This window comes from Nicotiana tabacum, chromosome 7, assembly GCF_000715075.1.
Source record: "Nicotiana tabacum cultivar K326 chromosome 7, ASM71507v2, whole genome shotgun sequence".
Taxonomy (NCBI): domain Eukaryota; kingdom Viridiplantae; phylum Streptophyta; class Magnoliopsida; order Solanales; family Solanaceae; genus Nicotiana; species Nicotiana tabacum.
Window position 1 is genome coordinate 135,995,971 of NC_134086.1, and position 72,089 is coordinate 136,068,059.

A 72,089-nucleotide genomic window follows, 5' to 3' on the forward strand; every position below is an offset into this window, starting at 1 on the left:
TTGGAGCTCTAATGCTGGCTAAAAGAAAATTGCTCAACTCAGGGATTGGAGCCCTAATGCTGGCTAAAGGTAAATCGCTCAACTCAGGGATTGGAGCCCTAATGCTGGCTAAAGAAAACTGCTCAACTCAGGGATTGGAGCCCTAATGCTGGCTAAAAGAAAATTGCTCAACTCAGGGATTGGAGCCCTAATGCTGGCTAAAAGAAAATCGCTCAACTCAGGGATTGGAGCCCTAATGTTGGCTAAAGAAAAATCGCTCAACTCAGGGATTGGAGCCCTAATGTCGGCTAAAAGAAAAACGCTCAACTCAGGGATTGGAGCCCTAAGGTCGGCTAAAGGGAAAAACGCTCAACTCAGGGATTGGAGCCCTAATGCTGGCTAAAGGAAAATTGCTCAACTCAGGGATTGGAGCCCTAATACTGGCTAAAGAAAACTGCTCAACTCAGGAATTTGAGCCCTAATGCTAGCTAAAAGAAAATTGCTCAACTCAGGGATTGGAGCCCTAATGTCGGCTAAAGGGAAATTCGCTCAACTCAGGGATTGGAGCCCTAATGTTGGCTAAAGAAAAAACGCTCAATTCAGGGATTGGAGCCCTAATGTCGACTAAAGGGAAATTCGCTCAACTCAGGGATTGGAGCCCTAATGTTGGCTAAAGGAAAAACGCTCAACTCAGGGATTGGAGCCCTAATGTCGGCTAAAAGAAAATCGCTCAACTCAGGGATTGAAGCCCTAATGTCGTCTAAAAGAAAATCACTCAACTCAAGGAAGGATTGGAGCCCTAATGTCGGCTAAAGGAAAATCGCTCAACTCAGGGATTGGAGCCCCAATGCTGGCTAAAAGAAAATTGCTCAACTTAGGGATTGGAGTCCTAATGTCGGCTAAAGGAAACTCGCTCAACTTAGGGATTGGAGCCCTAAATTGGGAGGATTGCCAGGTTATGCCGGAAAACTGACCGGGTTATGCCGGGAGAAAAGGAAAAAGGGCTCCTGGGTTATGCCAGGGAGGTTCACGGGTTATGCCGTGAAGAAAAGAGGTCCTCGGGTTATGCCGGGGAGGAAAGAAAAAGGGGCCCTGGGTTATGCCAGGGAGGTCCACGGGTTATGCCGAAAAAAGGGAAAGAGTCCTCGGGTTATGCCGGGAAAGTCATCGGGTTATGCCGGAAAAGGGCAAGAGTCCTCGAGTTATACCGGGGAAGTCATCGAGTTATGCCGGAAAAGGGAAAGAGTCCTCGGGTTATGCCGGGGAAGTCATCGGGTTATGCTGAAAAAGAGTCCTCGGGTTATGCCGGGATTTGGATAGAAAAAGCTCCTTGGGTTATGCCAGGTAGATCCGCGATTTTTAGCCGGGATTTGGATAGAAAAATCTCCTTGGGTTATGCCAGGGAGATCCGTGGTTTATACCGGGATAGTTGAGGAATGAGGTCCTATGCTACCATGATTTGTTTTTCTTTTGGGATTTTCATTTTTATTTCTTGTCTTCTTTCTTTTCTTTGGTTTTCCTTTTATATTTCCTTTTATTTATCAAAATGCATGAAAGAATTCTGGGGAAACTTCCTTTTTGGTCGTTTTCCTGCTGCAAAGCTGTTTCAACGCTCGCGCATTTCATTTCTTTTTGGGCTACACCTGCTTCTTGCACGGTTGCTTTGAGTAAGACCTATTTTCAACAAAGAACAATTTATTAGTTGAAACGGTGGTTGGTTTTGTGGCCTTGATCATCTCCATCGCTTGATCCCGTCCCCATTTCCATTGAGAACTGTGCTGCTTGTTGGCCTTGAGGGTGAATCTCTTTCACACTGACCGGGTTCAGCCTTAGGATTACATGATGACTCGCCCGTGTGGGCTCTGTCCTTTTGCTTTATTATGCCTTAGGAACTTTGCCTTTGACTTTCTTTCCTTTCAAACGTCTTTACTTTGGGAGCAATCAACCACCATGGTCAGTCGGGATTGGACTGACGCACCACTGAGGCTGGGTATTTTCTTTGACTCTTGCCAAGCGGGGCCCTGTGAAACCGGTCCCGCCACCTTTTCTTTGTAATTGTTACGGAATCAGAGTTAAACCGAAAGGGATTCAAAGAAAACTATGCAAAAGGCAAGCATATGAGTTTAAAGAGAAGCGTCCCTTTCGGGGGAAAAGAAGGACTTATCTGGGGTGCATGCTGGCTTCAAACTAACATGACATACTTCTTGGACTAGATGTCAGACCCGCACCAAACTCCAGCTTCTCATGAACCTATTGATCCGTGTTTCCAAACCAGAGAACCTTGCCAGGACTTTTAGTGATGAAGTATCCTCTTTTCGGCCGACAACGCCCTTTGCGGATTTTCGCTAATCGACCTCTCTCATTTCTCTTCTTATCGTAGCCCGATAGTGATTTTTACGAGTTTTCATCAAGCGGACTCTCTCATTTTTTATTTCTCTACTCTCGTCGCCTTATGTGCCCGAAGGTTTTCACCAATAAGACTCTCTCATTTTATTTCTCTCAATTTGACTTCTATCAGATTCCAACAATGATGTTTTCCACTTTCCTGTTTTTGCCAATTGATCAGAAGGACTTGGACAAGGTCTTTGGTTAAAATGATTTTGGGCGGAACTACAACTTTGGAACCTTTTCGGCGGTCTCATGGCCGAACCATTATATCATCTGCTCTAGTTTCAAATCATTGGGATTTTTTCTTTTGGTGTGACTGAACCTCAGAGAGAGGCTGCCTACGTATCCTTTCGGAATCGTAGTTCAGGCAATAATTTTTGTTTTGTTTTTGTTTCCGTTTTGTTTTTCTTTTCTTTTCTTTTCTTCTCCTTTTCTTTTTATTTTCTTTTTTCTTTTTCTTTTCTTTCTTTTGTTTTTCTTTTTGTACTTCCAAGTTCCAAAGAGGGTAATCAAAGAAAGGTAATCGGCTCAAAGGGTTTGCGAAGGATTGATGGTGTTTGGATAGCGGGAATGAAAGCCTTCGTCATCTCAACTGTGCAAAGACATCGCCGGAGCGATTTAGACATAGTACTGCATCTGCATTCATAGCTATGTCGGGGTCATTTCTTTCGATGTCACCCAGATACAATGCTCCTCTTGGCAATATTTTCCAATGATGTATGGACCCTTCCGATTAGGAGCAAACTTTCCTTTTGCTTCCCGGTGATGAGGAAGAATACGCCTTAACACCAGTTGCCCTACTTCAAAATTTATAGGCGCGGGCCATTCTTTGTTGGTACAATTTCCCGTGACAAACTGCAGTCATCCATTTCAATTAAGGTCAACGTTCCATACGAGTATAGACCCACTCACTGTCCTCAAACTCTGCTTCAGTGACGGACATTTCCCAAACCATGAACCAATTTTCTTCAGTTGTTCCTATTCTTTTCTTTTAATTTTCTTAACTTCTCTATATTTCAAATTTGATTCATTATGTCGATGTCTGACATAGTTCTTGGGATCTGTGCATGAAGTCCGCAAGCATGTCATGTTATTTAAAGTTGCATTATTAGAATTGAAGAGAACTAAAAAGAAAACATAGCAAAACTCTGAAAAATAAAGAAAGTGAACGATGAAATATGATTTCATTTCTTGGAATTAGGAAGATAACAGGGTTGACATTCAGGAGATTAAAAAACAGGAAACTAAAGAAAACATCTGAGTTACACCCTGGGATAGCTCGCGATGCAGAAAAAATGGCAGGACAGGTCTACTAGGACTCCCGCCCGATCAAGAATGGCGTAGCCTTCCAGTTTTGAAGCTTGGCGCTTGGTCCCATGTATGATACCTCAGCGGTGCTAGTGCCCTCTCCTGGCTGGACCATGTGTGTTTCGCATAGCATTTTCCTCATTGCCTCACGTGTTTCCTCACTCTCTTCAGCCATGAACACCTCATCATCTTCCTCCTTACTGTACTTTGGCTTCTGTGGTATGCGTCCAATAACCACTGGCTCATTCAACCGAGGTGGTTTGATCATCCCCCATACCACATAGGCCTGCTTGGATACATCAATTTTCTTTTCCGATTCAGTCTCGGTGATTTTACTCTTCTTTTCCCCTTTCTCTTACTTCGGGGTTGCCTTGGGCTTCCTTTCTGCATTAGCAATAGCAATTATGGCCTTAAGCGCCAGATCAAATTCTTTGTCTTCACAAATCATCCCGATTATCGGCCCGTTGTTGTGAGCGGGCAGCGGATTATTGGTCACATTTGGGACATCCTCATCTTTCAACACAATTTTCCCTTGCTCTAACAAATTCTCTACCACTTGTTTCAATGTCCAACAGTTGTTTGTATCGTGCCCTTCTACCCCTGAATGGTATGCACACCTGGCACCCCGCTGATATGATGGTGATTCCGGGTTTTGCCCGTTTGGGGGTATGGGCTGCAGCAAATTCATCTGGATAAGCTTAGGGAACAGGGTGGAGTAGGGTTCACCGATTGGTGTATAGTTGGGTCTCCTGGGTGGTTCCCGGGGACGGAAGTTATTCTGGGAAGGTCGAGGATTATAGTGGTTTTGGTGAGGAGGCTGGTTTCTTTGGAATAGAGGTTGATTTCTGTTAGCTAGTGGTTGCGGTTGGCTGAAAGGTTGAGCATTCATAACCGCATAAAGTGGTGGAGCATAGACCATATCAGAGTGAGGATAGTAGTGTTGAGGGGTTATTTCAGAGAACACAGGTCTAGGGGCCCGATATCTTATTCCCCATGATGCTGCCATGGTTGTTTCTTCTCTTGTCCTATTCTTTGCCATTCCTCCAGACCCGCCTTGGATGGCTTGGGAGGTTGCTCTAATGGCTGCCTAACTCAAAATCCTACCCGTTTTCAAACCGTGTTCTACCATGTCACCAATTTTGATGGCCTCTGCAAAAGGTTTTCCCATGGCCGACATCATGTTCTGAAAGTAATCGGGCTCTTGGGCTTGCAGGAAGACAGTGACCATTTCTATCTCGTCCATTGGAGGTTTCACTCTTGAAGCTTGTTCGTGCCACTTAATTGCATACTCTCTGAAATTTTCTGAGGGTTTCTTCTTTAGATTTGTCAGAGAGTTCCTATCTGGAGCAATATCAACGTTGTACTGGAAATGCCTGACGAAATCTCTAGCAAGATCATCCCAAATGTACCAGCAAGACATATCCTGGTCCATGTACCACTCAGTTGCGATGCCAACCAAACTTTCTCCGAAATAGGCCATGAGTAGTTCTTCCTTTCCACCGCCTCCGCGCAGCTGATTGCAATATCTTTTGAGATGAGCAATGGGATCACCATGCCCATCGTACTTCTCGAATTTTGGGGTTTTGAATCCCAATGGTAGGTGCACATGAGGGAACATGCATAAATCGACATAGGATACACTTTTCTGTCCGCTCAAGCCTTGTATGCTTTTGAGACTCTGTTTCATACTCCTCATCTTCCTCACAATCTCTTCACGCTCGTGAGTTTTGGTGGTCTTTTCTTGTTCCGCAGCGAACTCAAATTGGGGTGGTTGAGGGTAAGTGCTGGTGGTAAACCGAGTTGGTTCCAGTGAGAAGGATGGTGCTTGAAATGTGAATGAGGACGAGTCAGAATTAGGCCTGTGTGTAGCGGGTTATGACATGATTGGACAGGGCGGTACGGTGAATGTGTTTGTAGCTACATCTGTCGTTGACATCCGGGGATAAGAATCAGAGGGTGATCCAGCGGAGTGGGTTGAAATGGCCGGGTACCCGAACGGGGTAGTTAGATAACTTATGGGGACATTGGAAGTCCCACTTGTCCTGGAGAACAACTCGGGGAATCCAGGGATTACACTTGGCGGCTCTTTTCCGTAGTTCCAGTCGTCCAACATTTCCAACATGCGAAGCCGCAAGATTCTGTTTTCTTCAGCAGTTGCTGACTCGGAAGTTGGGATGGCCGAGATTGAACTCTCCTCGGAGACAGGAATTGTCGGCAAAGGAATTTCTGAAGACATCTCTACACTTCCCTTTGATCTCGTGAAGTAAGTGTGAACACTTCCTCTTGACTTAGTGACGGGCAACTGAACACTTCCTTTGGACCTCGTAAAGTATGAATGTGAGGCCAGACCTCCACCAAACCAAACCACCTTTCTAAAAACCTGGACTTAGCAGCAAGCAAACGGTTAGTTTGAAACAAATAACAGACAGGTAATCTCACGTTGGGGTGTGATGAATTTCTACATGTTTGCATCGATGACATGCGTCATTCCGACTTCTCTTTAGGCTCCCTTTATTTATTATATTTTTATTATTATTTTCATTATTTGCAGTTAAAATGTGACCGGATCCGATGAGGATTGCCTACGTATCATGATACCGCGTGAATCAGATCATTACGTAGTTCAAAAATCGAAAATGGAGTAAATAAACTAACCTTTTTTTTTGGAATTTTTGAAAGAAATGCTTTAAAAGAAGAATGAAAATATTATTTTTTTTTATTTTGATTTTTTTTAAAGAAAGACTTCTAAAAATTTATTTGCTTTTGACTTGAACTTTGGGAATTTTAAAAAAAAAGAAAAGAAAATGTGTTTGATTGATTTTTCATTTGTTTCACCTTTTTCTAAGGAAGAAAGAATATATTTTATTTTCTGATTTGGGATGTTGCCTCTTAAATTTTTGAAAGAGGGACTTTTAAGAAAATGATTTGGAATTTCTGAGTTTTTATTTATTTACAAAAACACTTCTAAAGAAAAGTGAAAGTATTTTTGGAATTCAATTTTTCAATTTTTTTTATGGACATTTACAAAAGAAAGACTTCTAAAAAACGAAAAGAGTATTTTTGGATTTTTGTTGCTGATTTTTATTTCTTATTTCATTTTTTCATATGAAAGACTTCAGAAAGGAGGAAACTATTTTTTTTAAGTTTAAAGAAAACTTCTATATTTTTTTTTTTGCATTTTCTAAGGAAAGATTTATAAAGAAGGAACTAAAGGAAAATATTTTTGGATTTCTTTGAAAATTGGGGTCGGAACCGATGAGGTTTGCCTACGTATCTCACATCCGGTGAGAATCAGACCCGCGTAGTTCAGTCCGATAAAACAAACTTCTTTTGAAAACAAGACTCTTTTTCATTGGCAAATAAGACTAACTAAAACCCCCACTTTTTTTTTTCTTTTCCTTTTTTTTCTTTTTCTCAAAAATTCGGCAGAGTTTCGACACTACTAGTTTTTCAAAGCAGGTGATTTAACTCTTTTTAACCCTCGTACTTCTATCTCTCTTTCTTCAAAATATACAAAATCCGGTCAGCATGCAAGTCCGTAGCAAATAAATGCCCAAGTAGAAGCAAGTACGATGCATCAGGATGGTCTTCTGTCATTTTGGTACACCTGTCCTAGACAGACTCAACCCCTGTGTTGAGCCTCAAAAGTCAAATGCACATGATGCAAACAAACGTTCCTACTAGGGAATCGGCATGAAGCTGAGTTATTCTAGGTTCATAACTTGGGTATTTGTTCTAGATTGTGTACCCGAGTGGACAACTCGAGTCGAGGAGGGGGCTACATACCGGGGACCCGCGAGATCGTCCGGCTTTGTAACTTGTTCGACCTCTTTCTTATTTCAGGGTATGACACTAACAGAATAGGGAGTCTCGACCAGCAAGCTCCTCCCCGGAGGTAAGAAGAGAAGGGTTTTGACACAGTTTATATACAGTTCAGATAATATCAAAACGGTAAAAGACAAAATTTAGCACGTTATGCCCAAACATGTAACAAAAATCAGATAATAAAGCCAAATATAACAATTATTCTAAGCTCAAATTCTTGAACCCTGAACCAGTGATTCTGGGTTCAATCCCCAGCAGAGTCGCTAGAGCTGTCACACCTACTTTTTGCGCGCCTACCCCGAAGGATAAATGCGTGAGGGAGTTTTTTCAATTTAAGTGACAATATTCGAAATGAGATTATTTATTTAATTCAGAGTCGCCACTTGGGAATGTTTGGCTTTTGGTGTCCCAAGTCACCGGTTTATCTTGAATCCCAATTCGAGGAAAATATTCGACTTTCCAAATGAAGTTTGCGAACTAGAAATTCTAAGTAAGGAATTTTGTTGACTCGAGGGAAGGTGTTAGGCACCCCCGAATCCCGTGGTTCTAGCACGGTCGCTTAAATTGTTATAATGGCTAAATATCTGATTTAATACATGTTATAACTTATGTGCTTTTATTAAGTTTAAACCGATTTTATTTTTATTATTTTTATAGAATTGCAACGTCGTAAAAATGCATCTCGAACCACGTCATAATCAATGCACCCGTGGTTGTTAATACATTCCGACTCTGTTGAGATTTGAATTTGGGTCATATAATTGCGCACCCGAATTTAAGAATGTAATTTAATTAAGTCGCGCCTAAAGAGTCTAACGCGTTATTATCCTTGGGGAAGGCAGTGAAATTTACTAAACAGTCCATCCCGAATTCTAAGTATTTTATTACGACCAATTATTGAGGGCCCCGCAATTTGCATTTTTTTATTTGGCGAGGCTCGTCTCATTTTTTGAAAGGATAAACCTACAGCAACTACATTTTTCTATTATTTTTGTCTCTAAAAATGAAGGAAAATACACGCTAATTAAATTAACATGCTTGACCAGCCCCGACCTCTTATTAATGATCAGACTAATTATTTATGAGGCGGGGAGTTGTTTCATGCCTTATTCCATGAGCGAACATGCTTTTAATTTAATAATGAAAATTGCATACAAGATTAATAAAATGCTAAACTCACGTTAAACATTCTTCAAGTTGAATTTAAACTAACTTATTTAAACTAGATTAATGGAATTAACTACTAGAGGATACTACGAATGGGATTCGAACACTGCCTAATGGAATCCGATTTTGGCAGAGTTAGCTCAAATGACTTAAAAACTATATTGCTTTTTTGCCAAATTAGAAACAACCTGCCTTACGTATTTAAAATAGGAATATAGATGAGATTTAGCTATCGATATACTAAACACCTGTGCATTCCATGTCATACAAACAACTAAATAACTAAGATCACAGTATTAAACAAACTAAGTTTCAATTAAGTGCAAGCTACCCAATGTATTTTCTATTGAGCTACAAACTAAAGAATTACACAAATCTAACAACATTTATAAAGTTGTAAGTACAGCAACAAATGATTAAATTCCTTCGCATCTTTCATTTCATGCTTTTACTGTTACATCAGTGTGAGATTCAAATGTGTACCTGGAAAGTGCTTACAATTGAAGAAGAAGAAGGGTCAGTAGAGCAGTAGTGGCATACACACAGCAACAGTATGTTTGACAACAACAGAACCAACAAAACCAGCAGTGGCAGCAGCAGCAATCTCAAAGACAGATTAAACCAAAGAAAAGGGGCAGTAGCTTGAAGAACAATGCCCGAAAAACCAACAGTCAAGACAAGCTGCTAAATGAAAGCCCAGCAGTACCAAAAGATCACAGGCAAAGGCAATAAAATAGTGATTTCTAATTTTTGGATGTTTGAGCAGAAAAAAAAAAAACTCAAGCTCTTTGATGTGGAACCTAGCTTTAAGACCCTAAAGTCCTCGAAAATTCTCTCTTTTATGATTTTTGACTCTTGGTTATCTGAATGTTATCAAAACTCTCTGCCCCTCACTCCCTCTATTTTCTGATCTCTTTTTTACTCTTTAAACTTTTGATGTCTGACCCCTTTTATTCTGAAAAACCCTTCGTTTTATATCCCAAAAACTGACTTCATTCCCCCCATGTGACCCTTCTGTTTTTCCACTCAAAACTTAAAAGAAAAGCCCTCCCCATGAGATTCCCCTGACAGCCTCCTTTTTTATTGTTAAAGTAGCATGTCCTTTATTAAATTAGCAAGTATGGGCAGCATGAATATGCCCTGACAGCACATGCTGTCCATTCTACTTTAATTCATTAACAACTAACAATGCACATGCTGCCCAATGTCCAAAATGAGTAAACAATGCCATCAATTCAAACTAAATTCTGAAATCTATACTAAACTGCAGCCATAAACCAATACTTAAATGATTTCTGGTTTAACTAAAGGACTAACACACAGTGTAATCAAGTCTCAACTGATTCAAGTAAGAATTAAACTAACATGAGTAAGATTACTACCATTCCAAACTGAAACTAATTGATGACATGTATCAAATCGACTATGTGAATTACAACGCGCACAAATCAATAGCAGATAACCAAATTTGAACAAGCACAGAATATGATTTTATGTTGACAGGCACGGGGATTTGTGGAAAACTTAACTGATCGACGAGACTTATTCGACTCGATTACACAAATTGTTATTATACGCAAATAAACACACAGAAACAAATTTGACCAAATAAAGATCTGAGTGAGATGGACAGAATAGTCGACACAATTGAAAAACAGATCAAACTGACATTTAAACATATGAACGAACAATAACAAAACAAACAAAATGGAACTGACAAAGAAAAGAAAAAGAAAATAACTTAAATAATTGAAAATCAGACGACCATGTCTCAGATTTTGAATCGAACCTCTTTTGGGGTTGAACGGACTTTAATCGAAGTGTTCTCAACTGAGAACACTTCGATTAAGGTCTATTAGACCCCAACCTTCTCGTTTAATTGGACAAAAACTTCAGATTCCGGATTTCTAGGGTTCTTGGGCCTGATTTGGGACTTGGGGTTTTCTGGTTAGATTCGGACCAAACCAAGCTTGGTTTGGTCACGAGGGAGGTCAGGGGGGTAACTGGTATGGATTTGGGGTGGTTTGGCATAGGCTGAGGTCCGGCTCGAATCTTCAAACGAAGATTCGAGATGGTGAGGGAAGATTCGAGACCTATGGTTTGTAGATCCGTGTTCAGGGGGTCGAGGTGTACTAGGGGTGTTAGTCTGGTGGTCACCGGCATCGTTGCCGCCGGGTTTACGGTGAGGGAAAGGGGGGGCGCTAGGGTTCTAAGGGGTTTGGGTTCAGTGAGAGAGACGAAGAGAGAGAGGGGGGGTCTGGATTAGGGCACGGGGGTGAGAGGGGAAAGCTTATATACGGGACGGGGGGTTGAATCGTGGCCGTTGGATCATCGATGATCAACGACCTTGATCTTTCCACTTAAGGGGACGGCGTCGTTTGGTCTCAGAGGTGACTGGGTCGATTTTTTACGGAAATGGGTCGGGCTAATGAGGCGTGTTGGAGACCATAGGATTGAACAAGATGGACGACTTCGATTGAACATCCTTATACGGCGTCGTTTGGTTTAAAATGGGAGTTGAATTGGACCGTTAGATATGTTTGATCAACGGTCCATATCTGATAGGCCTTAAACGACGTCGTTTGGTGAGGCCATAGAGATCAGGGAACCGGACTAGGTCATGAAATGAATTGGGCATGGTCCTTGGTCTCAAATTTGAGCCCAAATCCGGGTTTCTTCAATTTAAACTCCTTTCTTTTCCTTCTTTTAATTTCTAATTTAAACAAAATTCCTAACTAATTTGTAAAATCAAAATAAAACTATACAAATATTAATTAATACTTAAACAATAATTATCATACACATTAAACATTTAATTAAAATAAAATCACTCAATGACAACAAATAGAATAAAAGATGCATATTTTTTGTGATTTTTCCTTTTAAAACCAAATTATGGTTTGATTAATTCCTAATAGTAGAACGATATCCTAAACTTACACGCGACATATATTTTTTTGTATTTTTATTTGACAAAACTAAACAATCACAGACAAAACTACAAATAACTACCAAAAATGCCACGTAAATTCCAAAAAATTGTACAACAAAACCATTTGTTTTATTTTTCGATTTCTTTTGGAGTAATTGTCACGTAAACAAAAATCACGTGCTCACATCCACAACTGGGACCTGATCTGGCACTGGGGCAGCTGGTGGATCTGTCGGTGCTGCTCTGCCCCTGTCACGGCCTCGACCGCAACCTCGGCCTCTGGTGGCTCCAGCTGGTGGAACTGGTGGTCGTCCACCTCATCCGGTAGCTCGCGTCCACACCATCTGTGAGAGAATTGAACAATAGCAGTTTAGTTCTCGGATCAACAAGGTCGGATGACAAGAATTTCAAGAATATGAAGTTTTTCCTAAAAAGGTTCTGCAGCCTCTCGAGGATAAATACAAACGTTTGCGTACCGATCCGCGAGACTCTACTAAACTCGCTCATGACTCGTGAGACCTATGTAACCTAGGCTCTGATACCAACTTGTCATGACCCAATTCTCGAACTCGGTCGTGATAGCGCCTCTCGTGAAGACAAGGCCAGCCAGATCAAAACAGAACACCTCTTTTAAATAGTTAAATATCATAAATAGTTCTAAAATATGATATAATATCCATAATTTGTGGAATTAACGATAACAACAGTAAAAGCCATTCCGATATAGACCAAACCGGGGTGTCACAAGTCATGAGCAACTAAGAGAAATCCTGATACAGTCTACTAAATCACTAAACCCGATACAATAGTTCTAAGAACATGAAAATGATAAGATAAGGGAGGCACGGGGGCTGCGGCCGCCAACAGTTACCTCGTGATCTCTGAAACACTACTTGGACGGGAAGATCAACACTCAGGAGCGGACTCTGTGATGCCTGAATCTGCACACACGGTGCAGGGAGTAATGTGAGTACTCCGACCCAGTGAGTAATAATTATAAATAATGGCTGAAAGCATGAAAAAATGTAAAAGCACAAAGCAATTTTATATCCAAGCAGTAAAAATCACGTAAAGCAATAAATCAGTGAAGAAGTCAAGTGAAATCTCTTTAAATCAGGTAAAATAGGAAATTTAGCAAGTAAATAACAAGTAGAAATTTGCCCCTAGGGAACAATATCAATCACTCAAAATAGTATCAGCTCCTCGGCTCACTCTCATCACTTAGTGCTCATTCTCAGCTCTCGACCCATATATCTCTCATAATAATAGAAATCAGAATAACCGCTGTGGCGTGCAGCCCAATCCGTAAATCACTGCAGCGTGCAGCCCGATCCATACATCGCTGCGGCGTGCAGCCCGATCCATATAGATAGTCGACTGCGCTCACTATGGGTGTGCAGACTCTGGAGGGGCTCCCACAGCCCAATCGCTATATTGTTGCGGCGTGCAACCCGATCCATATAAGTATTGCTGTGGCGTGCAGCCCGATCCAGAACATATATAATATCCTCACCATTGGGTTCTCAACCCCTCTCAGTCATTAACCTCACAGCCTCTCGGGCACAATAATAGAAGATAAGGATATCAGCCCACAAATTCCTCTCATTTAGGAATAGTATGATAAAACCGGCTCGAATCGTTTAAAACAGATAGAAACATGACCGAGGATATGATTTTTAACAAGTATAGTGAGGAAAATCAGTCAAAATCCCTGAAGAGTTCAAATAGTTGGCACGAAGGCCGAATATGGTAATTAGCCCAAATCATGATGATCACAAATAAGTTTCAGTCAAATACGCAATAAAATCATCAGTCAGGACGGACAAAGTCTCAATCCCCAGTAGTAAAAGACCCCATGCTCATCATCCAGCCCGTGTGTCACCTCAATATAGCACTACGATGTGCAACCCAGGGTTTCAAACCCTCAGGACATCATTTACAATCATTACTCACCTCGAACCTGCTACAACTCTAGCTCGCGATGTCGTTACCCCTCAAATCGGCCTCCACGTGCGTCGAATCTATCCAAAATTAGAACGAATACGTCACAATATGCTAAGGAAACAAAGCCCAAGCGAAAACAATCGAAAACATCAAAAATCCCGAAATTAGCAAAACTCGAGCCCTGGGCCCACTCTCGAAACTTAGAAATTTTCACATCATTAGATTCCTTATCTCTCCACGAGCTCATACATATCAAAAACACCAGAATCGGAGTTCAATTGACCCCTCAAATCCTTAATTTAAGCCCTCTTAAACTCAAGCCCTAAACCTCCATTTTTAGTCCATTAATTCCTTAAATTTCAATCCTAATTCATGAAATACCACCATAGAAGTGTGTTTTAAGTCCAAAATCTTTACCTTATTGAAGTTCTCTTGAAATCTCTTTTCAAAATCGCCCAAAAACTCTAAGTCCGAAGTTAAAAATGGTTAAACCCTTCAAAAATCGCGAAGAAGAAACATATATACCTTCTGCCCAGATATAACCGCATCTATAGTCAAATAGCCGCTTCTGCAGTCATATCTCTGCATCTGCAGAATTTCACTTAATGGACCAACACCGCATCTGCGGTCCACTCGCCGCTTCTGTGGCTTCGCAGGTGCAGTCCCCCTTCCGCATCTGCAGTTCTAGGCCTTCCTCAGCCTTTCCACTTCTGCGATCCAATCAATGCATTTGCTATACCGCACCTGCGGTCCCCAAACCGCAGGTGCGAAAACACCAAAAACAGCAGAAAAATCTGCAATCCCTCAAGTTCCAAACTTCCCTTTAGCCATCCAAAATCACCCCGAGGCCCCCGGGACCTCAACCAAAAGGACCAACACAACCCAATACCGCATTCAAACTTGTTCCAATCATCAAAACACCTCAAACAATGCCAAATCCATCAATTCACATCGAATTCAAGCCTAAGTTTTCTAAAAACTTCCGAAATACGTTTTCGATCAAAAACCCAACTAAACCACGTCCGAATGACTTGGAATTTTGCAAACACATCCCAATTGACATAGAGAAGCTATAGTAACTCTCAGAATTCCATTCCGACCCTCGTATCAAAATCTCGCCAACCAACTAGAAATCGCCAAAATACTAACTTCGCCAATTCAAGCCTAATTCTACTCCGGACCTCCAAAAATAATTCCGATCACACTCTTAAGTCATAAATCACCTCCCCAAGCTAACCGAACCATCAGAACTCACATCCGATCCCTGTAACACATAAGTCAATATCCGGTTGACTTTTCCAACTTAAACCTTCTTAAAAGAGACTAAGTGTCTCATTTCTTACCAAATCCACTCCGAACGCAAACTACTCAATTTGATCACATAAAACATGAATAACAAAGAATAATGAAGAAGAAATGGGGAAAATGGAGCGGTAACTCATGAGACGACTGGCCAGGTCATCACATTGACCTAGAAGGGTGCCCAGTTCAGACGGTTAGACGAGTGTGAGGCTAGCTTTCAGAAGCTCAAGACAGCTCTGACTACGATACCGGTGTTGCTTTTGCCCACAGGTTCAGGGCCTTATATAGTTTATTGTGATGCTTATCGTATTAGGCTTGGTGCAGTGTTGATGCAGGATGGCAAGGTCATTGCCTATGCTTCGCGACAGTTGAAGATTCATGAGAAGAACTATTTGGTTCATGATTTGGAGTTGGCAGCCATTGTTTACGCATTGAATATTTAGAGGCATTATCTGTATGGCATGGCATGTGTGGTGTTCACGGATTACAAGAGTCTGCAATATTTGTTCAAGCAGAAGGAGCAAAATTTGAGGCAGAGAAAGTTGTTAGAGCTATTAATGAACTATGATATCACCATCTTATATCATCCGGGAAAGGCCAATGTGATAGACGATGCTTTGAGTAGGAAGTCAGCCAGTATGGGCAGTCTTACTTATATTCTGGTCGGTGAGAGACCGCTTGCTTTGGATGTTCAGGCTTTGGCCAATCAGTTCGTGAGGTTGGATGTTTCTGAGCCCAATCGTGTGTTGGCTTGCACAGTCGCTCGTTCTTATTTATTAGAGCGTATTCGAGAATGGCAGTATGATGATCCTCATTTGTGTGTCCTCCGAGACACGGTGCAACATGGATGTGCCAAGCAAGTTACCTTAGGAGATGATAGAGTTTTGAGATTGCATGGTCGAGTTTGTGTGTCTAATATGGATGGGCTTCGAGAGTTGATTTTAGAGGAGGACTATAGCTCCCGGTACTCTATTCATCCGGGCACCATTAAGATGTATCAGGATTTGGGGCAGCATTATTGGTGGAAAAGAATGAAGAAGGATATCATTGCGTATGTGGCTCAGTGTTTGAATTATTAGCATATTAAGTACGAGCATCAGAGACCTGGTGGTTTGTTTCAGAGGATTTAGCTTCCCGAGTGGAAGTGGGAGAGGATTACTATGGATTTTGTTGTTGGACTCCCACGAACTCGGAGGAAGTTTGACGCAGTGTGGGTTATTGTTGATAGGCTGACCAAGTCAGCACATTTCATTCCTGTGGCAGTCTCTTATTCATCCGAGAGGTTAGCTGAGATCTATATCTGGGAGATTTTTCGTCTTCATGGTGCTCCAGTGTCTATCATTTCGGACTGAGGTACGTAGTTTACCTCACGTTTCTGGCGGGCAGTTCAGCCAGAGTTGGGCACACAGGTTGAGTTGAGCACATCGTTTCATCCTCAGATAAACGGGCAGTCCGAGCGGACTATTCAGATTTTGGAGGATATGCTCCGAGCTTGTGTCATTGATTTTGGAGGCTCGTGGGATCCATTTTTGCCTTTAGTCGAGTTTGCGTATAACAACAGCTACTAGTTGAGTATCCAGATGGCTCCTTATAAGGCTTCGTATGGTAGGCGGTGTCAGTCACTGGTTTTATGGTTTGAGCCGGGGGAGGATCGATTGTTGGGTACGGATTTGATTCAAGATGCCTTGAACAAGGTCAGGATCATTCAGGATAGGCTTCGTACAGCTCAATCCAGGCAAAAGAGTTATGCCGACAACAAGGTTCGTGATTTGGCTTTCATGGTCAATGAGTGGGTATTGCTTCGAGTGTCGCCTATGAAGGGCGTGATGAGATTTGGGAAGAAGGACAAGCTTAGTCCTAGGTTCATTGGCCCGTTTGAGATTCTTGATCGAGTGGGAGAGGTGGCGTATAGACTTGCATTGCAGAAGAGCTTATCAGTCGTGCATCCAGTATTTCATGTATCCATGCTTTGGAAGTATCACATCGATCCATCCCACGTGTTAGCTTTAAGCACTGTCCAGTTGTACAAGGACTTGTCCTATGAGGAGGAGTCGGTAGCTATTCTAGACCGGCAGGTTCGTCAGTTTAGATCGAAGAGTTTCCCTTCTGTTCGTGTTTAGTGGAGAGGTCAGCCTGCTGAGGCATCGACCTAGGAGTCCGAGTCCGATATGCGGAGCCATTATCCCCATCTTTTCCCTGACTCAAGTACTTCCTTCTTATGTCCGTTCGAGGACGAAGGGTTGTTTTTAGAAATGAATTTTGCATTCCAAGGTCTTAAAAACCTCTTTCTATCTCACCTCGATTTGTGTGCATAGTTCGGGAGCGTAGCCGAAAAGCCAATATGTGAAAATCTGTGAAAAATAATGAATTTTGACTTTAAAATGAATTTAAGTTGACTTCGGTCAACTTTTTGGGTAAACGGACCCGAAACCATGATTTAACGATCCTGGAGGGTCCGTAGGAAAATATAGGACTTGGGCATATGCTCGGAATCGAATTCCGAGGTCCCAATCCCAAGAAATAATTTTTTGAAAGAAATTATTTTGCTAAATTAATTATGAAGTAAAGAAGAGAATTTATGTTTGAAACCATTGGTATCGGGCCCGTATTTTGGTTCCGGAGCCCGATACAGGTCTTATATGTGATTTAAGATGAGTCTGTGAAATTTGGTAAGAAACGGACTTGAAATGATATGAATCGGACCTTATTTGAGGAAATTGGGAAATTTGATGTTCTTAAGAAATTTCATGATTTTGAAACTAAATTCATAGTTGTTGATGTTATTTGAGTGATTTGAATGCACGAGCAAGTCCGTATGATGTTTTTAGGTTGGTGGGCATGTTTGGTTTGGAGCCCCAAGGGCTCGGGTGAGTTTTGGATAGGCCACGGAGTAGAATTGGACTTGGAAAAATTGCAGGTTTCGACTGTTCTATTGCAGGCCTGCAGGCTTCGCATTTGCGAAGCCTGGCTCGCAAATGCGAGGGCTGGGTCGCAAATGCGAACTAGCCCAGGCCAGCATTCCCTTGCAAATGCGAGTTTTCCATCGCAAATCTGATACCCCTCCCCCAGTTACTGCCTTAGTCGCAAATGTGACTCCTGTATCGCAAATGCGACTTCGCATTTGCGAGAGGTCTATCGCAAATGTGAAGAGACCGGAAAACAGATTGGATAAAAAATGCGACATTTTGTTCGCAAATGCGAAGGTCTCAGAATGCTGAAGGGTTCGTAGTTGCAAACCCTGGTCGCAATTGCGACATCAGAGACCTGTAAATTCATAACTTAGACGCATTTCAACCATTTGTCACACTCTTTCAAAACCAAAACACCCTAGGGCGATTTTTCAAAGGCAACTTCTTCTTCAAATCGGTTGTAAGTGATTTCTAACTAGTTTTTTTCAATCTTTAACATCTTCACATGATTTCAACTCAAAACCAATGATTTTCATGGGGAAAATTGGGTGTTTTGGGTAGAACCTAGGTTTTTCAAAAATTAGGGATTTGGACTAGGGGTGGGCATAAAATCTGAAAAATCGAATTTCGAACCGAACCGAATTAATTTGGTATTTCGGTTTCGGTTTATTTGGTATTTCGGTTTATTTCGGTACAAACATTTCGGTATTTCGGTATTTTGGTTCGGTATACGGTATTGAATTTTTGATATTTTGGTATACCGAAATACCGAAATAGTTTAGTGTAATGGAGAAAGGTTGTATTCATCTTACTGTTGTGCTTTTGCGAAACAAATACACATTGAGGCAATAATGTCCTCTTAGTTGTATCCTCATCATCGACAAAAATATTTTCATTTCAACTTCTCTTCAGAATTTGTACCCCTATCTTCTCTGTTGTGCCATGCAGAATAGTAAATTGCTCTCTTTGCAGCTACTGATGCTTTGCAAGAAGCATGTGCAGCTGAGAGGTTGCTCATTTTATTAAGGTAATTACTTTTTGTATTCAATCCTCCTTTCCGCAAAGTGAGTCTCACAATTATAGATAGCTTTCATCTTTAAAATAATACATTACATGTAACTCAGAACGTGCCAATATGAAATGAACTCAAATTAAGTTAGATAACTTTCATAGTATATATTCATTGCTAAATTTTTGGAAGCAATTAAGGGTCCTTGAATTCGAAGTGCCTTATTGCCTTATCTAAATTAGTTTACCAGTGATATAAGAACTATCTTGGTGGCTGTCCTCTGACTGTGAAAAGTTATAAAGCATATGATAGAGATCATGGAAAGACTCTCAGCATAAAGCACCTACATATCAATCAACTAGGGGAAAAATGAGTCACTGCCTTAAATATTTCTAACATGGATTACATTAGTTGATGGAGTGGGGAAGATAGTGAAGATTTGGTTTAAACCTAAACCGTACCGAACCAAAATAAGAAATACCAAACCATACCGAAATATTTTAGTACGGTATTTAGTATATACAATTGATAAACCAAATACCGAACCAAAATTCTTAAATATCGAACCGAAATACCGAATGCCCACCCCTAATTTGGACCTCGATTTGAGGTCCAATTTCAAAACAAATAATATATTTGGGTTCGTAGGGAAATGGGTAATCGGGTTTTGGTTCGAACCTCGGGTTTTGACCATGTGGTCCCGGGGGCGATTTTTGACCTTTTAGGTAAAACTTTGGAAAACTTATTTTCATGCATTAGAATTGATTCATTTAGTGTTTATTGATGTAATTAAGTAACTTGTGGCTAGATACAAGCGAATTGGTGGTAGAATCAAGAGGTAAAGCGATAGTAGAGACTCGAATTGTGTTCGTGGCATCGAGGTAAGTGTTTGGTCTAACCTTAGCTTGAGGGATTAGGAGTCGTGTCTTATTTACTATGTGTTAACTGTGGAGTATGATGTATAGGCATGGTGACGAGTATCTACACGTCGGTGTCAAACATGCCCGTGAGTCTTGTATTGTAATTTTTATGACTCCGTTGTGGTTTATTATGCTTCACATGTTATTATATTATTATCATTATTGTTCCCTTGCCGGGATGTTATTGTCATATTATCGTTCCCTTGCCGGGATGTTTGTTTTGATATACTGTTCCTTTGTCGGGATGTTGTTGAAATATTATTGTTCCCTTGCCAGGATTCTTTTGTGATTGTTGTTGATTTGTAAATGGGATCGGGTGGCACGCCGCCACAGAAATATATGAAATGGGAGCAGGTTGCACGCCTGCAACAAGATGTGAAATGAAAGTAAATTCTACATTTGTTTTCCTTATCCTTGTTAGTAATTGGATTTTGGTTTATTTGTATTCCTTTTGATATTCCGTTATTATGTTTTATTCTCGGAAACATGTTTTCCCCCTCCCATCTTTAACTGTAATTATCTGCTTTTATTTTTCCGCCGTATATGATTTAACTGCACTGGTTTATTTGGTAGTCTGGTCCTAGCCTCGTCACTACTTCGCCGGGGTTAAGCTAGGCACTTACCAGAACATGGGGTCGGTTGTGCTGATACTACACTCTGCACTATGTGCAGATACTGATATCGGAGTGCTTGGACCGCAGTGAGGGTGCTGTCTTCAGTCCACACAAGCGACCCGAGGTAGTCCTGCAGATGTTCGCGGGCCTTGGCGTCACCTCCTATCTTTCCTTTATCCTGGTTCCTTTACTTATTTCAGAAACAATGTATTTTTTATCTTTTAGACCTTGTATATAGTATTCTCAGACCGTCTGTGAAACTGTGACACCAGTTCTGGGTAGCCGATGCTCAAGCAGTTGTATTGGATACATATTCAGATAGTTTATTGCATTTCTTCCGCTTATTGTAAATTCTGATGTCTACACGTTATTGCTTCATAATTGTTAAAGAATATAAAAAGATAATTTGCTCAAACAGTTGGCTTGCCTAGCTCACATTAGTAGGTGCCATCATGACTCCCGAGGACAAAAATCCAGGTCGTGACAAAACCTGTGCAGTTAAATCATATATGAGAAAATAATAAAAATAGAAATTTAACAATTAATGGAGGGAAAGGGGAACATGCTGAAAAGGGATATCAAGTTCTAGAAATAATACAGTAAAGAAACAAGTAATTATCATGCTTTGAACAAAACACGACATCACCCTTCGTACTTTTACTCTCGTCCTCACCATAAGAAATAACAGAAACGGTATGGCATCACCCTTCGTGCATTAACTCTCTCATAATCATGTCACGACATCACCCTTCGTGCATTAACACTCATCGACATCACCCTTCGTACTTTTACTCTCGTCCTCACCATAAGAAATAACAGAAATAGTATGGCATCACCCTTCGTGCATTAACTCTCTCATAATCATGTCACGACATCACCCTTCGTGCATTAACACTCACTCACAATATCGTGCACGACATCACCCTTCGTGCTTTACACTCTTCCTCACTCAAACAATAGAAACAATAACATCCCGGTAAGGGATCAACTATAACCAATCTCGTTTCAACATCTAACTTCACAATATAAATCTCAACTTGAGTCAATACTCAACCAATATCCAAAACAGGGAAAATCATAATAAAACTTATTTAACATGAAGGATTAACCAGTTAAAGCATGAATAGTACGTATAAAGAAAAACAACAATCACAAGTATAAAGCTCACTCGCATGCTATGACTCAACAACGACATATAGATACTCGTCACCTCACCTATATGTCATACTTAATAGCTAAACACGTAGTAAGTAAGGAAACAACACCTAATCTCTCAAGCTAAGGTTAGCCACAACACTTACCTCGATTCCACGGCCAAACTCAAGCCTTAAATACCACTTTTCCTTTAGATTCCACTTCTAATCCACTCGTATCTAGCCACAATTAACTCAATATCATCAATTACTGCTAAAGGAATCAACTACAATGCATAAATTTAGTTTTCCCAAACTTTTCCCCAAAAAGTCAAAAACTGGCCCCGGGCCCGCTTGGTCAAAACTCGAGGTGCGAACCAAAACTCGTTCACCCATTCACCTACGAGCCCATATATGCAATTAGTTTTGGAATCCGACCCCAAATTGAGGTCTAAATCCCCAAAATTGTAAAATCTTCAATTCTCCTAAAATTCCTAATTTCTACCCTTAAAGAACAAGATTTAGGCCTAGAAATCTAATGGGTGTTGATGGAAAATGAAAGAAATGAGTTTAAGAACACAAACCTATGATTTGGTGTTGAAATTTCTCTTCAAAAATTGCCATATGAAATTTTGAGCAAATCCCGACTTAGGTTCTGTTTTAAAATCGTTGGACAGGTCTTCTTCACATTCGCGAAGTATTGGCCAGAAGAGCCTTCGCGTTCGCGAGATATTGTACGCGTTAGCGAAGGTACACCCCCGACCTTCACGTTCGCGAGCCGTTTGTAGCGTTCGCGTAGAGTATTTCACCCCTCCCCCAGGTCCCTGCCAAAATGGCCTTCGTGTTTGCGATAGCCAGGTCGCGTTCGCGAAGGGTAATGCCCCCAACGCTTTGCATTCGCGACCTGTGCTTTGCGTTCACGTAGAAGAAATTTTCCCTCCGCCTGATTTACACTTTGCGATCGCGAAGTACAAAACACCTGTGCATCTGCAAAAGCAAAAACAACAGAATTCTCTATGTCCAAAACATCCCGAAACCTATCCGAAGCTTACCCGAACCATCGGGGCTCCAAACCGAACATGCACACAAGTCTTAAAATATCATACGGACTTACTAGTGCGATCAAATCGCCAAAATAATAGCTTAAACAACGAATTTAACCCCAAAACTCATGAAATTTTCAAGATAGTTTCAAACTTCCTATTTTCTCAACCAACGGTTCGAATCACATCAAATTACTTCCGTTTTTCACTAAATTTCACAGATAAAGTTAAAATATTATAATGGACTTGTACTGGGCTCCGAAACCAAAATATGGGCCCGATACCAACAAGTTCAAGCATTATTCAATTTCTAAAAACCATTATATTTTTCAGTTAACAATTTTCTTCAAAAATTCATTCCTCGGGCTAGGGACTTTGGAATTCGATTTCGGGCATACGACCAAGTCCCATATTTTTCTACGGACCCTCCGGGACCGTCGGATCACGGGTCCGGGTCCATTTACTCAAAATATTGACCGAAGTCAACTTAATTCAATTTTAAAGGCAAAATTTAGCATTTTCTCACATTTTCACATAAAGGCTTTTCGGAAGTGTGCCCGGACTGTGCACCCAAATCAAGGAGAAAGAAAATGAGGTCATGAAGGCTTCAGAATCCTGAATTGGGTCCTAAAATATGAGTTGACCTTTTGGGTCATCACAAATTGCAGGAGGAAAACTATGACTATCTTATTCTTTCTTATTGTAGAAATATAAATATATACAAATCAGCAGAATAACATCAAACTTTAAGTATCCAATATCATATATCCTCAAGTGTGGAGCTACTCTTTTATCAAGAAGGGTATTCTACAGCTTACTAATTTTTACTACTGGTGTAGTACAGTGGAGATAAAAGTGCCTAAAAGGGGAAATATTGTAGCTCCCACATAACTTAGTATGTAGCCTGAAATGAAAACAAAATCAAACCAAATGATAGAAGTATTGGAGATAGGGAACCAATGACTTGAAAAACAAAAAAAAATTAGCCTTTTATAATCATAGAATTGTGACAAAAGGCCTCAATTACCATTTCTTTATCCTTCATAATAGTAGTATATGACAAAAATAATTATTGACAAAATAAAAATATTTACATATATTTCATATTTACTGAATCTTTCTGCATTAGAAATGCGCCTAACAGATTTTTGCCAACTGCATATTCAATAACAATGGCAAGATAAGTGAGAGTTAATACCACCTGTATTACACAAAGCAAAAGAAAAATAGATAGGGCAACAAATCGTTAGCTTTTTCTTGCCATTATCAAAACAAACCAACTTAAATACATCACCGCCGTTAAAATGAACAATATATAAGCTCACAAAATAGCTTCATTGAAGCGAAAAGAGATTCCCTTGCTACATTCTCATCAGTCTACAACAAATGGTGACATATAACTTTTTCAAAGACCCAATGACGCGAAGTGTACAATATTCATCTAATGTAACAAAACCAAGGTAATTATATGAATCTAAGTTTAGGCATCTTGATACTTTAGTAGTCCGCTTGTACATTATGCAAGTCCATGGAATGTCAGAGTATATAAACAAATATCAATTGTTCCTAAACTGTTGAATATAATATGGATATAATATATAAGCAAAATTCTAGTAGCTCATGAAGAACCAATCACCAGAGAAGCCAACAGTATTATCAAAGCCGAAAAGCACAAAAAAGCTCTAAGGTCTGTTGGGGGTTTAAGCGCAAAGTGCAAATGGAGAAAAACGACAAATATGTATGTGTAGTCCAAGACTAATATCTATAAGAATAAATACCAAATGTATGGACAAAGAAATTGAATTTTTTTAAGCAAATAACTATTCCCAAAGGTAAGTTTAAAAGAATGAAAGGGCTTATTTAAATTGTGATTTGTTTGTACTTCCAAGAACAAATTGTTTTATACACTTATTTTACTATGAATAACACGTGCCTTTGATTAGTTAGACTCTTTATAATATATTAATGAATATAAACATATAACTAAGAGCTTACAATACTATCACTTAACTAATAGAAAGATATGACATGGAAAATTGTCTTCTTTCAGCCTTCTGCTTAAGTTTCAGCAGTTAAAAGACCATGACTATAGATACATGAGTATCACTATAATTTTTAATAGTACTATAATAGTGTAACTATTAGTTTTGAATAGTACTATTTAACATAAGTAATTTTCAGATGCAGTACCACAAAAATAAAAATCACGCATAACCATAGTTTTTCATTTTTAACAAACATCTACTACTTAAAAAATTAAACAAAATAAAAAATAGCGCAACAAATAATAGTTTTAATTCAATAATTTTATAAATTATTTTCTAGCTAGTCTTTTAGGCATAGGAAGTATGAGTAGTTAACTTTACAACCCCAATATGAGTATTTAACTTTATAACCTCAATATTTTTGTGGAGCGCCAGTATAATGACGCACAAGTTTGACAACTTTAAATTGTAACAATAAGTTATACTAATATGCATTAGGTATTTATCAACGACTCATGTTGTATAAATAAAGTTAACTAAAATAATAATCTTGCAATAATGGTAGTTCATTCAAATCTAGTAGATGATGATCTGAAGCCGAGAAACCATATTGCAAATTTTGTTCTTGTTGTGAATTTGAATTGTGGCTCAGAATGAGATGATGAAATGTGCCACAACTCTTTATGGGTATACTATGTAATCGAGTTAAATTTTTACTATTTTTTATGTATGTTAATGGTTGATGTGTTTTTCCTTTTCCAAAAACATTCGATCTGATAGAAGTAGGATCAACAAAGTCTGTAAACATAAAACAAAAAAAATCAGCTAAATGTTAGAAATAGAAAAACTTAGGGAAACTATCAAACCAATAAGGAATGTCATGATAACACATGTATTTTATAAATATAGTCATATGTTCGCAAAACAAATTGCGTTTAAAGTAAAAGATGCTACATTTAACTCATTTCGGGTGGGACTATATAATTTTAGAATTTGATAGAAGGCATTAACAGAAAAGAATATCAGCTATTGAGCGTGAAAATAATTATCTATGCATTTGATAGATTGTTCTAACAATCGACGGCTAATAGCAATTCCTTCTTAGGATATGATCAGAGAAGAAATAAAATATTTCTTAACAATGCCACTTGAAAAATATTTTTTCTTAAAAATGCCACTTGACCTTTTGTATTTTTCATTTGAATTGAAAGTTTTTTTATTTCTTTACTTTCTTTTAAAATAATTTTAAAACTCGAACTTAAAATTATTCCCCAATTTGAATGGGTATTCTTTTATTTATATATTTTCGTTTTTTTATTATAGATAATTTTATTTTTTTTCATTTGTTTTTTATTTTAAAATATTTTTAAAACTCCAACTTGAAACTACTCCCAAATTTGAATGGTTAGTTTTTTTTTATTTTTTATTATAACTACTTATAAGATATCAATATTTATTAATTCAAATATAGTAACCAATTAATTCAAAATTTAAAATTTAAAATATATTTTAGTTAGAAAGGTAGTTTATTTTGTCTTAAAACTCCAACTTGAAACTACTCTCAAAATTTGAATTGGCAATTTTTTACTTTTTTAAATTTTGTTTTTTATTTAAAATAATTTTAAAACACCAATTGTGTTGGAGCTTTGTCCTAAAAATTTATACTCAACGTCTAATGATAATACCACTTAACATCATATAATTATTTACTTCTCTTTGTATATATATAAAAGACTACTATATTAGAAAGAAACTACTCCTCAATTTAAATTGGTAATTTTTTATTTCTATTTTTTAATTTAAAATAATTTTAAAACTCCAAATTAAAACTATTCCCCAACTTTAATAGGTATTTTTTAATTAATATTTTCGTTTTTTATTGCAGGTAATTTAATTTTTTCTTTTTTCTTTTTTTTTTATTTTAAAATAACTTTAAAACTCCAACTTTAATATTTTCGTTTTTTATTGCAGGTATTTTTTTAATATTTTCGTTTTTTTTAATATAACTAATTATAAGATATATATATTTATTAATTCAAATAGAGCAACCAATTTATTTAAAAAGAAATTTTATTTTATTTTAACAATGCCACTTGTCTTAATAATGTGCTTCTGCCTCTCATTTAATTATATATAGATAGATAGATAGGTAGATATTATATATAGATATTTGGAAGATACTCAAATTGCGGTTAAGGAATTGAAGAATGGAAAATTGTTTTGAATTGCATAATAACAAATTAAATGTGGTAGAATGTTGAGGTTGTAGTTAGGTAACATAGTTAGTGAAATTGATAATACTTGTGACTCTCATTATGCTACTTTTTGGATATTTATTGGTTTATATTTTGTTTGCTGGAGAAACCAAAGCATCAATACATTAGTCATTACTATGATTATGCATTAGAAAGACGATCCAATTCCTGTAACTGTTCCGATGGACCTAAAATTTCATAATCACAAATTGCCAAGAATTGTTTGTAAACAAGAGAGAGTTATGTTCCTTTCATATACATTTAATCATTTATTAATATAGTAAAAATGGAGCAGCTAGATACTTTTAACTTCTTGTTTCAATGGATATCAGAAGGTAGTTGATTTTTATTTTTTCCATTACTTTGTTTTTTTTTTTTTGGTTGGAAAGAGAAATTCTAAGTATTTCTTTCTTGTCTTTATAGACTTTTTTCTCACGTCACGTAAATATTTATTCTTTTGCTTGTTCTTTTATTTCTTTTTTCCGGTTACTTTCTTTGTAATTTTCTTTTGTTGGACTCTATATGTCAAAAGTTGAATTGTTCACCTGAATCAAGCGTTCATTGCGAAGAAATTCAAGTATTTGTCTTGTCTTTATAGACATTTCCCTTGCGTTACAAACATATATTTTATTTTACTTATTTTTTCGTTACTTTTTTTTGTAATTTTTTTTTTATTGGGACTCAACATGACAAAAATTGAAATGCTCGGCTATATCAGGCGTTCGAAAAAATCGAAGTATTTTTTCTTTCGTTTAAAATTCTATTTTACATTACATAAAACCTTTTTATTACTTATTATTTTAGTTACTAGTGGAATCTCTACTATAAAAGTATGTTTTTTAAAAAAGAAAATATGATTTTGAAACACGTGTTTTGCACGTCATAAATGATGTATATCACATGAATTTGTGCAACATCTATCTTTTAACTTTTGTTGTCTTTATTTTTCTCAATTTTTCTTTTTCCATTGATACACTACATCTTTATTATATATTTGTTCTTTTTTTTCCGGTTACTTTTTTAATATTTTTTTTCCGTTACTAAAAAATTCAAGTATTTGTCTTGTCTTTATATACATTTTCCTTACGTTACAAACATATATATTTTCTTTTGCTTATTTTTTCCGTTATTTTTTCTTGTAGTCTTTCTTTTTGTTGGATTCTGTTACTTTTTTGGTAGTTTTCTTTATTGGACTCGACATGACAAAAACTGAACTGTTTGACTGTATCAGGCGTTCATTACGAAGAAATCTAAGTATTTTTTTTTGTCTTTAAAATTTTATTCTACATTACATAAAGCCTTTTTATTATTATTTTAGTTACTAGTGAAATCTCTACTATAAAAGTATTTTTATAAAAAGGATAGAATTTTGAAACACGTGTTTGGCACGTCATAAATAATGTATTATCATATGAATTTGTGCAACATTTATCTTTTAACTTTTGTTATCTTTATTTTTCTCAATTTTTCTTTTCCCATTGATACACTACCTCTTTAATAAATATTTATTCTTTTACTTGTTCTTTTTTTCGGTTACCAATAAATTCAAGTATTCGTCTTGTCTTTATAGACATTTTCCTTACGTTACAAACATATATTTTTTTTTGTTACTTTCTTTGTAGTTTTCTTTTGTTAGATTCTGTTGCTTTTTAAAAAAAAAAAAATTCTTTTGTTGGACTCAACATGATAAAAACCGAACCGCTTGACTGTATCAGCGTTCACTACGAAGAAATTTAAGTATTTTTTTTGTCTTTAAAATTTTATTCTACATTACATAAAACCTTTTTATTTTTATTTTAGTTACTAGTGGAATCTCTACAATAAAAGTATATTTTCTTCAAAGAAAATATATTTTGAAACACGTGTTTTGCACGTCATAAATGATATATATCACATGATTTGTATAATATCTATCTTTTAACTTTTGTTGTCTTTATTTTTCTCAATTTTTCTTCTCATTGATACACTACCTCTCTTAATCACCTATTCTAGTAGTTTTCATTAAACAAAGTTTCTCGTCTTTAATCCAAAAGGAAACTTTTGAAACACGTATTTGCATGTTTTACATGATGCATCTCACGTGAATTTGTATCCATCCATTTTTTAACTCTTGTGATCTTTGTGCCTTTTGTATTTCCCTTTTCCATTATTATACTATCTTTTTTAGTTACCTCTCTTGTATTATGGGATCTCTTTTATTAAATATTATTTATTATTATAAAAAAATCTTTCGAAACACATTTTTTGTACATCATATACGATATATCTCATATAAATTTGCACGTATCCGTTGTTTAATATTATTGCTTTATTCTATTTAAAATTATGTTCTAAAACCTTGTTATATTGGTCATCTACTTTAAACTTTAATTACTAAATGAATCTTTTTGTGGAAACTTTTTTTCTTAAAAGGACACTTTTGAAATACATGCTTTGAACATCAAATATGATGCGTACTCCTTTATTTTTATCTCTTGCTGAATATCATATTTCACGCAGTACATAGGATATCACATACATAAATATGTACTTACCTATTTTTCGAGAATATGTTTCGCGCAATACATAGGATGTATCGCACATAAAATGTGTTCATTCATTTCTGAAACACATGTTTCGCACAGTATATAGGATGTATCGTACATAAATATGTACTCATCTATTTTCGAAACATATTTTCTGCACTATATAGGAAGCACTCCATATAAATATGTACTCATCCATTTTCGAAACACATGTTTTTCATAGTTCATAGGATGTATCGCACATAAATAGATACTCATCTATTTTCTGTAACACATGTTTTGCACAGTACATAGGATGTATCACATAAATATGTACTCATCTATTTCCAAAACACATGTTTCGTGCAGTATATAGGTTGTATTACACATAAATATGTATTCATCTTTTTCTGAAACACATATTTTGCGCAATACATAAGATGTATCACATAAATATGTACTCATCTATTTTCGAAACACATGTTTCGTGCAGTATATAGGATGTGTCACATAAACATGTACTCATCTATTTTCGAAAACATATGTTTCTTGTAATACATAGGGTGTATCGCACTTAAATATATACTCATCTATACATGTTCTGCAGTAAGTACATAGGATGCATCGCACATAAAATGTACTTATCCATTTTCGAAACACATATTTTGTACAGTACATAAGATGTATCGCACATAAATATGTACTCTTCCATTTTCGAAACACATGTTTTGCACAGCACATAGGATGTATCACACATGTTTTGCACATCACATAGGGTGTATCACACATATATAAATATGCCATGATACCATTTCCACCTCAAGCTATCTTTGCTCTTCTTTAGATCCCCTTCTTCACTACTACACCACTTATCGCGACTATAAACAAGCTTCGTAAATATATTCAACTTCTTGTTTTCTTTGCACCCTCTTTATCCCTTTTTCCACCTTGATACTAGCTTTCTCAGTTTCCTTTTCTGCTAGTCACCGTCGAACCTCACCACCAATAATTATCAACAAAATCCACTAGTAAACCACCAACCACATTCAATCCTTTCTGAGCCAAGTTCTCTAAGCAACAAAGTTAAGAAAGTTTCTGTGCAGAACTTAATTGTCAATCTTAAATGCATATGCTTTTGACCAGAGTTATTGAAACATGCATAACAAGTGGGAACAATGACTGTCTTAATTCTCCTAAACCTAAACCCTCAGAATGCTATCCTCTCTATCAACTGGCCTGAATGGAAAGCTCGAAAACTAAGAGGGGCTCCTCTTTCATCTTTATCTGCTTATTCAGCGGAGGCTAAGCCAGGAAATGATGGGCAAATACAGCAAAAGCTCATAAATGTGGACCAGTAATTAGCAGAAGCTGAGGTTAACAGAGAAGTAGAGAGCTTCTTCTGTCCAAGCCACCACAACTTTGCTTGCTCACATGTGTACTGGATCTATACTGATTCTCTAAGCAGTTTTGCTTTAAAAAAAAATATCATCCAATAGTTTCAGATTATTCACATCAAGAAGACACTTCTAAAAAGAAGTTGCATGAGTTAAACTTGAAAGCAGGGAATGATTCTACCATTCTAGTGCATAGAAATATATGTTAAAAAGCATACACGAGAGATACAGGAAGGAAACAATTAAACTGTTAAGAGCTACTGGTTATTGATAAAAACAGAAGTTCCCATTTTAAGTAGGTGTATTATTTTGAGATATCTAACAGAGTAAGTAGGTTTCTTTAATTTTTCATTTTATTGGTAAAGGTATTAATGCGTAGCAAGGGACTGCAGAATATTACAGAGAAAAGCCACATTACAAATTATGCAATGAGCTAAAACATTTGATCATGGCATCTATGTCATTTGCAGTTGCCATGTTACACCAAAAAAAGAGAGTAAAGAAATGCATATGTATTTAATGCTAATTACAGAATCAGTTTTGCTCTAAAAAATTCTTATGTTCCTTTCTTTCCGTATGATCCACCAGATTTTAGGATGGAGTGAATTCAATGAAACCACCTTGTGCTTCCCCAGCCCTTTCAAAATACCAGCGTTGCATTAATATTGTAGTTGTCTTAGGCATTGCCCAGCTACCCCTACAACATTAACAATGAAATGCTAAATCTTCGTGGTGTAAGCCCAATGAATGAAGATGTGATTAACAACCTTGCTTTGCCTTTCAAACAAACGGCACCTGCTGCAAAAATTGATCCTCGTTTCTGAAGTTCTCTTGGGTTAGGCATGCTTTCTGCGCCACCAGCCACGTAAAGCAGTCCACCTTTAAAGGTGCCTTGTTTCTCCAAATGCTGCTCCAAGGCCAGTTTGGGATGCTGCCAGATTCTCTTCTTAAGTGTTGATCACAACCTCTCACCTTTGCATCACTTTTCCAAGTAAGAGAGTCAGATTTAGACTGTAAACACTGTTGAACTCCCAGTAGTTTATGTTATGCCTAAAACTGAAAGTCTAGCCTTGCTCTGTCCAATAATCCGCGACAGTGGCATCCTGGTTTTCCCCCTTTTAATTATCTCAGAGTTGTCATATTGAGTTACAGAATCTAGCCAACTACAAGCAAAAATTTAAGATTAGTGATGCAAGAAAAATTGGTTCTCTCAGACTCTTCAAATAGCAAAAACTTCTACTACAGGAGGCAAAAAGACCGTAGGACTAACAGATAGCTCTTCTACCAGTAGGAGTTGATTTTTCAATAAGCTAGACTAACAGATAGCTCTTCTACCAGTAGGAGTTGATTTTTCAATAAGCTAGACCCATACTGTGAGTGTTTCATGCCGTAAATAAACTCGGTCACTCAAGAAAGGAAAAAGGAAAAAGGAACAGATAAGCCATGTAGGACAGAGCAGATGACATTGACAGACCAAAGTCCGAAGAGTACCAAAAGAACATCGGAAAACAAAACTAGGAGGAAAGAGAAAAGATTACATTCATTAATTTAGAGTTTCACTAAGCACTCCCAGTCACCACCGTTATCCAAATAAAAAAATAGAAAAAAAAAACTGTATTTCGAAACACAGAATACACTTGACTAATCAGATCTGCACAATTTCATAACCCAATCAAAATGATAGGAAGAGAAAGAGGAATAAGCAGAGAAAGCATACTGTGGTCTCTGGCTATCAGCTTCAGGGCTCAATGAGCTGCTCTTTGCCAGCACGAAATCCAAAAACTGCAACAAAAAAAAGTTTATTATCAACACCATTAAGAGTTTTAGAAAGATAAATGTATGAGAAAATTGAAATCTAACATTCATTGTCAAACTCTTTGATGTTCAACCTGCCATCTCAATCTGTAATAGCCATTTCTTGGAGAAGATTGGATACCCCTAACTGTGGTTCACTGAACCAATCTCCTTTCAACCACTTAAATACTCTTGATACAACTGAAAGCTTTTCTGAAAACCTAAGTCCTTTTGTTTCAACAACTTAAATGTTTCCAGCTCATTTACCTCCAGCATGATTGAACTATCATTGAATTTGAGCTCTACTGGGCACTCCTCATCGAACAACTCCACTCCTATCATCTCTTTGCTAGTACTTGAGACAGGTTCTTGGTGTTTTTTATAGATGAAGGATGTAAATCTTTTATCAGGTTCTACTCCGACAGAGTCCCTTTTAGAAATATTACAGTCAGAGAATGCCACGGGTTCATGCAAACCGAGAGACTTCATCTTTTCAATCACATTGCTAGGGTATTCAGTATCTAAATCAAGGGAAACTGAATATCTATCACCAGGCTCAGTACCAATGTGTAAGAGACCGATTTCACGGGCCACCTTCATAACTTTATCACTCTGAAGCCTAAGTTCAGCATCAAGTGGCAATATATCTCTTTCTGCTATTTGGAGGCTATTAAGAGCCACCAGAAAAGGAGGAGGAAGAACGGGAGCAGAAGAAGAACTAGGAGACTGAACTTTTTCCGATGTCTCATCAATACAACATTTATGCAAGGGAAAAGGCAGTGGATAAAGTTTGTCCAAAATATCAAACAATTCTAGAGAACCTTTCTTTGGTTTGAGGTGAATTTCAGGGAATCTTGAGAAGGCAGAAAAAGCCAGCCCCAGAAGAGTATTCGGCAAACTGGCGCAAATGCTTTCCAAAGCAATCTCATAAATGCTTGCGGGAAAGCTGATACCTCCGATAACATCAAAAACGGTTTGAGATGGCCTCAGTCTTGTGATGCCACATTCTTTAAGCTTCTGACATATTTGCAGGTGGATATCTGCTGGATTTTCTTCGGAATCCTTTTGGTTGTCTGTGTTTCCTACTAAGGATTTTAGCTAGTTTTCCATTTAGATACCCTTTTAGAAAGTCAAGGTTCAGGTAGTAAGGTTTCTTTTTCAGATCCAATTCTCCAATACTCATATCATACAGAAGGTTATTTTCAGAGCACAGAGATTTCCCTTCATAAGGTGATTCTGACCTTTCTTCAGAGTCCCATGCTGCAGTGTATCTCTGAGCTTCTAAACTGCCACATGACATTAACCTTACAAGCAAAAACCCAACAGAATTATTAGTATCATCTGATTGAATAGAAAGGCCAATGTTGAGAATGCCAAACCCCAAAACAAGGACTTCCTTTTGCCTCCAATTAATCCAATCGGGAAGAATGTCTTTAGAGAAATCTACTCTCATAAGACAACTTTCACAACAACAATCACGACCAGAAAGTGAGAGGCCTGAAGGCTGTCCCCAAGCATATACCGATTTACTGAGCCTCGATATTTCAGGAAACTCACGGCCGTGATTGCTACCTGGCCCATAGCAGAATAGAGCAAATTCACTGTCCCAAAATGATCCTACCAAAATGCAACGCCCTGATTCGGTAGCCCATGCCCATTTATCATCTATTGAGCTTGACCTAAGGTCTGACAATCTTAAAACAATCATGTAACCTGGATTATTCAGGCCATGTACCCACCGCAACAATGGCATTAATGGCTTCCTCACATCACAAAGAAGAAGCATGCGACCAGAAACTGCAGCAAAACAAAAGGGGTCAGACTCCACTCTAGAGAGTGCAAGAAATCTATCAGTTTTACCCAAGGACACTGCCTCAATCTTTAGCAAGGTGCAGACTTTGCCCTTCTCCGACCTCAAATCCACCAAAAACACAGCCCTTGAATTCGCAACAATCAAAATCTTCGGATGCCAGCTAAATTCACAGCTTAGCCACTCTCCATCTCTATCCAACTTATCCCACAAAACCTGCAATTTCTTCCCTTGCAATACATCACAAGCAAACAAAGTCCGACTCCTCAGGCAAGAATCCATATCAAACAAGTACAAGTTCCCATTTTCCAACAACACAACACACTGTTCTCTCAAATGTGGACTCCAACAAGCATGAGAAACAGCACAACCCTTAAACAAGTTTCTATCAGCACTACCCACGTAATCAACTGTAACACTGCCAACACCTTTAACCCCCATCTTCACACTATACCAATGAACAGAATACAAAGTACAAACCAATAAATACCCAAAAGTAGATAAACAAGCACTATCATCAATTTCACTAACAGTAACTGGGTTCACTAATAACCTCAAAATCCTACAATTCAACTTGTGATTATGCACTAACAAAGATTTCCCATTCTTAAATTTCTTAACCACAACTTGTTTATCCTCAAAACATAGTATAAAATACCCAACTTGGTCATAATTTTCCCCGGTTGGAAAAAATCCAAGAACCGAATTGGGTTTGTTAGTTTCACAAATATTAGGGCAATGGACCAATTGGATTGCATTAAAGTTGTGAATTGATTCAGAAACCTGTGGAGTAATAAACTGTGTAGCAATTGAAGAAGCTGTAGAAGGAAGTGTACTACTTGAAGTTTGTAGAAATCTTGGTAGAGAAAACTCAGGAACTGGAGGAGGAAGCCGAGTTGATAACAATGGCGACCGGAGGAGTAGTCTTAGGGTTTCCGCACATGGCTTGAAAATCAAAGGGCCAATTGGACTATCAATACGACGTCGTTTTGAGGAGGATTTTTCTTCGTGTGAATAATTTGATAGTAGAAGTGGTGGCGAATAGGATGAAGATATTGGCCAAAGAGACTTCCACTCGTCCGAGAATTCCATTGCCGGCGGAGTTCCGGCAGGTGAATGGCGGGAGAATAAGCTTTTGGTTTCAGGGAGAGCAAGGAAGCAAAGAAATCCATAATAAAAGAAATAAAAGAAATCCATATTTGGTCCCAAAACTTCTCCTAATACAAGTTTGAGTCCAAATTGAAGAAGAATAAAAAAGAAGTCCAAATGGAGCATAAATAAAATGTTTTAAATTATAAATCCTAGTATAAATTTTTTAACTTAAAATTTTTAAATGTGTTTGATCGATCTGTTTAATAGTATTCATTAGAGAAATCACTAACTGTAATATTTTACGATAGGAAAACAACAAATTTTAAAAAACCGTAAGCTTGAGTTTGGAAGCCCGCAAGTTGAAATATTTGGTTATAATATTAATTTATTTACAAATCTTCCAGGAGCTCTTTGTTTTTAGGAAAAATTACGTAATACATCAAATATTTATATTATATTTAGCTATATTTTTAGTATATTTATCATTCTTAGCTATAGTTGAATTTTATAGCAAATTGATAAAACAAGAGATTAATTATTTTGAACTGAAACAAGAGAACAATACATTCTCATAGCTCAGTTGGTTAGAGGGTCCGCTTAGTTACCGAAGATATGAGTTTGACTCTCAACAATCAACAAGAGCATTTTATTTTTCTGTATTTCTATATTTTGCTTTAGTTGTAGGAACAATAGGACTTACAATCCTAGAACTATAAGATTTACGCTACTTTAGGAAACATTAAAATCCTAATCCTAGTAACTATAGGACTTACGCTACTTTAGGAAACATTAAAATCCTAGTCCCAGGAACTAAAGGATTTCAGCTACTTATATATATTAGTACACATTGGCTATCACTCACCAAAATTCAGAAATAGTCTGTTCCATTATCATGGCTACAAATTGGCAAAGTCGTCATCTTTCCCAACAACCCCACTATCATCGTCAAGCTCCGGCAAATTACAATGTTTCAAGAAATCGCTCGCAAATTCCAGATGGTTTCGTATTTCCAAGAAATACTAGGGATCACTTTGCTCCACATAACTTGTTCCACGGCTCTGCTTTTACTGCTCCTAGTCATACATATAATAATAGACAGACAACGTTTGATCACAGCGAGGATCCATATTTGCCGTATAATTATCAGCCAACAAGTGAATACGTTGATGATGTCTATGTCGCTACTGATCTTGCAAATTATCATCATGGTTTCAGGAATTTCTCGCAATCAAGAAACGTTAGTGATCGCTTTGCTCCACATAACTTGTTTCACAACTCTGCTCAGAGTTCGTTTAATCACATTGAGGATCCATACTTGGGGGGTAACTATTTTGTGCCAATAACTGATTTCATTGATGGTGTTTATGTCACTACTCAAGGAGAATCCAATAATGGTGTTTCTGCCACAACTGAAAGTGAATTCATCCATGCTTATGTAACTGCTCTAAATCATATTTTAAACAGAATACAAGACCAAGATATCATTAACTTCATTAGTCCTTTCAGTGGACAGCAGGCGGCGGAGGCAGAAGAGGAGGATATTATAGCAAAATGCATGAGAACGCGAACCTACTGTGGTTCGACTTCTAGGGTTGAAGCTAATTCAGAAGAGACAGTGATGACTGCTGATGAAGAAGGAGAAATATGTGTTATTTGTCAAGGTGAATATGTAAATGATGAGACAATTGGTACACTTGAATGCGGACATGAATATCACGGAAGTTGCATTAAGAAATGGCTGTTGAGGGGGAAGAATACTTGTCCAATTTGTAGATCTTCTGTCTTGCCATCACAGGAACACAATTGATAGAGAATCCTACAGTTTGTCCTTAAGTTCCTAGAGTTTGTTTTTATTGGTCATTGATTGACCCCTTTGTAATTCTTTTATTCAGAAATTTTTGCTATATATATGCTGAAAATTTATCTCATTAAAGTTACAGAATGGACAGTTACTTAAATTGTTGATTTACATTCATAATCTAATACATACGAGAAGGTTTCATTTCTTCCTCTTCTGTAAAAGTAGTAAATAGCCAACTACATGTGTTAATGAGATTTATGAGATTTCAGATTATCAAAAATCATAAGCACTTCACTGGAGACTAGTCTCATCTTTGGTCTTCTATTAGAACTATCCTCATCACAAAAATCTTCATCATCATATTCATTTGAACTAATATTCTGATTCAAACAAGTTATCTAAGACTTTCATAATCATTGTCTTCAACCTCATCAATATTTGAAGGATGCAAATCACTTTTGTTGTTGAAAGAGTCATTCATATCAACTTCTGCAAAAGCTTTCCTCCTTTGTCTCCTCAGTATTTTCCCCTCCCTGCCTAGATTCATCAGCTCATATTTTATGACCAATATTTCAACCTTCTCCAATAGCGAGCGTATATCATTATAGTATTCAAGTAGAAAGACAGAATCTCTTTACCCCTTCAAACTATCATACAGAACAACTCAGGATGCATTATCAGCATTGTTGACAATTTGTATGACAAGCCAAATTCTCCATATATGCGTCAAGTGATCCACCAAGGTCCTTCTCTCGAATATGATTCCAAAAATCTCCCTTATCGCTGCACAAGCCCTCTTCTCTGCCATGATTAATTCTTTCAGAAAATCATTCACTTATGCTTTTTTAGGAAACACATCAGGCAATTCTTTAAACTTCCAAAGGTTAAGCCCCTTTCTAAGTTTCAAATGCTTGAACTTTAATGGCCTACCTACAATCAACCCGAGCGAGACATGATCAAATTCATATGATGATAAAGCATTGGCGAAAGCTGGATCACGTGAAAACAAGCTCAAGACTCATGAGCATGCCCATAAGAGGTCTCAACAATTCAGAACTTATCAGGATCTCATTGCAAAGGCGAGAACTAAAATTGACAGGCGAATATGTTATAGTTGTATTATTCTATTTATACTTGTCTTTCAGAATATGAAGTAAAAATATAAGTTTAGCATGACACATTTGTAGTTCCATAGTTTAACAGTTAATAATTTGTGAATTTGGAGAAATGACAATTGGAAGGACAAAAAGATTGTCTTTCTGCTTCATATTCAGCATACAAACTTTTTCACACTTAAAGTTTCTCTTTATATGTTATTCCTCAACTTCAACCCACTAAAGTTTAATAAATCCTCCAGTAGATGGAAACATGGGATTTTTTCATCAAAAACAAATGATGACAGCGATTCCATGCAATGATTGTACATCATAATATACTCATAGTGTTGTGATACTGTGGATGACCCTGATCAGCGATAACTCATCGCCCTTTTGTTTGTTAGCAAGATATTAAGGTTTTTATTAGCTACTTTTAAGAACAACAATGTGAATATGCGATTAATAAATTTTGAATTGTCTCAATATGTATCTTCATTTTCCCTTTTTGATCTTTCCTTACCTGTTGTAGGCAGATCATTTTGGTAAAATAGTATAAACCAAGTATTACCAAAAGATATTAAGTACTAACAAATAACAGGAGAATGTCAATGAAGTGTGATAAATGTTAGTACTATACCTACAGATAAATCAACTCCTAATGGTAGTAGAGCTCTGGATCTGTATCATTGGGCCAAGGCCTCATTTGGAGGTTCTAATAAGTTTTCTACTTCTCTTTCATCCTCAGCTTCTGCCTCAAGGTGAGAAACATGATGATTCTTCTCCTAGAGGAGTTATTGAAGCGTGCATCAGAAACCAGGAGAGTGGCTCTGATTCTCCTAAAGCTAAATCCTCAGGTTATCACCTCAGCTTGTCAAAGCCACGGATGCCCTCTCGATGGCACAAGTTCTTCAAAATGTGGAAGAGAAGTTCCGTCAAGAGGCTACCTTTCTTTCCACCTTTAGCCGTTCCAAGGATATCGAGAAGGAAAAAAACAAGTGTGAGGGAGAATGTAGCAACAGGTTTTCATCACTTCAAATCCTCCTGGAAGAACTTCAGCCTATCTGACCTGAAGAAAACATGCCGTCCAAATCAGTTCTCCTGAAGATGAAGGACCAGATGTTCCTGCTAGTGGCACGGCATTGGCTCATTGTTTCTGTAGGCTGTAGCAATCAACTTGCGGTTGCTATTTAAGCTAATGCATGACGGAAGCTAAAATAACATGAGCTTAATGGAAAGCTCGACATAAATGTTCGTCATACATGAGCTTAAATAGCAACCCAAGTTGATTGCTACTGAAAGGATGAGCCAGTGCTCGGCCACTGGCAGGAACATCTGGTCCTTCATCTTCAAGAGAACTAAAACTTTGGACGACATGTCTTCTTCAGGGTTAAATAGGCTGAAGTTCTTCCACGAACATTTTAAGGGGTAGAAACCTATTGCTACAGTTTCCCTCACTCTTGTTTTCCTTCTTGATATCCTTGGAGTAGCTAAAGGTGGAAAGGAAAGTATCTCGTTGATGGAACTTCTCTTACACATTTTGAAGAACTTGTACCAGAGAGAAGGCACAGATGAATTTAACAAGCAGATTTGAGAACCCGAGGATTTAGCTTTTGGGATAATTAGAGTTATTGTCCCGCTTCTTATGCATGCTTCAGTAACTTCTCTTGGAGAAGAGTATATTCTCAGCTTGTATATGGTCAAAAGCACTTGTATTTAAGATTGACAATTAAGTGCTGCACGGTAACTTTTATTTGTTGGGTCAGGAAACATTAGTTCCCAAAAGATTGATTAGTATATCGGTGGTGGGTTCTGACGACAACCAGCAAGAGGCATACCTGGAGCAAAGAAAGATTGAGATGGAAATTTGAGTGGGTACATATGTATGTGTGATACATCCTATATATACTGCTCAAATTACGTTTTAAGTAGAGACAAGTAGTTAGATATACTACATCCTATGTACTGCACGAAACACATTTTCAGATAAAAGACAAATAGATATATATATGATACATGCATCCAATATACTGCTCATAACATGTTTTCAAATAAAGACAAGCAGATGCTTATTATAAATTCTATGTACTACTCGTAACACATTTTCTGACAAACACTAACAAGAGAAACGACACATAGAAGTTATTTGTGGGAAAGAAAAATAGAGAAAAATAAAAATAGCAATAATTAAAAATAAATGGTATGCATCATGTGAGATATATCATGTATAACGTGCAAAATACGTGTAAAAAGAATATGCAAACGAGGCAAAAACTTTATTAGAATTTACAGCGTCAAAAATTAGAATAGGGCTATACTTTTAGTTTTTTTGCTCACTGGTACAGAAAATTCCATCATTACTTTTATGCAGTTTATGGCTAAATATGTCACGATCCGGATTTTTCACCCTTCGGGAGTCGTGATGGCGTCTACTCGTAGAAGCTAGGCAAACCACTAAACATAGAAAATTTCTAACTCTTTCATTTTTAACCCTTTTTAACAATCTGAATTAACAGGCATCCAACATTTAGAGATTAACGATAAATGAAATCAAGCGAAAGACTTAATCTAATATAATAACCAAGACCAGTACGATAATGACAACACACATCTCTACCAGAAATCTGGTGTCACAATATCACAGATGGATTAAGATTAATACAATAAAAGTCTGAAAGAAGTACAATCTGTCTCGAAATCGAATGAAAACAGAGTACATAATAAAGTAGAAGAGAACGCCAGGCCTGCGGACGCCTGCACGACTACCTCGGGATCTCTGGCTGGACTGAAGGAAGGCTCCCCAAGTGCTACTGTCCAAAAGCTGCTCCGGAATCTGCACATAGTGCAGAATGCAGCATTAGCACAACCGACCCCATGTGCTGGTAAGTGTCTGGCCTAACCCCGGCGAGGTAGTGACGAGGCTAGGACCAGACTCCAGATAAACCTGTGCAGTTATATAATATACAGCGGAAAATAAACAGGAATAAACAATTAACATGGGAGGGGTACATGTTATAGGGGAAATATCGAATCCAGCAGAAACTTAAGAGAAATATGAGAGAATAATTCAAGATTTACAACAAAACCATAATAACACTGTTGCGGCGCGCAACCCGATCCCTATCATTTAACACTGTTGCGGCGTGCAACCCGATCCATTTATATCACTGTTGCGGCATGCACCCCGATCCAATATAACATTGTTGCAGCGTGCAACCCTATCCAACATAACATTGTTGCAGCGTGCAACCCATTCCATATATAGTATTGTTGCGGTGTGAAACCCGATCCAACATAACATTGTTGTGGCGTGCAACCCGTTCCATATATAGTATTGTTTCAGCGTGCAACCCGATCCAACATAACATTTATATACCTTTAGCAACAACCATACCAAGAGTCCCGACAAGGGATCAACAATAAGCTACACTATCCCGGTAAGGGATTCGACAGTAAAAGTAAATACGTCCCGTCGAGGGAGAAACAGCTATAACTAATCTTAACCCAACTTCTACTCATCTCAGCTAACACCAATACTCAATCATAAGTAATTTCCACGAAAACAAACTTAATCCTTGCTCAATATCGATAATCATCAATTAAAGCATCTGTAGTACTATTTAAGAACACAAAATAAATTGCAATTTAAGACTCACGGTCATGCTTGACACCAACGTATAGATACTCGTCACCATACCTATATGTCGTACTCAACAAGAAGCAAATAGCAAATAGGACACAACTCCTAATCTCTCAAGCTAAGGTTAGACCGAACATTTACCTCGAACTTCCACAACCAACTCAAGCCTCAAACACCGCTTTTCCTTTTGAATTTGACTCCAAATTAATTATATCTAGACATAATCGACTTAATAACATAAATAAATGCTAAACAATCCAATTTCAATGCTTAATTATAGTTTTCCCATCATTCTTCCCAAAAAGTCAAAAATTAACCCCGGGCCCGCTTGGTCAAAACACGAGGTTCGGACCAAAATCCGATCACCCATTTACCCACGAGCCCGAATATATATTTTGTTTTGAAATCCGACCCGAAAACGAGGTACAATTCCCAAATAATCAAAAAGCCTTAACTCTACCCAAATCCCAAATTTTCTACCCTTAGTCTCATGTTTTAGGCCTAGAAATCTAGTGGGTGTTGATAAAAATGGAAGAAAGCGAGCTTAGGATTACATACCTATGAAGCTATGGTGAAGTTCCTCTTCAAAAATCGCCCAAGAGGTGTGGAGAAGATGAAGTTTATGAAAAATTGTGGAATTCCCGTAATACATTCTGTTTTTGGAACTTAAAATAACTGGGAGAATTTGCTCTATGCGTTCGCGATGAGCTAGGCCTGAGAGACCTTCGTGCTTGCGGAAATGGGCTCGCGTTCGCGGAGAACTAACTCCTCGAGCCTTCGCGTTCGCGTCCAGGTGGTCGTGTTCGCATAGGTATAATACCCCTCTGCCCAGGCTCATAAGCTATCGCGTTCGCGTATGCTGGGTCGCGTTCGCGAAGGGTATCCCTCCTTAGCCTCGCGTTCGTGTCACCAGCTTTGCATTCGCGAAGAAGAAATTTGGCACCTGGGAGATTTGCCTTACGCATTCGCGAGTGTGCCCACGCGAACACGAAGAGAAAAATCCCTGGGCACTGAACAGCAAAAACCTGCAACTTTTATGAGTTCAAAAACCTTCCAAAATACATCTGAAACACACCCGAGCCCTCGGGGCTCCAAACCAAACATACATACTAACACAATAATATCATATGAACTTATCCGTGCGATCAAATCGCCAAATAACCCCTTAAACAACGAGTTAAACCTCAAAATCAATAAAATATTTCAAAACTTCTTAAAACATCAAATTTTGTATTTAAGGTCCGAATCACGTCCAACGGATTCCGTTTCTTACCAAACTTCACAGAATTATCTTAAATCACATATAAGACTTGTACCGAGCATCGGAACCAAAGGGTCAGATAACAATATGTTCTAATCAAAATTCATTTCCAAATCCTTTAAACAATTTCAGAAAATAATTTTCTTTAAAAATTCATTTCTCGGGCTTGGGACCTCGAAATTCGATTTTGGGCATACGTCCAAGTCCTATATTTTCCTACGGACCCTCCAGGAACGTCAAATCACAGGTCTAGGTCCATTTACCCAAAACGTTGACCGGAGTCAAATTAATTTATTTTATAGTCAAAATTTATCATTTTTCATAGATTTTCACATATAAGCTTTTTGGCTACACGCCCGGACTGTGCACGCAAATCGAGGTGATGCTAAAAGAGATTTTTAAGGCCTTGGAATGCCGAATTCAATCCTTTAAAACAACCGTTCATCCTCGAACGGACAGAAGAAGAAAGTACATGAGTCAGGGAAAAGATGGGGATAACGGCTCCGCATATCGGACTCGGACTCCCAGGTCGATGCCTTAGGAGGCTGACCTCTCCACTGAACACGAACAGAAGGAAAACTCTTTTATCTCAACTGACAAACCTATCGGTCTAGGATAGCTACCAGCTCCTTCTCATAAGACAAGTCCTTGTCCAACTGGACAGTGCTGAAATCTAACACGTGGGATGGATCGTCGTGATACTTCCAAAGCATGGACACATGAAACACTGGATGCACGGCTGACAAGATCGGCGACAATGCAAGTCTATAAGCCACCTCTCCTACTCGATCAAGAATCTCAAATGGGCCAATGAACCTAGGGCTAAGCTTGCCCTTCTTCCCAAATATCATCACACCCTTCATAGGCGACACTCGAAGTAATACCCGCTCACCGACCATGAATGCCAAATCACGAACATTGTGGTCGGCATAACTCTTTTTCCTGGACTGAGTTGTACGAAGCCTATCCTGAATAATCCTGACCTTGTCCAAGGCATCATAAACCAGATCCGTACCCAACAACCGAGCCTCTCCCGGCTTAAACCATCTAACCGGAGACTGACATCGCATACCATATAAAGCCTCATAAGGGGCTATCTGGATACTCGACTGGTAACTGTTGTTGTAGGCAAACTCTGCTAAAGGAAAAAACTGATCCCACGAGCCTCCAAAGTCAATGACACAAGCTCGGAGCATATCCTCCAAAATCTGAATAGTCCGCTCAGACTACCTGTCTGTTTGAGGATGAACCGTTGTGCTTAACTCAACCCGCGTTCCCAACTCTCACTGAACTGCTCTCTAGAAGCGCGAGGTAAACTGTGTACCTCGGTCCGAAATGATAGACACGGGTATACTATAAAGGCGAACAATCTTCCGGATATAGATCTTAGCTAACCTCTCAGAAGAATAGGAGATTGTTATAGGAATGAAATGCGCTGACTTGGTCAGCCTATCAACAATGAGCCATACTGCATCGAACTTCCTCCGAGTCTGCGGGAGTCCAACAACGAAATCCATAGTGATCCGCTCCCACTTCTACTCGAGAAGCTCAATCCTCTGAAATGAACCACTGGGCCTTTGATGCTCGTACTTAACCTGCAGACAATTCAAACACCGAGCCACATATGCAACGATATACTTCTTCATTCTCCGCCAACAATAATGCTGCCATAAATCCTGATACATCTTCGTGGCGCCCGGATGAATAGAGTACCGGGAGGTATGGACCTCCTCTAAAATCAACTCTCGGAGCCCATCCACATTAGGCACAAAAACTTGACCCTGCAATCTCAAAACTCCATCATCACATATGGTAACCTGCTTGGCACCTCCGTGTTGCACTGTCTCTCTAAGGACACACAAATGGGGATCATCATACTGCCGATCATGGATACACTCCAATAATGAAGAACGAGCAACTGTGCAAGCTAACACACGGCTGGGCTCAGAAACATCCAACCTCACGAACTGATTGGCCAAAGTCTGAATATCCAAATCAAGCGGTCTCTCATTGACCGGAATATAAGCAAGACTGCCTATACTGGCTGACTTCCTACTCAAAGCATCGGCCACCACATTGGCCTTTCCCAGATAATATAAGATGGTGATATCATAGTCTTTCAACAACTCCAACCACCTCCTCTGCTTCAAATTCAACTCCTTTTGCTTGAACAAATACTAAAGACTCTTGTGATCCGTGAACACCTCACATGTCATGCCATACAGATAATGCCTCCAAATCTTTAATGCGTGAATAATGGCTACCAACTCCAAATCATGAACCGGGTAATTCTTCTCATGAATCTTCAACTGCCGCGAAGCATAGGCAATGACCTTGCCATCCTGCATCAACACTACATCAAGTCCAATACGAGATGCATCACAATAAACTGTATAAGGCCCTAAACCTATGGGCAAAACCAACATCGGTGTCGTAGTCATAGCTGTCTTGAGCTTCTGAAAGCTCGCCTCACACTCGTCCGACCATCTGAACTGGATACCCTTCTGGGTCAACCTGGTTATCGGGACTGCGATAGATGAGAACCCCTCCACAAACCGACGATAGTAGCCTGCCAATCTAAAGAAACTCTGAATCTCTGTAGCTGATTCTGGTCTAGGCCAGTTTTTGACTGCCTTAATCTTCTTCGGATCAAGTTGAATACCCTCTGCTGATACAACATGACCCAGGAATGCAACTAAACTCAACCAGAACTCACACTTCGAGAACATAACATATAATTGATTATCCCTCAAGGTTTGAAGAACCACTCTAAGATGCTGCTCGTGCTCCTCTCAGCTGCGGGAATATATCAAAATATTATCAATGAAGACTATCACGAACGAATCCAAGTAAGGCCTAAACACTCGGTTCATCAAATCCATAAAAGTTGTTGGGGTATTTGCCAACCCGAATGAAATCACCAAGAACTCATAGTGCCTGTACCGAGTGCGAAAAGCTACCTTAGGGACATCAAATGCCAAATGCTCAACTGATGGTAGCCAGATCTCAAGTCAATCTTTGAAAATACCTTAGCACCCTGAAGCTGATCAAACAAATCATCAATCCTTGGCAATGGATACTTATTCTTGATCGTAACCTTGTTTAACTACCGATAATCAATACATATTCTCATCGATCAGTCCTTCTTCTTAACAAACAACACTAGTGCACCCCAAGGCAAAACACTCGGCCTATTGAAACCCTTCTCAATCAAGTCTTGCAACTGCTCATTCAACTCTTTCAACTCAGGCGGGGCCATACGATATAGCGAGATAGAAATGGGCTGAGTGCCCGAAGCCAAATCAATGCAAAAGTCAATATCCCTATTGGGTGGCATACCCGATAGGTCTGAAGGGAAAACCTCAGGAAACTTACGAACAATGGGAACAAAATCAATAGAAGGAACCTTAGCACTAGAATCACGAACATATTCCAAATAGGCCAAACACCCTTTCTCGACCATACGCCGAGCCTTCACATAAGAAATAACACTATAGGTAGAATGACCAGGAGTCCTTCTCCACTATAAACGAGGTAAACCCAGTAAGGCTAAGATCACAGTCTTGGCATGATATTCCAAGATAGCGTGGTAAGGTGATAACCAATCCATCCCTAATATAATATCAAAATCGACCATGTCCAAAAGAAGCAAATCTACACGAGTCTCAAGACCTCCAATCACAACTATACAAAAACGATGAACTCGATCTACCATAATAGAGTCACCCACCGGTGTAGACACATATACAGGGGCACTCAAGGAATCACTAGGCATGACCAGATACGGTGCAAAATAAGATGATACATAGGAGTACGTAGACCCTGGATCAAATAAAACGAAAGCATCTGTGCCACAAACCAGAACAGTACTTGTGATAACTGCATCAGAAGCCTCAGCCTCAGGCCTGGTTAGAAGAGCATAACATTGGGGCTGGACCCCACCACCCTGGATTACCTCTCTGGGATGGCCTGCAGCAGGTTGGCCTCCACCTCTAGCGGTCGGAGCTCCACCTCTAGCACCTTTACTTCCACCTCTAATACCTCTACCCCCACCTCTAGCTGGCTGGGCAGTCTATCAAACACCTGGTGCCTGAACCATAGCACGGGAACACTACTACTGCGACTGAGTACCCACCAATCTCAGACAAGCCTTCCTAATGTGACCATACTCACCACACTCAAAACATCAATCTGAGTGCTGTGACTGAGGAAACTGAGACTGACTGTGGCGAATTGAATGACTACCCCAAAAACTCTGGAGCAACAGTGCACTGATAGGAGTTGGTGGTGCACTGTAGGGCTGTTGATCAGGATACTGCATGTGAAAACCATGGCCAACTGAAGTACTATGAGAAACCTGAAGCGCTGACTGAAAGGGCCTAGGAGGATGGCCTCTACCATACGAATCCCTGCCTCCAGATGAGGCACCACTGAATCTGCCTGAATGACGGGGCCTCTTGTCTGACCCATGAACACCTCCCTGCGATAGAACCATCTCCACTCTCCTGGCCACATTGGTCACCTCCTGAAAAGTAATCTCACTCCTAGTCTCCCTAGCCATCTGAAGATGAATCAACTGAATAAGTCCATCAATAAACCTCCTCACCCTCTTTCTCTCTCTCTCTCTCTCTCTCTCTCTCTCTCTTTCTCTCTCTCTCTCTCTCTCTATCTATGGGAAGTATGACAAGAGCATGACGAACCAAGTCGATGAATCTAGTCTCACACTGGGTAACAGTCATGAAACCCTACTGGAGACACTCAAACTACCTCTGATAGGTCTCTCTCTGAGTGATGGGGAGAAACTTCTCCAGAAATAGCTGAGTAAACTGCTCCCAAGTCAAAACTGGTGATCCGACTGGTCTAGCCAAAGAGAAATCCCTCCACCAAATCTTGGCGGATCCTCACAAGCGAAAAGTAGCAAAGTTGACCCCATTGGTCTCAACTATCCCCATGTTCCTGAGAACCTCATAACAGCTGTCTAGATAATCCCGGGGGTCTTCAGAAGATGCACTGCTAAAAGTAGTAGTAAAGAGCTTGGTGAACCTGTCCAACCTCCACAAAGCATCGGCAGACATAGCTGCTCCATCACCGGTCTGAGCTACCATACCCGACTGAACTACTATCTGGAACTGGGGAGCTACCTGCTCCGAAGTGCGAGTAGCAGTAGGAGTCTGGGCTCCTCCTCCAGCCTAAGAGACGGCTGGTACTACAGGAAGCAAACTTGCCCAGGTGACACTCTCCATAAGGCCCACTAGATAGACCAGAGCATCCTAAAGTACTGGGGTAGCAATAAACCCCTATGGGACCTAAGCTGGGCCCACCGGAACTGCCAGGGCCGGAACCTCATCATCAAAGTCAACCTGAGGCTCCGCTGCGGGTGATGCTCCCCTGGGATGAGCTCTGCCCCTACCTCGGCCTCTAGCACGGCCTTGGCCTCTGCCCTCTTGGGAGCTGTTGCTGGGGGCTCGGGCTACTGGTCAGTGGATGAGGAAGCGCGTGTTCTCGCCATCTGTGAAAGAACAGAGTAGAATTTTAATTAGCATTGAGAAACCAATCCGCACGACAGGAAAGAATAAATGTGGAATGTTTCCTAACTCTGTAGCCTCTATGGATAAATACAGACGTCTCCATACTAATCCCTCAGACTCTACTAAGCTTGTCTGTGAATAGTGAGACCTATGTAACCTAGAGCTCTGATACCAACTTGTCACGACCTGGATTTCCCACACTCAGGAGTCGTGATGGCGCCTACTCGTAGAAGCCAAGCAAGCCACTAAACATAGAAAATTTCTAACTCTTTCATTTTTAACCCTTTTTAACAATCTGAATTAACAGGTATCCAAAATTTAGATATTAACGATAAATGAAATCAAGCGAAAGACTTAATCTAATATAATAACCAAGACCAGTACGATAATGACAACACACATCTCTACCCGGAATCCGGTGTCACAATATCACGGACGGGCTAAGATTACTACAACAAAAGTCTGAAAGAAATACAATCTGCCTCGAAATCTAATGAAAACAAAGTACATAATAAAGTAGAAGAGAACGTCGGGCCTGCGGACGCCTGCACGACTACCTCAGGATCTCTGGCTGGACTAAAGGCAGGCTCCCCAAGTGCTATTGTCCAAAAGCTGCTCCGAAATCTGCACATAGTGCAGAGTATAATATCAGCACAACCGACCTCATGTGCTGGTAAGTGCCTGGCCTAACCCCGGCGAGGTAGTGACGAGGCTAGGACCAGACTCTAGATAAACCTATGTAGTATATAATATACGACGGAAAATAAACAAGAATAAACAATTAACATGGGAGGGGTACATGCTACGGGGGAAATATCGAATCTAGCAGAAACTTAAGAGAAATATGATATAATAATTCAAAATTTAAAACAAAACCATAATAACAATGTTGTGGCGCGCAACCCGATCCCTCTCATTTAACACTGTTGCGCCGTGCAACCAGATCCATTTATATCACTGTTGTGGTGTGCAACCCGATCTAACATAACATTTATATACTTTTAGCAACAACCATACCAAGAGTCCCGACAAGGGATCAACAATAAGCTATACTATCCCAGCAAGGGATTCGATAGTAAAATTAAATACGTCCCGGCGAGGGAGAAACAGCTATAACCAATCTTAACCCAACTTCTACTTATCTCAATTAACACCAATACTCAATCATAAGTAATTTCCATGAAAATAAACTTAATCTTTGCTCAATATCGAGAATCATCAATTAAAGCATCCGTAGTACTATTTAAGAACACAAAATAAATTGCAATTTAAGACTCACGGTCATGCTCGACACCAACATATAGATACTCGTCACCATGCCTATACGTCGTACTCAACAAGAAGCAAATAGGACACAACTCCTAATCCCTCAAGCTAAGGTTAGACCGAACACTTACCTCGAACTTCCACGACCAACTCAAACCTCAAACACCGTCTTTCCTTTTGAATTTGACTCCAAATCAATTGTATCTAGACATAATCGACTTAATAACATCAATAAACGCTAAACAATCCAATTACAATGCTTAATTATAGTTTTTCCATCATTCTTCCCAAAAAGTCAAAAATTGACCCCGGGCCCGCTTGGCCAAAATACGAGGTTCGGACCAAAATCCGATCACTCATTCACCCACAAGCCTGAATATATATTTTGTTTTGAAATCCGACCCGAAAACGAGGTATAATTCCCAAATAATCAAAAAGCCCTAACTCTACCCAAATCCCTAATTTTCTACCCTTAGTCTCATGTTTTAGGCCTAGAAATCTAGTGGGTGTTGATAAAAATGGAAGAAAACGAGCTTAGGATTACATACCTATGAAGCTATGGTGAAGTTCCTCTTCAAAAAATGCCCAAGAGGTGTGGAGAAGATGAAGTTTATGAAAAATGGTGGAATTCCCGTAATACATTGTGTTTTTGGAACTTAAAATAACTGGGCGTATTTGCTCTATGCGTTCGCGATAGGCTCATCGCGTTTGCGATGAGCTAGGCCTGAGAGACCTTCGCGTTCGCGGAAATAGGCTTGCGTTCGCGGAGAACTAACTCATCGAGCCTTCGTGTTCGCGTCCAGGTGGTCGCGTTCGCGTAGGTATAATACCCTCCCCCTGCCCAGGCTCATAAGCCATCACGTTCGCGTATGCTGGGTCGCGTTCGCGAAGGGTATCCCCCCTTAGCCTCGCATTTGCGAAGAAGAAATTTGGCACCTGGGAGATTTGACTTACGCATTCGCGAGTGTGTCCACGCGAACGCGAAGAGAAAAATCCCTGGGCACTGAACAGCAAAAACCTGCAACTTTTATGAGTTCAAAAACCTTCCAAAATACATCCGAGCCCTCGGGGCTCCAAACCAAACATACGTACTAACTTAAAAATATCATATGAACTTATCTGTGCGATCAAATCGCCAAATTAACCCCTTAAACAACGAATTAAACCTCAAAATTAATAAAATATTTCAAAACTTCTTAAAACATCAAATTTTGCATTTAAGGTCCGAATCACGCCAAATGGATTCCGTTTCTTACCAAACTTCACAGAATTATCTTAAATCACATATAAGACCTGTACCGGGCGTCGGAACCAAAATATGGCCCCTATACCAACATGTTCTAATCAAAATTTGTTATTGTTTACATATTTTCACATATAAGCTTTTCGGCTACGCGCCCGGACTGTGCACGCAAATCGAGGTGATGCTAAAAGAGATTTTTAAGGCCTTGGAACGCAGAATGCAATTTATAAACAAGTATAACATTCAAACGTCAAATATGTATTTCTGCTCAATTGTACCGAAAATCCTAGCACTATTATATATTGTGTCGTTTGTGAATATAATTATTACCATTTAAGAAAAAGAAAAAAATTGAGATGGACAATAATAGGTACATATGTACGTGTGATACATCCTATGTACTGCTCAAAATACGTTATAGTGTAAAAGAAATATCAAAAGACAAGTAAATATATATGATACATGCATTCTAATGTATTGCTCATAACACTTTTTCGGATAGAGACAACTATATGTTTATCATACATTCGATGTACTGCTCGTAATAAATTTTCTTATGCACGCTAGCAAGAGAAACGACAGAGGCGGACCCAGAATTTGAGTATAACGGGGACACCATTGTCATTAGAGTGAATTACCCAAAGCCAATAAAAAAAATATATAAACTCTATGATAGAGCAGTAAATAAGCAGCACAATCCACTATATAATATAAACTTGCTAAGCAAAAAAACTAAAATAAAGTAAGAAGATCTTATGCTTTGATTTCATCATACTCCCCAATTGACCCGTGAACACAAACTTCGATTTCATCAGACTCCCCAATTAATCTGCGAATTTTTAAAAAAAATAAGCATTCCAAGAAAATAAATAACTTCTTGCACATCCTTGCGCACACATGGACTAAACTGGAATAAACTTTATAAGATAAAACAAGCGTAGTGGCCTTAATAACAATTCCTGACATACTAATAGTAATATCTACTGTTATCCAAAAATGAGAACTAAAGAAGACACAATTTACATCAAAAGACAAACTTCAATGTTATAGAATATCTTTAATTGATACTAATATAACAAAAGTACATCATCCACTTATACTTGAATTGGACGTTTTTTCATACTCTGAAAACGATCAATAATAGCATCATTGCTTACATTTGTAAATACTTCTTTTTCAAAGTAACAAAATAAATAATCATTTAAAAATGCATCACCAATACTACTACGCAATTCATCTTTGATGTACTTCATGGATGAGAATGCTCTTTTTACCGTTGCAGTCGCGACAGGTAAAATTAGAGTCAACTTCACTAGTAAATAAACAAGTGAATATGTCTCCACAAGATTTGCCTCAATCAACGCTTTTTCCAAGTCACTAATTCCTTTCAAATCTGAGAATCTAGGGCCACCATGTTGCATGTGCACTATGAAAGTGTCAAGTTGGTGACTAAGATCTCGAAGCTTCAATTCGCCAAACTCATCTGGATAATACTTGTCCAAGGTCATTATTCTTTATTTGTCAAAATTAGCAACCGAGTTAGCCAGATTCAAGCTAGCCATACCAAGAAGCAAGTTACCACTAACAACATCAAAACGACGGTTAAGCTCCTGAACTTGCAAATCGATCACTGTATAAAAAATCTCAACACGTAAGTGATATGAATAAGTAACACTAGAAGACCTACGCTTCGACTTTCCAGGAATATAGAATTCTTCCATATTAGGCACCAAAATGTCATGTTTAGTAAAAAAACAAATATACTTCATCCATTAATGGTTTCCATCCTTCATCTCTCATTTGTTGCAACCTTTCCTTTGTAAGGTCAAGAAATAACATGGCATTGACAATATCTTGCTCTTTCTTTTGTAAAGCTTTACTCAGCTCGTTCGACATCAACAATACCTTCAACATCAAATGAAGCAAGAATACGAATTCAAATGAATTGATTTACTCAAAAAAGCTTGTGCTTGCAATCTATCATTAGCCTCTTGACCTTCATATTCAATCACCCCAAGCACATGAACGATAGATGCAAATAAAACAACAAAGTTATCTAATGTTTTACAATATGATCCCCAACAAGTGTCACTTGGCCTTTGAAGCTCTCGCTCTTAATTTAATCCTTTCCCACTTTGAACTTTACCACTCTCTAGCAATTGCTCCAATAATTTGGCATGATGATCCCGAAGTTGATCTCTACGTTTAAAGGATGCTCCAATCACATTCAACACATTAGCAACTATAGCAAAGAAAGTTCTCCACCTCCTTATATTTTTTAACAACCGCTACAAGCGTCAACTGTAATTGATGAGCGAAACAATGAATGCAATGTGCCGAAGGAGTTTCTTGCAAAATTAAAGCTTTAAGACCATTCATTTTTCCTTGCATATTACTAGCTCCATCATAGCCTTGTCCACGTATTTTGGATAGACTTAGTGAGTGTTTCATAAGCAAAGAAAGTATTGCTTCCTTCAACGACTTTGCGGAGGTATCATGAACGCGAACAAGACCAATAAATGGCTTGTTCACTTGGCCTTTTTTGTAAACATACTGCAAAGAAAGGGTCATTTGTTCATGGTGTGAAATATCTTTGGACTCATCAACTAATATCCTGAAATAATACCCATCCAAATCATTGATTATAGCTTTCACGGTTTCTTGTGCACAAGCACTCACAATGTCCTTTTGAATTTTTTGGCGAAGTCATCATATCATTTTTTGGAGCATGTTTCAATATGACTCTATCTACTTCAAGGAGCCTCTTTGCAAGCCATACTAAAAGCCCTAGAAAAAGGCCTTTGTTTTTTGAAGAATCACTATCATCATGACCTCGAAAAGACAATCCAAAATACAAGAGAAACCTTACAACATCGATTGATACATTTACACGAATTCGGTGCTCATTTCTTTGTTTCTCAGATTGCTTATCAAAAGCAACTTGAATTGATTGGGATTGATTTGATAAGTCTAGCATCTTGTTGAAACACGTGTGGTAGAGGCTATTTACTTTACCAACATTTAAATCAAGTCTTTTCGAAGCTTTATTCCAAGCCTTAAAGCCCGTTTTTGTGAAAGAGTCACCCGTGCTTCCATGAACATAATCATTTTTGAATAAACAACAACATAAACAAAATGCAGCATCTTTCTTCACACTATACTCCAACCATCTAGAATAGGAACATTTAAACCAACTCGAACTAAATTGACGCATTTTATTCCCGAATAAAGTTTTAGGAAATTTATGATCAACTGGTTGGCAAAGTCCATTTTGAATGTAGTGTCTTCTTACGCCATCCCGTATTCTAAGACTATATTTATGAATGAGTACTCTCTCTCTAGGGTCGGGATTGAGTAATTTCTCATCAAACTCATCTATAAGATGAGAGGAATTGTTTCTAAGACTAGAACTTGGTTGAGAAGAATTAAACTTCGTGAAAAATACGTCCATCTCAATTCACAAGAACAAGAACTTCCTATAAAAAATGAGTTCAATAAATTTAATAGTCTATCAAGAATAGAAATTCATCAAATCAAAAAGGGTCAAAGCAGAAACCACATCAAAGCAAAGCAGAAACCCAATATACAGAGATTTCATCCATAAGTAATTGGATGTTAGCTGAGCTAAGTATCATATGATAGTGATTAATTTATTGAAAAGTTAGCAAAAATAAAATGGTTGCGATTCTGACTTTTAAAGGCCCGTAATCATCAACAAGGCCAATTACAATCAGCAAAGTTAATAGATGTATGTATTCATCACTTTATAATTAGAATGCAGGCGTATTTTTATTTATTTATTTATAACATTAGAGAAAATTTGATTTAATTACCAGTGGCAAACCAAAATTTTGGGGATTCTTGAACAAAAAGTTTTAAACCTAAATAAAATCATATAAAATTCATCCACAATTCTCCATGCTCTTACAATTTATAAATAAAAATTAAGTTTCAAAGTAAGAGAAGCACTAACCAGAGATTCGATGCCCGCTACTTTTTCAAAGTAATGAGAGGAATTGAGATTGAGGAAGAATGATTCTCTATTTTGGAGTGAGGAGTGATGGCTGAGGAGTGAAGACTGAGTTTGAAGGAGGGGAGCTTCTGAGTTTGACGGAGGGGGCTGGCCGACTGGGGAGCTTCTGCATTTGATCGAGGAAGAACTAAGAAAGGTTTAGGGATTTAATATTTTGGGGCTTTTGGGTAGGATTTTGTAGAAGAACTAAATAATAAAATTGACTATTATCTATAACTATTAAAATATAATAAAATTGAGAAAAGGTAAAATAAAAAATTATAAATTAGTCAATTGTTGAGCAGTGACTAATAAATAGTACTATTGTACTAATATATAATTGATTATTCCAAAAAAGTGAAAGAAACTAAAAAAGAAATATTTGTGAAAAGGGGATTTTGAAACCCAGTCCTTCGTAGCAAAACGAAGGAAAACACTATTGAGATAGGCGGACCATTGCTCCAAGCAGCATTCAATTATAAGGGGGCCAAGAAAAATATTTAAGGGGTCCCTAAAATATATACAGTTATACATACAATATATATACAGGGTTTTTGTCGAGATTAACGGGTTCACGTGACCCCTCAAGGCCAAGTGTAGGTCCGCCTATGAGAAACGACATAGAGAGGTCATCAATGGGAAGGGAAATAGAGAAAAATAAAGATAGCAAGAATTAAAAATAGATGATACACATATATAACGTGCAAAACACGTGCAAGAAGGAATATGCAAATGAGACAGAAAAACTTTATTAGAATTTATAGAGCCGCTCGAAGATTATAAATGGGCTATACTTTTAGATGTTTTGCTCTCTTATACAAGAAAAATCTTGTACTACTTTTAGGTCGTTTATGATTATATATAATTATTACCGTTTAAGAAAAAAGAAACTCATGTGATATCTCACATGTATAACGTTCAAACATTGATTTTGCTCACTTGTACAGAAAGTTCCTGCACTATTATTGTCGTTTATGAATATAATTATTATCGTTGAATAAAAAAAAACATGTGATATCTCACATGTATAAACGTTCAAAATGTTGAGTTTTTTTGTTTAAGATGAAATAGTCTTAAAATTATAGTGAATGGGAAATGGGATTTGTATTCGGATTTGGTCAAATGATCGATCGATTGATTAATTTTTTTAACCAAATTTATTTGTTAATAGTGAATATTAACGTGATATAATCCGTGTTTGTAACGGATGTTTTCCAATCCATGTATTGTGTTGCAAAACTAAGCAATAAGCAGCCTAGTGCACCTCCCACAACGGTGCAAGTGCTCCTCCCACCAAGCAAGTGTACATTCCACCATGTAAGTGTTTCCTCCATAATAGCCTAGTGCTTGTTGCACCATGGAAGGGGTGGATTTCTCTCAAATAACTGCTATAAATAGAGCATAAGTTGGAGAGAAAGAAGAACACATCGGAAAAAACACTCGAAACACTCTGTATACACTTAATATACACTCTGTATACACTTAATATACACTCTGTATACACTTAATATACACTCTGTATATACTGGATATACACTCTGTATACACTGCGTATACACTAGAAAAACGAATTGCAATCTGATATTCTCTTCAGTAAGAATTCAACATTGGCTATACTTTGCATTCCTTCCTCTCAGAATTTTCATTCGACTTCTGAGTTGTCCTCCTTATTCTGCATTGTTTTTAACTACAAACAAAGCATCCATAAGTGTGATTTGCTGCCGAACTTTGTGTTCGCTGAAACACTGGGGTTTGAAGTACCGCTACACCAGTGTGTAATTCGTTCTATCCTGGGAGGAAATAATCTATAACCTTGGGTACTAGGAGGGGATTAAATTCCTTAAGGAAACACTGTGAATTCAGTGGGCTCGAATTAATTTCTGTTTTATTTATATTTACGTTTATAAGCTAACGTTCTAATTTCCAGAATCATTATTTACAAGTACAGAAGGAACAACACTTTGTTGATAGCACACAAGTTGATTGGTCATGTCGTTTATGAATATAATTATTATATTTAAGAAAAAAATAAATTCATGTGATACCTCACATGTATGGCATTCACAACGCGTATTTCAAACATATCATATTGAATAAAAGAAAAACTTTAATAAAAAAGATCTCTTTAGTGGAGATTAGCAAGACAAGCTACAGAGAGAGGCAGTATATCAGCGGAAAAGGGAAACTGGAGAAAAATAACATGAGTTTCTTTTAAAAGGATTATAGCGTCCAAAACACATTAGATACGACATAGAGATATAGTGTATTAATAGGAAAAGAGAAATAGAGAAGAACAAAGATATCATAAGTCAAAAATGAATGGTACACAACATGCAAAACACGACCATCATTTTGAACGAAAGACATGCTTTCATAAAAGATAATTCCTTTAAATGAGACTAGCATAAGAGGTATTTTATTTATCGAAAAAGAGAAATACAAAGATAAAAAGATTAAAAATTTATATATGGGTTCAAATTCATATAAGATAGATCACGTATAACGTGCAAAACACGTGTTTCATCTCTTGTGCATATGTTTTTGTAATACATTGAAATGGATCGGGCGGATAATTATGCTTAACGGTTCGGCTTATCGGTTATCGGATTATTAATGTAGTAATCCGCTAGCCATCCAATAAGACAACAAGCGGATTGGTATCAGATTAACGATTATCGGGCAGTTTATCAGCTAAATCAAATAGAATTTTTTTTTAACAATCCTAGTCTTGTAAATACCAAACGGCCAAACTCTATAGTTCACTGACTATTATCATTTCAACTTACCATTCATAATCCTCAGTACATACTCAATGAAGACTTGTCATGGAGTATACAGAGCAGTCTCTGGAACAAATTTTTTGAATACTCTAAATAAAAGTATAGGTAGGTCCAGTCGATTTCTCCATTTTTCTCCGGAGAACACACCAAAAATTCCATCTCAACAAACATGGAAACACACAGACGATTAGCAAAATTAGACAACTTCGTAGGACTCCCATAATATTCCAATAAATTTATGGAAATGATTGCAAATTTATTAAACGTACTGCTTCCATTTTCTTGAACTGAAGTAGTCACCATCATGTTAATTGCACTATATAGTGAAACTGAATTTTGGTCGAACAACCGATAACCGTCATGAATAGAGCCAATCTTTCTCCAAGATACATCTTATATACTACTCGTAATATATATTTGTATGTACTCTAGCAAGAGAAGCATTTTGAGAAAGGTATTGTATCACTAGAAAAGAAAAATAGAAAATAGCAAAGATAGCAAAAATTAAAATAACTGGTACATATCATGTGCGTTACATTATGTAAAATGTGCAAAATAGTGTTTCAAGAGCATCAATTTGAATAAAAAAAAATTCCAAAAAAATGATTCCTTTAACGGAGACTAGCAAGAAAGATAATGTCTTGAATATTTTTGTTTCAATAAAATTATTGGACTTTTGTCTATAATGTTTTATTACAACATATAGTTTATTTTGGAAGTAATTCAAATATGTAGAATTAATCATATGTTAAGATTTTTTGATTTTTTTGTATTTCTTTTCGCACTAAAATTTGCACAATTTTTAAATTTTACCGTATTAAATTGTTATTAGCATTTTATTTTTCCTCTTTGTTTTGAATTTTGATGGTAAGATCTGAATGGTTTAAAATTGACAATAAGTCATAAAACACTAAATGTTCCCATATCAATTGACATTGTTGACCAGAAGAAAAAAAAATTAACACTATTTATAAGCACCAAATTTAGTTTAAGTCGGTAGTGCACCCATGAACTTAAAAACCTGGATCTGCCTCTATTTGAATCAATGGCTAAATAATTGAGAATGGATAAAAATGACAAAACTCGTTCCGTTGATTAGCAACATTTAATTTATCAGGTAGAGTTGTTAGGGAGAAATGGGTGCCGTTGATTTTGGGTGAAAATGGAGATGGAAAGTGGGTTTAGTGTGGTCGAAGAAGATGACGGTAAGAAGCGGTTGGACGGGAAAGAATTTCTGATTTTTTTTGTGGAAAAGATTTTTTAAAGTTAATTTTCCACGTGTCACATTCTAATTCGTCATTTTTGCCAAGTTATTGAGTTTGAAATTCACGCACCTTATATCTATGAGAGATTGTCAGCTATGTATTTAATAGATACACATTGAATTGAATGAGGTTCAAATATCTAATAGGTACAAATAGCTAGGTTAAAATATGGAATTTTTACATTCCTATGTCACATAGGAAATCTTATTACCTTCAATGTTTAAGATTTGACTTAATTACACTTAGTATATCAAATTATCAATTCTATACCATAATTAATTAAGGGTATAATTAATTGTACGTTTTTTACTCCTTAATTAAAGGAATCTGTATATCCCAGTATCCTCACTCATCTCACGCTTCTCTCTCCTAACCTCTCAACCCCACCCACATTTTACCCATACCCACATTCTTTTTACCATTTTTCATCTTCTGAAATCAAATTCTCCCTCTAAATTCACAGAAAATTGAAGAAACCCTTCAACAAAGTTGGTTCCCCATTTTACTCCAGTTGAAGTTCATCAATGAAGAACAACAAAGCTTTGAAACAAAGTCCTAAAAAATCAGCAGTAGTTGATATACCCTCATTTGATTTGGGTGTGTTATCACCAAAATCACCCAAAAAGCAAGGCAAATCTCCACATGCAATTGCAGAGACTACTCATAGTTCCTCTCCCTGACAAATCAGAGCCGAGATGAGAACAAAAAAAACATGATGTAGATGCTGGAGAAACTTCTACACCATGCAAACAAGTCAAACGAAAAGGAATAGAGATTTTGGTAGACGACGGCTTTGTAGAAGAGGTCCCTAATCTTCGAACAAGAAAGAAAGCAAAGGTGTCTCCTGGTTCGAAAAATCCAAAAATGAAGAAACATTCAAAAAAATACCATAAAATTGTTCGGAACCAATCATTGGTGAAGGTAAACATTTATTAGTTTCGTTTCTAATTTTTTAGTTTGGTTTATGATGGTAAAATCTGTGTTATACGTGTTTTAGACAAGTGTAGAGTAATTGTCTTAATTTTGAAGATTATTTGTAGTTGTGATGTTCTGCCTTTATAGTTCTAGCTATTTTGTAGTTTTTTTGTAGTTATATTGTTAGGTAACTTGTACTATTTGAAGCATTGTAGTTATCATTTGTTGCTGCCTTTTTGTAGAAAATGCTTTAAATTGTAGATATTATGTAATCATTTGTAGTTATGGTGTAGATAAAATGTAGATGAATGTATCCTTTTTATGCATTTTATTAATGTGAAATAATTTATTATTTGTGCAGAATGGGCACTTTTTTGTCCCACATAATGTTGATTATGGGGTGCTTAGATTCCACATTTTGTGTGATCCTAGCATTCCTAGCCAGATTAAAGAGAAAACATCCTCAAATGGGTTGAAGCTTTTCAAAAAGATGTGTTTTGGATACTTATTGTCTGTTCCCACCATATGCATGCAAAACCAAGTCATTCATCTTCTGATGAAGTATGAATTGACCAAATCTAATGCATCACATTTTTCTGTACAGTTAAAGGGTGAAACATTAAATTTTGGATTGAGTGAGTTTGCATTAATTACTGGTCTAAGATGTATTACCCAGGTTACTGATTTTGGTTATACTCCCACTTATGTTAGCGAAATAATGAGCAGTTATTTTTCTAACAAATTAAGAGCGGAGAAGTCTTATTTGAAACAGATAGTAACCACTAGATCCTAGGTAAACGATGAGGATGTGGTGAAGTTGTGCATCCTTTATCTTTTAGAATTTTTCATTTGTCCTTCGGACAAAGATCATGTTTCTTTTGTAAATCACTTTAGGTTATATTTGGTATAATCTGGGCAGTATGAGTCATACCCATGGTGTGTTAAATCTTTCACGCAGATGATGGAATCTGTTAGGCACATATTAAATCCGTATGTACATTATTATCTCATATGGGGATGTTCACTAGCATTGCAAGTATGGCTTTATAAGTGTTGCTCTACTGTCAACACTGATCTAGCTTCTAACTAGGGGTGGGCATTCGGTATTTCGGTTCGGTATTTAAGAATTTTGGTTCAGTATTTCGGTTTATCAATTGTGTATACCAAATACCATACCAAAATATTTCGGTACGGTTCGGAATTTCTTATTTTGGTTCAGTACGATTTCGGTTTAATAATCGCTGAATAATCAATGCTAACAGTGCACATGCACAATTAAAACTTTCACTGTGAAAGAATCTATTCCGATATATAACAGTGCACATGCACAATTAAATAACTGAAAAGCAAAAGCTGAACAAGTTCTTTACAATCTGCAGTTCTGCACGCCACTAAAGAGAATTTATGTTCTTACTAAAGAGAATCTAATACTGAATAACATTGTTGACGCCAATGTTATATTTCTACTCCAAAATTATTGACGCCAGTGCACTGCAAATTCTGCCTAACTCCAAAGCTAAAAGAATCAAATTGAATCTGTACACAACTACACATTACACAACTATATAATATATTAACATATCTGCGAATTCAACAGTGCAACAGATGCAACAGTCTTAACAGAATTAACAGTGCAACAGATGCAGCAAATGCAACAGAATTAACTTAATAGTGCAACAGTCTTAACACTTAAACACAGTGCAACAAAAATAGTCTTAACACTTAAACACAGTGCAACTGGCCAACTGCAACAATCTTAATACTTAAACATAGTGCAACAAAAACAGAGAGGGCATCCCTCAACAAAAACAGTCTTAATTCTTAAATACGGATTCCAGGAAGACGCGCAAGACAACGCTGAATATTCTTCCTTAAACCAATTGTTCCATTCTTCTTTGGATTAACAATATAGACTTGACCACAATGCTTGCACTCTACTTAGCGAATTTCTCCGTTATCTTCTTTCACCTCAAAGTGTTCCCAAATATCGGAGCATACTTTAGGAGCACGGGGCATGATTGTACTTGAACCTAAAAAAATATAAATCATAAGTTAGAATATTATATTTTGATGATAATAAAATAAAACTACAAAAGTATTAAGTATATCACCAAACAAATAGAGTATTAAACTTACCACTCAAGATGCAAGTTGCAACTATACATCAAATAATGGTAGTAGTGCTTCCATTATTTTCCATATCTAAAGATAATTCGACCAAATATGTCATACAAATGAAAAATCATGATATATTATTTTGAACTAAAATACACACAAAATATTAAAGATTACCAAGCTCGAGTTCCTCAAGATACTTCACGTCTTCTTCAACACTAATAGGATTCTTCTCTTCTCTAAGCCAATCTTTAACACAAATAAGAGCTTGCACATATTTAGGAGTCAATGAACTCCTAAATTAATCAAAAATACGGCCACCGGTGCTAAATGCGCATTCCGACGCCACACTAGAAATTGGAATGGCCAACACATCACGAGCCAACTCCGAAAGAATAGAAAATCTAGGAGCATATTTTTTCCACCAACCCAAGATATCAAATTCTTCACTAAAAGACTCTTGCTCTTCACTAATGTATTTATCCAACTCCGATTTAGTACCCCTACTTCCATTGTCTCTCTTTTGTTTCTTCAAGCTAAGCTTAGTCCTTATTTTTGATGCACTTATAACACTCCCACTAGATGTATTAGATGTGATGTTAGATGAAGCAGAACTAGATGGAGATTGAGGACAAGATCCAGTTGAATATTTTTTTAGATACTCTCCAGACAAAGAATTCATATAAGCATACACCTCAGCATTTATTTTCTTCCCTTTTTCCTCCCCAAAAAGTACTTCAAGTGCTCCCTCAACATATTCAAATTTGTTACGTGGATCCAAGACGGAAGCAATAAAAATTATTTTATTCATCTTTTCAGGCTCACCCCAATACTTCTTGAACTTTTCTTGCATTCGCTCAGTCATTTTTCTCAAATGCTCATCCTCACTAGCTAAACACATTTTCAAATGACAATAAAGTTCAGATACATCCTCAAAATGAGAATTACAAGTGACATAACGTGAACCTGAAACTTTTTTAGTTAGCTCGTGAAAATCTTGCAAGAAACTCTATCACATTCCTCACATTCACCCAATCATCAGATTCAAGAGGACCTGCACTACTACCATCTTCACAAAGATAAGAACATTGATAAGCAGAAAATCCATCATCAAAAAGATGAAACTTGTCAAAGGCCTTTTCAAAGTGTTGTGCCGTATCCAACATCAAATAGGTGGAATTCTACCTAGTAGGAACATCCAAACATAACGTTTTGGTACATTCTATCTTTACATGTGCACAACACTGTTTAAACTTTAAGGTCCTTGCAGGCGAAGATTTCACATACCTTACAATATTTCTAACACGTGTCACATAAGCATCAAGTTCTTTCAAACCATCTTGCACAATTAGATTTAGTATATGAGCCATGCATCTCACATGAAGATGTTTACCACTCATCATATTAGTTTTCCACATATCTAATTGTTTAGACAATTCTTTGACTGTGACATCATTTGAAGAAGCATTGTCCACGGTAATAGTGAAAACCTTGTCTAATTTCCATTCAAGTAAACAATCCCTAATAGCTTTAGCCATCTCTTAACCCTTATGACTAGTGATAGGAAAAAAATTTAGTATTCTTTTATGCAACTTCCAATCCCTATCAATGAAGTGGGTTGTCAAACACATATAATTTATTCTTTGTAATGAAATCCATGTGTCTGTTATGAGGCAAATTTTTGGTTGTGCTTCTCTAAAAGAACTTCTTAGATTTTGCTTCAATTCACCGTAAACTTCATAACAATCCCTTGTTATTGTTCTACGAGAAAGAAGACAAAATAGTGGTTGAGTTTTTCTCATAAACTTCATAAAGCCTTCATTTTCTAGAAAGTTAAATGGTAGTTCATCAATAACTATCATCTCAATTAAGGCCCACCTAACCACTTTTTGATCAAATTTCCAAATTTATCCTTCATCATTTTGGCAAGATTGGAAATTTATCTTTGTTTGATTATTATCTTTAGCAATGTTAAGTGGGTATTCTTTGCATCTAAGCAAATGATTCTTCAATCCTGTTGTTCCATTCTTAGATGAATTAACAGCATAAGCTTGTTTACAATATCGACATCGTGCTTTCCCAACCCCATTAACCTCAAATTTATCAAAATAGTTCCAAATGTCAGACCTAGGTTGTATGGCTTTCCTTTTCTTGGAATCTTGAGTATTAGTGGTGTTGGTGTTACTATCTACCGTAATAGGTAAACATTCACTTGAACCAACATCACTTACTCTACTTGTATCTGCCATCTATACAAAATTAAACAAATATAAACATAAATTAACAATCAGCTAAAAGATGCTAACAGTAACACTAGCAGTTCTTTATGCTAACAATCAACATTCAACAGATGCTAAAAGATGCTATCCAAAATTAACATTCATCTTCATTTAAAAGATGCTAACAATCAATAGAAATTACTACAGTTTCTACTTTCTATCCATAGCATTAAGCCTTTTTACATTCCAATATACATGGCCTAAAAATTCAAAAGCACATGCTATATAAAATGCTAATCAACTGTACTTTTCAAGTCCTTTGGCTTTTCCCTTCTTTCTTGATGAATCCAAATAGAAAAGCAAATTGTTAACAATATTACCTCTTCGAAAATTCAAAGAGACTGTCTTTCCTACAATATTCCAAACTGAAGAAACACATTACAGAATTTCTAAATACTTCTAGTATATCAATATAAACAGAGGAAATAAATTAAAACTCAACCAAATTCTTCATACAACTGCCATCAAGTTGCTAATCGTAAAGCAGAATTTTTATATAATACAAATGTTAAAAAACACACTAACTCAGCAACAGTGAGAAGAGATTGTGCTTTCTATCAGTAATTTTTTCCCAGGTACAAGTTGGAAAAGAGATTATATTGTAGATAACTAGATATGGAGACAAATTTCATCCAAGAAGAAAAGAGGGAAAAAATGTTAAACATGTGGAAACATACCTTTGAAAATTGAAATTATCGCAAGTTCGCAACAGCAGTGTCTTCGTTTGCCCGGAATTTGTGAGTTGTGAGGAGTGAGGAGTGAGGAGTCGGAACTCAGAAGTCGGAAGTCGAAAATCGCCAGGAAGACGAAAATCGCAAATGCCCAAATCGCCGTTGAATGCCTAAATCAACACTGTACTGTACTCTAAAGTCTAAAGACTAAATTGCTAATGCCCTAACCTACCTCTACCAGCGAACCTTTAGAGTTTATAGTGGGCTTGGGCTGGGGGCTGCTGGGAATAAGGGTTTGCCGTTTGGGCTTGGGCGTTGGGGCTAGGGCGATGGGCTGGGGGTGGGCGATGGGCTGGCAGTAAGAAACTAAGAATTAAAAAAATGTCTTTTAAAAATCGGTATTTTGGTATTTCGGTATACCGAAATTTTAAAATTTTAATACCGAGGATCGTACCGAGTTGTAATACCGAATTAGACCTAAATACCGAAAAAAACCAAAACTGAAATACCGAATTAATTCGGTCCGGTTCGGAATTCGATTTTTCGAATTTTATGCCCACCCTTAGTTCTAACTCAATACCTCGCATACTAAGATGGTCAGCTAGTAAGGGGCAGATTTAGTTAGTTGCCTTTGGAGATAAGATGATAAAGCCTGAGTGGATAAAGGTAAAGTTTCTTTTTTTATGATTATACATTTACCTTCAGAATATCTACAATTATTTTACATTTTCTGCCTTGATCAAAATAATTTATTTTTCCTCATTCAGTTTACCAACATATGTGAATTTGGAGAAGAGATTGCAGTGCTAATTTTGCCTGACAAAATTGAGTACAAAGTTCAAGAAGGTTAACCAACATCTAAGGTTCCCAATGTTGATCCTCCTACGTTGGAACCCAAACAAACAGATGGAGAAGAGGACAAGGAGTCTATTGCTAAGAAGATCAGAAAATTAGAAAAAGGAATTGAGCAGGTAATACATATAAACTACAATATATCTACAAAATATCTACAATATATCTACAAAATATCTACAATATATCTACATTTTATAAACTGTCTACAAAATATCTACAAATTTGTAAATCCTGATATATATCTATATATAATTGCATATGTTTTTGAATGTATGTTAGGACATATTATGAAGTTAACAACTTACTATTGTAACTTGTAGGTTGATGGAAAGCTTGAAGATTTTAGGAAAGCTGTCTTTGTAGAACTCGATAGCTTTCAAGGGTTTATAAATGAGTCTGTGCGGACTGTTTTGCAAATGATAAACAGTAGAAATGTGCAAGATGATGCAAAGGTAAGATCTTACTTTTATTTTTATAGCAAAACAATTTAGACATATGAAAAAATATATACAAACTAACATAAAACATTCAGTTTGCTGGCAGTTCAACAAAAAAAATGACGAACAAAAAGACTTGAACAATCAGCATTTTCAGTTCAATATTGGGGAACAAGTGCAGGCCAGCACCAGCAAAACAGGTATCTACAAAATACTTACAAAGTATCTACAATTTGTGTCAGTGTATATACAACATATCTACACTTATCCAAAAATTATCTATAATTTTGATACGCATATGCTACAACTTTCAAGCCACCATTATCCAGTAATATTTACCATTTTTAATTATAAAACAGAACATGTTGAAGGTGCAGTTGGTCAAGAAAATCTTCCAATACATGGTGATTTATATACACATTTTCAAGTTGCAACTGATGAAGACAAAGCAGGTAGCATACTGTCATTCAGAGATATTTTCCTATTGTTTATAAAGGGTAACATTCTTGTTAAGTAAGATATGAATTGTGTTATAGTGATGGAAGATATCAATGCACAGTCTCCAATTCACGGAGTGACAGTAGCAGCTCAGACAGAACAGGTCATTGAGGAACATGACAATGTGCAGATGCACAGTATATGGATCTAGGTGATTCATAAGGATTAGGAGTTGAGAAGAAGGGGGTCACATTAGATGATTTTGAGTTACCTGACAACTTATCCCAGTTGGTTAAGTTTGGCGAGCCCATACAAGATGATGCAACACCTATGCATCGGGGGAGAACAAGGCATCCGGGAAAGCATGCCCGATCACCATTTATCCCTCTATACAGTTCTGGGGGCAGCAGCTCGGTTGAACCTAAAATTTTCTGCCTCAAGCACCCTTTTACTACTGTTATTGGTGAAGATGTAGATCCGGAGGTTTTAGATAACTTCAACAAGTGGTTATACCACTGTAGCGACAAAGATTCAAAGAGGTATGAATGCATAATTTGACACTTGCATTTCAGCATTTATCTTTTACATATCTAATTCAATCTGCAATTTTTTTTTACATTTATTTGTTGTTACAGGAGGAAGACTCCGTTTTCCATAAAGGATAACCAAATTAAGCCTTGGTTAGACCTTGGAGTGGAAAAGGTTGATAAGAAGGAATGGTTCTTTTCCCTGGCTCACCCCGAACAAGTCCTCAATGACTCGGTAAGTATCAAGTAATCTATTCCCTAGATATGATTTGTAGATATTTTGTCTTCTGTTTTGTAGTTTAATTATATTTATGTTATAGATATCTATAATATATGAAGATGACTTGTAGTATAAATTGTAGATATGATGTAGACATGATTGTAAATGTTGTTTTTCTTGTATCTAGTGTAATTATATTTAGGTTTCAAATTATGTATCATATTTGAAGATTATTTATAGTATAAATTCTATATATATTTTATGGACAAAATAGTTTGTTGTTGTATTTCCTGTTTGTAGTGTAATTGTAGTTATTTTGTAGTTTATGTAGAACATTACAAGATTAATTGTAGTACAAAATGTAGATATAATGTAGACATGATTGTAGATGTTGTGTTACATGTTTGCCCAGTAACTGTAGATAAATTGTAGTTATTTTTAGATTATTTGAAGTTGACTTTGTAGTTTAAATTGTAGAGCTGTTTTTAGACATCATTGTAGATTTTTTGTTTCTGTTTTGTAGTTATAATGTAGTTTTATGTAGATTATTTGAAGTTGACTTGATGTTTATATGCCAACTATTTTTGGTTGCAGCACATTGATGTTTTAATATATTACTTGAGGAAAAGAGGCAAGTATGTCCCCAATAACAAGATCAGGTTTACCACAACGGATTGTTTGTTCAAGACCAGGATAAAACAAATTTATGAAAAGTTCATAAATTCACCTCCATAAAAAAGTATTCGGTTGTTAAACCCCAAGATGTTGTTGCAGAATATATTTTGGGGTATAGACTACTTGCCAATATTGCATGGGATAAAGTTGACTATGTCATCATGCCCGTCAATATTGTAGAAAAATTACATTGGGTGTTGGTCGTTTTCGACATTGCAGAAAGGAAACTTTATGCGTATGATTCCATGGTCTCTTCATGCAACCATCAAGTTATTGAATCCTGTGTCGAAAAGTTTTCTGTTATTATCCCTTTGTATTTGTCATGCACTGGTTTCTATAGGAAGCGTAAAGACATTAATTTTAAGAATACAAAGGCATACATCGAGAAACATGTTACCGACCCTCTTAACATTCAGTGGATCGTTGGAGAGATTCCACAACAAAAAGAAGGGTCACTGTAAAAAATCTATTCTCTCTTTCTATGCATTTGATTCTTTTTTATTTCTAATCATTTGGTAAATATTTAAAAGAAATTGTGTTCTGCAGCGATTGTGGTACATTTGTTGTTGCCTTTGCGGAGTATGTTAGCTTTGGAGATTTGTCAATTCCCCCAGAAGACCTTTCTGATATTTACCAACATCGTAGACGCTATGGAGCGCTCCTATGAGACTATGCTACAAAGAAGCAAGAAGATGGGTCAATCAGTAAAAGTGAGGTTACAGGTAGACTAGCAAGGAGGAAGGGTGCACCTGCATTGAATGAGAAAATAAGAGTCCAGAGAAAGAAGAAGTAGTGTCATGTATATGTAATTTAGTTGATGCTAGTTTGTAGGAGAAGTATAGTACACGACTTTGTGAACAATTCATTTTGTGTTTTTATTGTAGCAGACCTTTTATTTTGTTAATTTCTATTCAGTGTAGTAGTTCACCTGAAAATAACTTGGTGGTTTTATCTCCAGTTGTTTAATATTTACAGCACTTGTTCTTCATTATTTTAAATGTAGTTATTATGTTGTTAGAATACAAATTATCTACAAAAAAACTTCAAATTATCTACAATCTGGAAACACTGAATGTTGAGATTATATATAATTTTATAGTTGAATATGTACATAATTTGTAGGGAATACCTCCAGTTGTATTTAATTTCTGTATATAACTGTCAGTTCAAGTTAAATTAATTTTTTTAACTTATAGTTATATTGTAGATAATAAATATTAATTGCTATGTACAGAATGTCAAAAATGGAGGTAGATGCTTGAAACAATATAGAAAAACATGTTAACAAACACAGAAACAAATTGAAATTAACTACATTATGATCTTTAAAAACTTAAACGATTACACACAAAATTCTGTTAACTTGAACACACTAAAAATTATTTTGAAATATTTGTCTAACTACATGATATTTATTTCTTTTTGGGCGCATCTTGCAAGATCTTTTGTTATGCCCTTCACCTCCACAGTTGCCACATGACACCTTGTACTTCTTTAACTTTAGTTTATCATATGTTTTGTATCTTTGCTTTTGAGGTCTTCCTGGCTGTCGTTTCTCCCCCGTAGGTGAATTTACTACTTCATTAGATATATGTTGTGGCACATTCCATTTGCTTTCATCATGAAGAGGATTTACTGGTATTTCATACGTACGCAATAGGCTCTCCTTTTTTTTTAAATGAAATCGAAGGCCCTTTTATTAAAAACCAAAAAGGGTATGTACATGATCAGGCTCAAAAGTGGCCTGATCCAAATAAATCAAGTGGAAATAGAAACATCAAAATAGAAACAACAAGAAAGAAAAATTTGAAAATTGTACTGTACATCTTCTTCAAGTAGAGAGCTTCCATATCAAAATGGAGCTTCTTGTGGTCAAACGTTCTTCCTCTCTAAGTCATTTTCCACACAACTGGAAGAAGGGAGAAGGGAGAAAACTCGAAATCAATCTTCGTCGATCCACTATCCCCATTTCAGATTCAATTCGTAGACCCTTGAAGAGCAACGGAAACGAATACAAAAATATCAGGTAAGTCCCTGTTCTCCAACATTTACTCCTCTATTTGTTCCTCTTTCAACTATGATTCTGAGTGTCATGGTGTATATCAGAATTGAGACTTGTAGCTCATCAACATTTGAAGCTAACGCAATGAAGTCTCATCGATGACCGCTAGGTAGCCAGCAACCCGTAAGCCTTCAATCTCTTTCTCTTTCTAGGCTTCAATGGGTTGAATCTCAAGAGAGATTAATACCACCATCCGAAGCCTAGATTAGGGAATTCGATCTCAAACTTGGCTAGATTATCTTCTTTTTTTTTTTGTAAATGCAGACTCATACTCTTAAGAACCAAGACAAGACAAAGAAACTTACTAGTGCTTCCTGCGTCCTGACTAGGCATTTTTGGACACCTCTAAGCTCTCACCAGGTGCAAATGCTCAAGTCATAAGAAATTTCTTCAGACGTTAGAATATACTAGAAAAGTTTAAAGAATTTTCTTGTACAGGTTCCTAAAGATTAGTCCGTTGCATATATCACACTACCAGTAACTTAACAATATTGAATTTATCCTGTAATGCTTCTTCTAATCTGAGGTGTTCCTATTTTATCCAAATTTAAAATCTTCCTGCCTTCAGAAGGAATCTCCAGAAAAGAATTAAACTGAAACTCACCTGCAAAATCAAAAACTAGGTTAGCAAAATAGTCAGCAAGAGTAATTCCTTCCCAAAGGGAATGTTGTACTCTTACTAACAAATTTGTCCTCAAACTTTGAATATAGTTAATATCTGTAACTACACTCCATGGGATTGCCCAATTCCCTTCCAAAAATTGTATCATAGCCAAAGAATCCGACTCTATAATTATCTGCTCCAATCCATTCTCCTTACAATACTGCAAACTCTCTCTAATTGCTCTAGATTCTGCAATCAAATTAGTAGTATCAGGAAGCCTGAAACCCTTGGCCACAACCAGATTTCCTTCATGATCCCTAATACAAAATGCATCTGAACTTGGTTCGGGATTGCCACGGGAAGCACCATCAGTATTACACTTTAGCCAATTGTTAGGAGGGGGGATCCACCTTACAATCTTGAAACTGTATCTGACTCTGTAATTATTTAACTCATTTAAGATAAAAGACCAATTATTTACCTCGTATTTATCCTTAAATCTAATTTTGATTACCTTCAACAGGATATCATTCACATTCCAGACCACCTTCCCAATAGAATAAGAACCTCCATGTAAAATCGTGTTCCTTCTCTTCCACAGAAACCACAAAATTACTATAGGAACAACCTGAAACACAAGCTTGAGTCTTGTATTTCCTGCAATAGTCCACCACTTTCTAATGACCTGTTTTAGATTTAAGGTAAGACCCAATATTCCTGCACCTCTAGAAAAATGAGACCATACTGTAGCAGCTGTATCTCCCCTTAAAAATAAATGATCAATAGTCTCGATCCCCGGAATCGTACAATAATTGCAATTATGAGAATAGAAGAATTCCAAGAATGCATTAGAGTTGCCACAGGAACTTTACCTAACCAAATTCTCCAAGCCAAGAAAGAGAACTTAAAAGGCAATCTTGTTACCCATAACTTCTTCAAATCTTCATTAATATCCTCCCTTTGCCTCAACAACTCCCAAGCAGTACTAACAATAAACTCTCCGGTACTAGTCTTTGTCTACCATGGTTTATCAGCTTTACTTTGTAGTTGAGTATACCTCATGTTGCTTCTAATGTATTGCACTACATAATCAG

The 72,089-nt window shown here is 37.4% G+C and overlaps 3 protein-coding genes and 1 pseudogene across 3 annotated transcripts; 1 reads left to right on the top strand and 3 right to left on the bottom strand.

The window, feature by feature from the left end:
• Nucleotides 1-30,946: 30,946 nt before the first annotated feature.
• LOC107783866 (uncharacterized) lies at nucleotides 30,947-35,412 on the bottom strand (annotated as a pseudogene).
• A 775-nt stretch (nucleotides 35,413-36,187) lies between these two features.
• LOC142182578 (uncharacterized) lies at nucleotides 36,188-37,234 on the top strand. Its single transcript, XM_075256791.1, has one exon. It carries the CDS (start codon nucleotides 36,200-36,202, stop codon nucleotides 37,112-37,114), a length of 915 nt encoding a protein of 304 aa, XP_075112892.1. The 5' UTR covers nucleotides 36,188-36,199; the 3' UTR covers nucleotides 37,115-37,234.
• A 10,055-nt stretch (nucleotides 37,235-47,289) lies between these two features.
• Nucleotides 47,290-52,648, bottom strand: LOC142162314 (uncharacterized). The gene is made up of 2 exons (XM_075218654.1): nucleotides 52,241-52,648; nucleotides 47,290-47,418 (listed from the first exon to the last, which is right to left on the bottom strand). Exons 1-2 carry the CDS (start codon nucleotides 52,646-52,648, stop codon nucleotides 47,290-47,292), a joined length of 537 nt encoding a protein of 178 aa, XP_075074755.1.
• Nucleotides 52,649-52,654: 6 nt separating this feature from the next.
• Nucleotides 52,655-54,354, bottom strand: LOC107805975 (uncharacterized). Its single transcript, XM_075218655.1, has 4 exons — nucleotides 54,005-54,354; nucleotides 53,427-53,754; nucleotides 52,905-53,045; nucleotides 52,655-52,750 (listed from the first exon to the last, which is right to left on the bottom strand). Exons 1-4 carry the CDS (start codon nucleotides 54,352-54,354, stop codon nucleotides 52,655-52,657), a joined length of 915 nt encoding a protein of 304 aa, XP_075074756.1.
• Nucleotides 54,355-72,089: the final 17,735 nt, after the last annotated feature.

Bases quoted from the DNA above. Each gene is read 5' to 3' on its own strand.
- LOC142182578 (XM_075256791.1), top strand. From the start codon at position 36,200: ATGGCTACAAATTGGCAAAGTCGTCATCTTTCCCAACAACCCCACTAT.
- LOC142162314 (XM_075218654.1), bottom strand. From the start codon at position 52,648: ATGACCTTGGACAAGTATTATCCAGATGAGTTTGGCGAATTGAAGCTT. The intron at 47,419-52,240 runs GTATAAGTGGAT...TTTCACATGCAG, and splicing joins TGAAAAAACGTCCAATTCAA to TATCCTGATCAACAGCCCTA.
- LOC107805975 (XM_075218655.1), bottom strand. From the start codon at position 54,354: ATGCGTCAATTTAGTTCGAGTTGGTTTAAATGTTCCTATTCTAGATGG. The intron at 53,755-54,004 runs GTTTCTCTTGTA...GTATTATTTCAG, and splicing joins GTATCAATCGATGTTGTAAG to GATATTAGTTGATGAGTCCA. The intron at 52,751-52,904 runs GTATATTTGTTT...TTGCAAGTTCAG, and splicing joins GGAAACCATTAATGGATGAA to GAGCTTAACCGTCGTTTTGA.